This window comes from Acanthisitta chloris, unplaced genomic scaffold, assembly GCF_000695815.1.
Source record: "Acanthisitta chloris isolate BGI_N310 unplaced genomic scaffold, ASM69581v1 scaffold39089, whole genome shotgun sequence".
In the NCBI taxonomy this organism is placed as follows: domain Eukaryota; kingdom Metazoa; phylum Chordata; class Aves; order Passeriformes; family Acanthisittidae; genus Acanthisitta; species Acanthisitta chloris.
In genome coordinates this window covers 1-57446 of record NW_008693770.1, presented here as the reverse complement: position 1 = coordinate 57446, position 57446 = coordinate 1, and the positions used below count along the sequence as shown (strand labels likewise).

The 57446-nt window shown below is 41.4% G+C and overlaps 2 protein-coding genes across 3 annotated transcripts; one reads left to right on the top strand and one right to left on the bottom strand.

The window, feature by feature from the left end:
- Positions 1 to 5715: 5715 nt before the first annotated feature.
- Positions 5716 to 30801, top strand: OSBPL9 (oxysterol binding protein-like 9). 2 transcript variants are annotated; one of them, XM_009083171.1, is made up of 21 exons: positions 5716 to 5751; positions 6801 to 6896; positions 8834 to 8881; positions 14006 to 14035; positions 14844 to 14894; positions 19061 to 19099; positions 21981 to 22074; positions 22571 to 22672; positions 23143 to 23302; positions 24024 to 24136; positions 24351 to 24469; positions 25871 to 25956; positions 26179 to 26353; positions 27246 to 27330; positions 27595 to 27705; positions 28083 to 28146; positions 28357 to 28497; positions 29392 to 29470; positions 29813 to 29904; positions 30333 to 30468; positions 30569 to 30801. In XM_009083171.1, exons 1-21 carry the CDS (start codon positions 5716 to 5718, stop codon positions 30641 to 30643), a joined length of 1932 nt encoding a protein of 643 aa, XP_009081419.1. In that variant the 3' UTR covers positions 30644 to 30801. The 2 variants fall into 2 exon arrangements, with proteins under 2 accessions (XP_009081419.1, XP_009081420.1); XM_009083172.1 differs by lacking the exon at positions 19061 to 19099.
- A 1169-nt stretch (positions 30802 to 31970) lies between these two features.
- On the bottom strand, positions 31971 to 53714 carry NRD1 (nardilysin (N-arginine dibasic convertase); the record flags this gene model as incomplete). The annotated part of the gene is made up of 30 exons (XM_009083173.1): positions 31971 to 32187; positions 32404 to 32493; positions 32678 to 32794; positions 33078 to 33168; positions 33838 to 33921; positions 34538 to 34590; positions 34936 to 34983; positions 35425 to 35563; positions 35849 to 35880; positions 36866 to 37028; positions 37373 to 37500; positions 38503 to 38653; positions 39922 to 39973; positions 40687 to 40806; positions 41409 to 41495; positions 42024 to 42147; positions 42406 to 42510; positions 43689 to 43743; positions 44317 to 44375; positions 44454 to 44574; positions 45024 to 45101; positions 45501 to 45570; positions 45756 to 45829; positions 46756 to 46813; positions 48043 to 48165; positions 49203 to 49298; positions 50631 to 50704; positions 52445 to 52598; positions 53137 to 53218; positions 53402 to 53714. Coding segments are annotated over 30 exons (3139 nt in total), but the record flags the coding sequence as incomplete, so codon positions are not given.
- Positions 53715 to 57446: the final 3732 nt, after the last annotated feature.

Genomic DNA, 57446 nt, shown 5'->3' with positions numbered 1-57446 from the left:
GGATGTGTTCGAGTGCCGCAGCAGAGATGATTTTCTGTAGAGGCATTTTCTTCGGTGCTTAGTTTCTGTAGCAAACAGAAAACATGTGGTTGTCAGTCATATAAAGCCTTTATGCATCTGGTTTTGTCCGAAATGTTGTATCTCTTCTGAGTCTTCTCGTTTCCATGCTGCTTTCAGTCTGCTTGTTCTGGTATGGGAGTGTTCAAGTTTGGCAAGTCAGACTCGAAGTTTAGTTCACAGTGTCAAACATACATCTGAGAAACTGCCGAAACCCAGGTGGTTGGTGATGAACCGAATCAGGAAGGATTAGGAATTAGTGCGAGGTGGAGAGGTGAAGTGGTGTCTGCGTGTTCTCTAGTCTGATTAATCTTGCTGCCTGAATGTTCTACTGTGTTGTCCTTCAGTCTTTCTAGTGGAAATGTTTTTGAAACTCTTAATAAACACACTTCTTCTGCCCCCCATCCCCCCAGGCCTAAACTTGTAAGAATGAGCTGCAGTCAAGGAACTGACTCATAAATATACACAATGAGTAAAGGGATCTAAGCTGTCCAGAGGCTGACAATTAGTAATGTTTTATCCAAAGGGAACAGCAAGAAGGAGGAAACATTTCAGATAACGCCTGTAGCCTAATTTATCTGAATTTTGAAACTGAAGTCTGTTGTTCTGCTTGCTGTGTTTCTGTATGCTCTTATATTAAAGCTATTGCTAAAAATACACATAGTTCTAGTGTTAGCTTTGTCTGTTGAAAAGTCCTTGAACAGATGGTGCAGTACTACTGGGTACCCACCAGTGTTCTTCCTCTTATCCCCCCAAGTTGTTACTGTTGTGACATTACCAGGCCAGTGGCTTTGCAGTTGCCTCATACCCACAGGAGATAAGGGGGAGGTTGTGTGTGTGTGGGTTGAAGGTATATTGTGGCTTGAGTTTCTTGTTTATCTGGGCAGAGGTGGGAGGGTGATAAATTATCTCAAATTTTCTTTAGTTCCTCAGCAGCATCTTATGTCAACCAGCAATCCCATGCAGATAGGACATGCTTCTAGTTGTCTTGTTTAGTGTAAATACTCTGCTTTCCTTGTGGTCTTTCAAGTGGCATCCTAGTGCTACAAGTACTTTTTGGCTCTGGAATTGGCCCATGAATTATCATGGATAATTCATGTCTTTTAGGACCACGGTAATACAGTAATTTCCTTATTTGATCTACTCTAAACGGTTCCAGCCTCTAAGTGGGCTGTGTAGAGACAGAGGAGCTGAAATTACTGTCAGGACAAAGGTTGGCCATTCCTTATCACTGTGAAAGTGAAAGGAATGACAAAATATTAACTACTCTGTAGGTTGATACCTTTGCAATTTAAACAAGAAGTTTATTTCATAAGTAGCAAATAGTAGGGTAAGAAAATTGTGTCCTGAGAATGATGGTTGCTGTGAGGAGTGATACAATGGCTTAAACATTGAGTTACGCCATGACTTTACCAGTACTTGGGAGTTGGTGCTGGTGCTGGAAGCAGTCCTGTCTCGCTTCTCCTAGCAAAAGGGAAGAGTCAGTGTGGCAAGAAGAGCTGAACTTGGAACTGGATTCAGAACTGGCACAAATTAAAGCCACTTTTCCTGCTATGCTCCTTTTCTGAGTTTAGTTTCAACCCTGATAAGCTTCTACATGGAGCTGCTTATGTGGCAAGGTAACTGTTTATGCTGACTCCAAAGAAAGAGCAGAGTAAAGGTGAGAGTAAACAACTTGGGCACTGATTTGTTTGTTGTTCATTTAGGCTGGTATAGAGTGTTTAGTAGCAATTCACTTGGTATCACATTAACCAGGATTTCTTACGACCTTTCTAAAGCTGCAAACAAGAATAACAGGTAGAGTAAAACTTTTATCTGTTAAGTATATTATTCTCTTAAGTATATTATATTGTTATTCAGTAGCTTTTCAATGCTGCTTGTAGTGTGAGTTAAGAATTCTTGCATAAAACTAAGAACAGGTTCCTTTAGGTCAAGAGTATATCCAGTATGGATGTGTTTCAGGTGCTGGTGGAAGGGCATGGAGTTGGCAGGTGTGTTGCTGTTTTCAGATGTTTCTAACAAAATAATTGTGATAGTGGGCAAGCATCTTGGCACATGTGTTTTTGGCAGTGTTTAAACCTACAGGGATTATAGATTGTATAGGCAAAGGAATGGGATTCCAGGTTATACTTTAGTGTTTGTGAGGTTTCAGAATTGTAACCTGTGTTTTAAGGACAGAATTTTACATCCATGTGTAAGTACTTCTGGTTTTTGAACTTTCTGTTTTCCTGGAACACCTGATACAGCTACACAGACTTGCTAAACCTGTAGTATTTTGCAAAGCAGAGTATTTTTAAGAAGTCAGTTTTCTGACCCTTTGGAAGGCTCATATGCCTCCCAGACCTCCTATATATGTTTTTAAACTTTCCTGGAGACATTTACATTTTGAGCTTTAAATATTGCTGCAAAATCTAAGAGGAAAAAAATATGGTTGTTTCTGCCAGAAAGATGCCCTTGTTTAGTGTCTTGTAAGTTGATTTGTCATTTTTCTTCAGTTTTCTATTAGAGGTCCTTACAGGCAATGTCCTACTTGACAAAATCAAACATCTTGTAAGCAGGGTATGTGTTTCTGATGAAGTATTGTGGATGGAGGGAAAACATTCACTTCTTTAATTTATACCAGGATTTTTTGTTGGACTTGGAATCTTCAATTAGATGAAGACTGTAGCAGAAGTATCTTCAAAAAGATAAGAAAGCTGGCTCTACACAGCTTTCTCTTTTCCTCCCCCAGTGAAGCTATTATTGTAATGCTTTTATTTGAGAAATATATTTGAATTTTTCTTGTGTGCTTCTTCTAAAGATGATACAATCTTTTCATCTCATCCAAGTTTGAAAGAACTGGTTTAAATTAGGCTGAATTATTTCTCAGCATGGACAAGGTTTGAATACAAATGCATTAGTGATGTGTGTGACTTCTAATTTGAGGCCCAGGAAACAACACATAAACTCCTTTAGTGCTAGCAGTTCTGTAGTGAAAATAAGGCTTATAATAGATATTTTCAATTGGGTTATATTTGTGGTTGGCCTTCTGTTTGTCCCCTCCTAAAAAAGCTGTGTGTATGAAGGGAATAATTTTGCAGGACTATTAGCATGAGGGTTTACTCAACCCCAGCCCAGCATGTAAACCCTTTCCTAGGATAATGATTCTGTTTGCTCACTCCAGGTCACTGGGGATCACACAGATCCCCCTGGGAGACCTCTGACTGGGTAGGTCAGTGTGCTGCTGGGCTCTGCTTCCTCCTGCCAGCCTACAAACACTGGGATTGAGTGTGGCCTGTGGAGTCTAGTCCTTAAGCTTTTGATACATTCTGAAGGGGAGGGATATTCCAGAGGTTGTAGGAGAGAGGAAGGGATGAGGGAAAGAATGCTATGGTACCTTTTTCTCTTTTCCTCTAGAGTTGTTATCATACAGGTTTCTAGGTGTGGAGGAGTCAGACACCAAATATCTTGTTTTGGGAGGTGGTGGATAGACTAGAAGTTATTTAAGTTAGTTGTTTCTGCAAATATTTCATCTGGTAATAACTTAATACCTAAATGAATAATAACTTAAAACCTAAATGAAGTCATTTTTCTGAGGGAAATATAGTTACTGATAGTCTAATTATTCAGTGGAAAGTCAAGTTATACTATGTTGGATAGGTACTGGCAGTAAGATGGAATCACTGTATTTCTGAAGATCTAAAATGTTAGGGTTCTTGTTCATAACTTGAAGATACTTGTTTTAAAATCACAGCATGACTTCAGTTGAAGAACACCTCTGGAAATCACCTGTTCCAAGCCCCTTCTTGTGGGACAAACTTGTACTTTAGATCAGGGTGTCAAGGGTCAAGAACTCTGCCCTCCAAGGATGGAGGTGCAGCAATATCGGCAGGCAACCTGTTTTGTCAGTTCATGAATAGGTGAGCAGCATATAATACAAGTTTCTCATAAAAAATTGATTACTGGTTCAGATGTGCAGATTCCTGATTTACGTGTTTGACAGGTTGTTAAGTGTCCTTTTATTGACTCTGCTCACCTGTTTCTTTTGAGGCCTCATTTCCTGCATTGCTGGGAAGAAGAGAAAGGGTTGTCTTATTACCTCTGTTGTGTCTTTGGGTCAACAGATAGTGAAGAAATAAGGAATTTTTAAGCCAATCTGTACTTTGTGTATCTGCTGTTTCTAAATCACTGCTGGGTTTGAACTATTGATTGATTTTTGTTTGCTACTTCACGCTGGGTTTTTTCTATTCTGTTGCTAATCTTTAACTTTTCAATTAGCTTTTGGTTTTCAGTTTTAGAAAATATGTGATAATGTCACAATTGTTAACCTAATCTCCTCAAACAGACTAGTAGATTTGCTCAGTGGGTTATCACGTTTCATCTAAAGAAAGGGCAAACTAGTGTAGTGCTACAGCTTTAAGTACCTGCCTTGTTTTCGAATTTATTTTCTTGTTTCATCTCTGTGCAGTGTCAGCTTGACACTAGACTTGGGTTTATGGCTTTCACTTTCCATTGATTGAAGTTTTACCTTTCTAATAGAACTTTTTAGGTTGCAATGTACACTCTGATGAGAATGTCTGCTCAGTTGTAACATCAGGTGTTGTAATCAGCTTTTCCCTTAGTGCTAAGAGCCTGACATTTAAGAATGGTAGATAAATACCAGATAGTTCCATATTAGTAGCCACAGAGTGATGGCTGAAGTAAGAATCATCATTTTGATGCAGCATATGGGTGACATGCAGCATAAACTATATTTCTGTGTGTAGTACCTGCAGGAGAAATTCTGTGTAGTTCACGCAGTTTTGGTATGTGAAACCTGACCTCTAGAATTTTTAACTGAGCATGCAGGACCATTTGCTGGAATGATGGGGTTGGCTGCAAGCTGTACAGACAATTCCATTTTCTACAGGGAAATAGAATATTAATTTCATATGGTTTCAGATCTAGTTTCAGTGTAATTTAAACTTGACTAGTTGGAGGGAGTGTCAAAAATTGCTTGGTTGAGAGCACTCTCCCTTCTGCCTATTAAGGGTTTTTTGATCACTTGTTACACTGAGTGGTTTTTGTCTTTCTTAATGTCTTGTCATAATCAAAAGGATTGCTTTATTTTCTTCCCTTCTCCTCCCTCTTCCTGGTTTCAAAACACTATTTCTAAATGTTTCCCCTGTGGACTAATACAGGGTGCAGCATATTTTCTTTATGCTAGTTTACAAACTAATCTGTATGGATAGATTTGCTCATGTCGAGCTGTTGTCAAGATCTGGGTGTTAGTCTGCAGCACAGTTTAAGATTTGGTAAATGAGTAAAGAATTAACGTTTCCTACAGTCAGTAGATGCTTTATGGTTTAGGGTGTGCGTGACACTGTGCACACAGCTGGGCAGGGCTAAGAGCAAGTCATTCCTCTGCTGCACACAAGTGTTCACACCTCCAAGGAGCCATCAATAAAGTTCTTAATAGGATGGCCCCTTATCATACAAAAATAAAAGAAAGTATACATACTGACAAAAGGCAAATGGTGCCATAGAAAATGTTATGCTACTGTGGAATTTAACAACTATGGATTGCCTGTCTTCCCCTATTGGAAATGTTTTTTCTCCACTGGCTGATCTTTACGTGTTCAGACTCTTGAGATTCTCAGCAGGCAAAACAGCACAGCTGATGTTGCATAAGAGTTTGAAATGAAGATGTCATGTTTGAGATCAATACAGGTGCAAGTATTTAGGCTAGTAGGAGAGTCTTGTCACTGCTGTGATGTTCTCAGGGTTGTGTTTCTGTTATAACTGATTTTTACTTCTTTGTCATTTTTGGATTTTTTTTCTTCCTATATATGTTTATCTTGCATTGCACAGTTCTTCAAGCTGAGTGTTCTTCAGTGTTTGTTTTGCAGTTTCATGTGTGTTAGAGGTATTACATAAATAAACCTTAACTGTGTTTACATAGCATATGTGCATGAAGGCAGAAGGAATCAATTGCAAGAATCCTCCCTTTTTTTCCCTGTAATTAAACATGTGGTAACCTAGTGGCAATGTGTTTGGGTCCTTAAATACAAGGTTTATCAGTTTACAGGTGGGGATTATGTTATATGCAGAAGTGTGCTTGGAGTCTTACATTAGTAAGACAAACTAGTAAGCAAGAAAATAGAAAAGTAATTATTCTTGTGGCACTCATATTTGTCCTTGTCAGTGTATGTGCCACAAAATCTAAAAAATCAAATACAGTCACAAGGATGCAAATCATTAAAGCTATGAAGGAACTAGGGCAACCAGGAGTAATAGTTTTGAACTTTTGAGCTCAAAGGTGTGTCTGTGTTTAAGAAGAGATTTTGTAGATCTTAGCTGAGAAGCTGTGAGTTGAGCAATGCTGTCTGCAGTGTGCAAAGTGCAGTCAGTCATCCCAGTGCATATGGTTTGGGCTTCCCTAACTGAAATGGAATCACAAGGCAGTCTTCAGAAAAAACTTGAATTCTCCTTTAGATTTCATAAAGAAACTTTAATTAGTGTAATTTAAGAGGATTTGTTCAATCATAAGTAATGAAATACTCTTGTGTGTGGTGATTACACCCCCACTGAAAATATGGAGCAATTTACTGCTCTTGATTTAGCTGCAAATAGAAGCCAAATGTGCTCAGCTGTTTGCGTGTGTTTGCACGTGGCAGGATGAGAGGCAAAGGCAACATTTGATCAGTCAGATGCCAGGCTTATTTTTTTTTTCCTCCTCAAAAATGCTAATTATATATTTAATTTTCATTTGTTTATGTTTCTAGGGTGTGGATTCAGGATTTGTCCCCAGCGTTCATGATTTTGACAAGAAACTTACCGAGGCTGATGCTTACTTACAGATCTTGATAGACCAGCTGAAGGTATGGGAACTCATTGGTGTGTTTACTGTGTTGGGGGTCTGCTTGGCAGGTGAATTTCAAGGTCAGGCTGAAAGGAAGCTCACCAGAGGCAGGCAGTCATGTTTTGTGCTTGGCATATGTTCTGGTAAATGTGGGATGCAGAGAGCTCATCTGTGTGTGCTGACTGAACTGGACAAAACACACCTTTTTATATAATAAGTCTGATGATGGTAGAATTTTATTTCCTTTTTCTCCCTTCCTTAGTGTGTTGCATCAGTTCTAATTATTTCTGAAAGCAATATATTTTTACTACAAGTGTAAAAATATTAAATATTATAAGCTAAGGGCTGAAATAAGGTGAAAATGGCTTTCTCCTGGAATAGATCTTGGGATTGATAAAACAGTTAAAAAATGAGAATAGATCAAACATTCACATAAAATGGTTTATAATGGCTAAAAGATTCTGTATTATATATACCTTTATGGAAATGGCAGAGATGGCTGAAGTTTCATTTCAAATATATAATTAAATCATTGTATTGCTCATAGCATTTTAGACCCTACCTTGAGAAAACTTCGTCAAGTAATATGGAGCTGCAGTTGCAGATAGTTGCAGACTTTGTTGCAGTAGTGAGAGAGAATCTTAGCCATGTCCTTGAGTGAAAACATTCTGTAGAATTTTGTACAAATACAGTTCCTCTATATTTTGTATGTGTGTTTCAAGGATAGATGGGAATGTGTAGAATGATAAGGTCATATATCTCAGTACTCACCTTATGGAGAAAACCAGTTTTTGCTGCTGCTGAGGATACTTTTTCCCATGACTCAGCAGGTTAAAATTGCTGTTAAGATTGTTTCAGTTCTGCTAGGTTGGATTTTTTCCCTGATAACTGCATGTGGGATATTCAGTTGGAGGGTAGGGCAGAGAGGGGGAAGAGCATAGCACCAAAAATGAAGGTAGGCAGAAGAGATGCAAACAAAATTCAAAGCTGCCCTGCAGAGTCTTGATTGGGAGTTATCTTTGTCTCCCACTTTGGAGCCACGGAGCACACTGCGCTGACAGAAGGTATTTAAATCTTTACACCTTCTAATTGTTATTTCAGGCCAGCTGGGGGGAGGGGTATAGGAATTAATTAATAATGAAAGGAGAGTCAATGTGAGGATGGACAGAGACCAAGATCCGAGTCTTTTTTTAGAAGCAGAAATCAGCCCTCAAGGGAAAGCAAACACATGAGTAGGTTTGAGGCAGGCAGCTGAGGGAAAAACTGCAGCTCGGTTCCTAAAAATTACATCCTCTTCTCTGAGCATGGGTGGATGTGATGAACTTTCAGCACTACCCTTTATCTTTCTCTTCCTTACACAACTTCATGGTTGTTTGTGTGTGCACCTTAGTGTGCCCTCAGAGGCAACTGTTAACTGTTTTGGCTCAGCTCGTGTTAAATGCACATGGCTTAGCTGCATCTCATATTCCACTGCTAAGAAAACACAGAAATTAATGCTCGGAAATCACTATACATCTTCCCCAAAGAAGTGCTTACAAATATTAGATGATTTGAATCATGTACCTGAATAACATGTACCTGGAAGGGTTGATGAGGGTTGAGGCTGTTTTGGTAAGACCCCAAAGGTCTTTGCTGAAGTAGGAGAAAGGCAGTTTATTACTTAATCTCACCTTTTTGTTTCAACTGTGGTAGAATCATGCCAGGCTGGAACTAGCCAGGATCTGGGGTTGGATCTCTTGTAGGATGGGGAAAAGTGAGAAATTAGTTACAGACTTGTTGTATCTCTAATGCTGTAAGGAAATACTAAGCAAAACCTGCTTTGGATCATAATACCAGGCTTGTGTGACTTAAGTACTTATTAAAAGCTTTTGGTTCTGAAATTTGAAATGTGTTTCTGGCTGATTTATGTGGAAAAATTGCACTTCCAGGATTTTCACAAGTATCTTTTTCTTTCAGCTCTTTGATGAGAAACTCCAGAGCTGCAAAGATGATGAACAGAGAAAAGCAAGTACATTTTGGCTTAAGTATTGCTTATTTTGTTTCATCAGATGTTTTTGTGCATCAATTTGCTGTAGTCTATAGAAATTTAAAGTACAGTTCAAATTGTCAAAATCCGTTAAAGTTATTTGAATAACTGAAAACATTGCTTTGTGAATAGGTTGCAAACAGAAATTTGAGTAATACTAGGTATCATAACCTCAAAAAGGCTCTAGCCTGTAGGAAATGATTACTCCTCTGCTCTCCAGCCATTGAGAGCATTTTAAGTTTGCTATTTTTTTAAATCTTTAACAAGGATGAATATTTAATGTTCGTAGGAATTACAAAAGTATTCTGAAGGAAAAATATAAGTACTAAGAATCAGATATTTCATATAATCACTGTGCATCCTGTGCAGGTCTGTGACTAGCATGCCACATGTTGGAAGTCTGAGAATACCACAATTCATTCATGCCAAAAATGTCCTAGTGGGGGGTGCACGCACTACTTTTTTAGTGAGGTTGTCACTCACCCAAGTGTTGTGTATTCTTTTGCATCCCCTCCTGTCCCATTTCAAAGTCAGATTTGTGGGTCCAAGTCCACTGTGAAGAAAGGCTGGTACACACCTCTGGTGGTGTGGGTTTGGTGCTATGTAGCATGCTGGTTTCATGTGCTAATTTGTGTGGTGTGGACAAGAGATCTAAATTCCTTGTGGAGGGTTTATTTCTGAGGAGTTGCTTTATTCCAGCCAATGAAGTAATTTCAGTATCATGAAGCAGTAGTGTATTTCATCCTAGTTCCCTCCCTCAGTGCCTCTTGTGAAAAACAAGCTGATGTTCTCTTGGTGTTTGCTTCCAGTTTTGAAAGCAGTTCATTGCTGTCTGTGATTAGTTTACTTCTTCATAATGGTTGTGACCTTTCACGTGTTATCCATCTTGCCTGATGTGTTATGTGGTGTCTTAGGGAGTTCTTTCACATGCACAGCCTTTTAAAATATCTTTGAAGTACTCCTCTGTGTCACTGTGTTTAATCTGTAGACAGCTAACCTAAAGGGTAAGATCTGAAGATTTTGTATTCCTCCTTCAGTGTGTCTTCCTGGGAAGGAAGAGTTGTCCTTTAGTTTTGACCTCCCTCCAGATGCTACTTTGCAGATCAGGCAGTACTTTCTTTTTCCCTGTGACAGTGTTCCTAATCCCTGGAGATTTCTGTATGTTGTGCTGGTTTCTTTGTCTGTGCAAGGTATCTGTGGAACAGACAGATTGACTCTATAGGGAAAGCAGGAGGCTCATTTAGAAGAGGTCAACTGCCTCTGGTTTTAAATCTTGATGAGGGTTGCTGTTACTATAGATTCCATTTGTTCTCTATTAAAAATGAAAAAGATTTGGCAAAGCACATTTTTTATCATGTCCCTTCCTGTCCTAAAGCAGCTAAGAGGTTTTTTGATGTGGTATTTAGCAGTTTTCCTGTTTGCTTATGGTAGTATGGTTCAGCTATAAGATTGTGAGCTGAGTGTAACCTGCAGGATACTCCCATCCAACCCATAGTTCTTTCCTCTGGGGAAACAAGATTTGGATATTTGAGTGTTCAGTGCTTCCCAAGTAGCTGAGTGCTGTTATGCAACTGTTTATTGCCAGGGATTTCAAACCTGAGCTATTGTTTTTGCAAGTGCAGAGGGTGTTGGGTGAGATAGTTTTTGAGTTACAGAATATTTGGTCATTTGAAGATGATGGTGTAAGTTATAGGTGTTCTGAGATGCCTCAAGATCTCTTGGATATCTTCCTTCTGAGATGTGGTAATCTCTTGAACTTGGAAGAAGACAGTGCAGATGTAGATGATGAATTTTGAAGACTGAAGAATGTTGGGATTATCAGGAATTCCTTGTGCTATATTGATAATCCTGGCAGAAGTAGGAGTAGCAGTGTGTGGTGGGATGACACTGCCTTGCAAACACAACTAGCTGCCAGTTCTGCTGAATCTACTGGTATGTGCATATCCAGTTGTGTGGGAAGTAGAGGAAGGTGTGTGATCTGAGGGTACTGATGTTTCAAGGTGAACACAAGACAACTTTGTTTTCTTTCAGTGTTAGCAATATTATTGGTGGGAACTCTAGGCTTTTCTGTTCATCTTTTTAACATTACCTTGACTACATATATCAGGGAGAATAAAACTAAAGCCTTCAAAAGCATCGGAACAGCAAAGAGGTGTATATCTGCAGGCTGGAACAAAGAGGACATTACTGTGGATTTGGGAGGGAAGTGTAGTTTAAGCTGTTTGGTTCAAAACAAGTGCTTTTTGCGAGGTAAATCCAGGGCTGAGCACACAGATTTAGGTTACACCTTACAGATTTCAACCATGAGTCAGCTACCCCACGTGCCTCTGCTGCCTCTCTGTGCCGCATGAGCTGATCCCTCTGTAGTCACATGATTGTTGAATGAGGCAAAAATCATGTTCAATGGAATACAATTAGCTTTCTCAGTGATTTCATAAAAAATCAGATGTCAAGCAATGAGCAGCAGTGGAGCAAAGTAGATGGAGCAGTGTCAGCAGCAGCCTGTAATTTGATTAGATTAGATACAGCATGTGGCTTCGTTCTGCAAATGTAAATCTGCAGGAAACTGATGCTTCATTTGAAACTATGTGTATTCATTACTTAAAACTAGGGGAACTGTCTTATTAACATTTTATCTTCATCGCTTTTCAAAGACTAGGGCTGTTGAAGAGAGAAAATGTTGATAAATGCTATTTGTTTTTTTTTATTGGTAATGTATTTTATCTTCAACATTCCTCTTTTTACCTGCTTATGATTTTCCTTGCAATCTTGTATTGCCTGAATTATCGATATTACTTAGTTTAATGTGCACTTAAACAAAATATAGTAAGAATAAATTTACAAGGATTGTTGCAGTGTGTATGCATAGCAGTGTAGTTCTGTCCAAATGGTGAGATGAGGTGGGATAGAAGCATTCTCCTAACTTTCCCTTCAAACCAAACACTCCTGTAAGCATGAAGGTTTTGTTGCTAGTGATCTAGTGGCTTGTTTTTCCCTCCTCAGTGTCATGTCTATAGTGTGTTTGTGTAAGATCTCAAAGGGGAAGAATTCACATGCTTTATTTTATGCCTGCTTACATCACCAGTCTAAAATAACACATTGCCATGAAAATCCAAGGACTTCCATATCACTGTTTGCTTAGTCCTAAAGAAGCAAGCCAGTGCTTTATAGAAGGGTCTTTCCTGGGACTGAGTCTGTCTGACTTGCCTGCATTGTTCTCATGAAATTATGCCCGTATGGAAAAGAAAATATTCTGATTCCATGTGCTGTATTCTTGCAAGGTAATTGTAGAGCACAGATGGGAAAAATACTGGATCAGTGTGTATTGTTACTACTTAATTTGGCCAACTCACATAGAATTCATTTCCATAGAGGAAAAAATTATGATTGTGTAAGGTGTGGAAAGGCCTTGGAAAGCTGATGTCCTGAGATTTTTCCCATCTCAGATCTTCTGTGACTTGGGACAAGTTGCCCTCTTGTCGGTACCTGTGTGTAAGAATAACGATGACTTAATGTCTTGCTGGGAAAACTACAAATTGCATCATATAGGCTGAGATCACTTTCATATTTTCAGCAAAGATGATATCACTGAAGGGAAGTTTATTTGGTGTGTAAATACTTTATAACATGTTGGGGGGGAAAAAAACCCAGGTAAAGAACGATGAAAACTGCTGATGGCTGTCTACAGTTGTAAAGCGTTGAGACTGATTTCTTTCAGCTGCATCGTCTTTCAGCTGACAAGATCTATATGTTTGGGTATATTGCCTAGTCTATTTTGGTGCTAACAGGCTCAAAACTTCACTGCTGTCATATTTAAGATGCTTTTTTTGATATGTGTTGATAAGTTTGGACTGAAAGTATAGTAGAGTCGTGGAAAACAAGCAAAAACAAAGCAAAGGAATTTTTAGCTGTTGGATATTTCTCTACTAGAAGCAGGAGTAAATATATATAATGTACAATATAACTTTGTGATATAACATTCCTGGTATGTTAACTCCTAGATCAACATGGTCCAGTCTCTCCAGTGGGAAAGGCTGAGGCTGGGTGCTGTTGGGGCATCTCTTGCCAATTAATCCTGAGGGAAGTGTATGGCATCCTTAGGAGTAGTTTATAGAGCACCTGATAAGGTTCCCCCAGGTATTGGCTGGGAACCCATCACTGTATTTGCTTTCTTTAGGCTACACCTTACAGATTTCAACCATGAGTCATCTACCCCATGTTTTCCTTGTAATCCCCAAACTGGGACTATTAATTCCTGTAGATTTGTAGGTGCATGTTGCTCTCTTATGGTGTAGAATTTGGCTTGTGGGGAAAAAGTTCCTTTACACACTTTGATTAGACAAGAACCAAGAAGGATGTGACTCAAGTCACATGAGACACTTGTATTAATCAAAACAAAAAGCTCCTGTAATTGCATTAGTACAGGTTCAGTGCCGAGTCCAATTTAATAATTTGCCTTCTGCAGCCAGACCCCAGGACATCAACAGGATGCATCTGCTCCTGGGATAGGTCACACTGGTGTGTAAAATGGCATGCAGATGCCTTTTGCATGCCTCAAGTGCAGTTCCACACAGGAAATATTTATGAACCAGTGTTTGTAGATAAAATTAAGTAGGCAGATTTCCAGATGCACTTTTACTGGAGCCTTAGAGCAACAACACGTGTGCACTATTACTTTCTGTGATTTGTTTCAAACTGTGCTTAGCTGCTTATGTTTATTATAATTGAATGATGGCCATTTCATGCAATGGTGTTGGATGTGGCACCATTCAGTACACTTTATAAGGATACAGACTGAGCTTGGAGTGAATCTTCATACTGCATTTCAATTTTTGTTAGTGTTGTGCAAAAATGAAGTGCGGACTTTGATGGGTAAATGTGCATAATGTCACTGCTCAGAAATTCCTAACCTTGTCATCTTTAATAATTATCAGTTTCACTTCTGTCTTGTCCTGAAAATTGTGTCTATATATGGAAATAGTCTTTAACATGTTGGTTAAGGACTTTTATTCCTCCTCCAATGTAAGATGAAAGAATTTAGGTCAAACCAGATGCTGGAAATTCTGTCTTTTAACCACACTATTTTGATTTTTCTTTTGCAGAAAATTGAAAGTCTCAAAGAAACAACTAGTGTAAGTTTTGTGCATTTTTCTCTCTATTATATACAGATTCTGAATTTCACCTTATCAGAAAAGTTTTTAAAGCCTTTTTACAAAAAAGTAGGAATCCATATTAGGTCCAGCAGTGTGAGGGCAGAGGTTCTGGTGCTGTATTCAGATTTGTGCCCAGCACCTTAGAATCACAGAATTACTGAGGTTGGAAGGAGCCTCTGAAGGTCCCTAGTCCAACCCCATTCTTGGAGTATGGTCAGGTAGAGCCCAGGACCAGATCTTGTTGGGTTTTGAGTAACTTCAAGGATGGAGACTGTACCACCTCTCTGGACAATCTCATCGTGAGAGGCGGAAAAAAAAAAGATATTTTCTTCTGTGAATTGTGAATTCTTCTGTATTTCTATTTCTGGCCATTGCCTATTGTCCTGTCACTGGGCACCACTGAGAAGAGTCTAACTCCGTCTCCTCCACACCTGCCCATCCCATCAGGTATTGATGCCCATTGATGAGGTGTCCCTGAGCCCTTTCCTCTCTGGATTAAACAAGCCCAACTCCCTCAGCCTCCTCCCATGACAGCTTACCTGAAAATTTGGAGCTGACCTCCATTTCACCTTGACAGCTTGGGCTGTGTGTGGCTTTTGGAAACTTCAATTTTCCACTGCTGTGCTTTTGTCTCTGGAACAAAAAGGGAAGGGAAAGTAGAGGTTCTAAAAATGAGTGTCCATTTACTTCTCACCCACTATTTCAGCTAATATTCTATACAGCTGATAAATACAAAATATTAAGGGATAGTAATATAAGGTCTATTCTGTTATTTTTGTTTTCCTAGAGCATGGTAGAATCAATAAAACACTGCATTGTGTTGCTACAGATTGCAAAAGTAAGTACAATGTAAACTGTTTTGAATTTTAATTATGGAACATTAATCGGTGTGGAAACAGTTGACATCTAAAAGTGCCTTCTGTATGATCCAGGAGATATGTATATCAAAAAACCCAGTAAAAGTTGATCTATGCTTTTATTTTCATGAAGTTTCTGAAATCCTGAGTTCCATAGCAGACACACTCCTGTTAATGTTTGTGCTAAGTCATGTTGGTGTCAAGTTTCCCTTGAGCCAAACTTTGTTTTGCAGAGTTTGCTATTAGACTAAAGAAGAACTTAGACAAACATGAGGGTGACAGAACAGAAACTTAACAGACCTTTCTGCTTCATTTAAGAATGTGACTAACAAATAAAAAAAAGGGGAGAATGTGATGTAAATAATTAAACTAGTTTGACAAGGTTTTTGATGGGTCTGAAGTTCATGTTGATGTTGGAACTTAGTGAAGTAAGAACTGTGTTATTTGAGACTAGAATATGGGTAATGCACTTGTGCTTTTAACCTAAATGTTCTGTTACTTCTTAAAATTTTGTGAGATTTGGATTCAATTTTTTCCATCAAGTTTTGCCCTTGCAGGTTTAATATACTATATTTAGGATGTGTTAATTGTGAGCTTCTGGTTTATATCTTGTGACTGAAGTGAAGGAAGACAAGTGTTTTGCAAAGAAATTAATTGAAGGCATTTTCAGAATTTAAGGCTGATTTAATCAGAACACATTCTGATCTATCCAGAAATAAGTGTAGGCTCTTCAGGGTTCTTTTTTCTGTAGCCTAAATCAACTATTTTTCTGTAGCTTTCAAATGCAAAACTGCTGTTTGTCTTCCTTCTAGATGCCAGATACACTGTGCAAAATTTTGAGCCTGGTGAAAATTGAAGTGTTGAGAACATTGCAGGATCATAAGTAATTCTCTGCATATATCAGTGTGTGTTTTGTGAAATTCAAGTTTCATATCAATAATCTTAAAATCCTGAAGAAAAAGTTTGTTAGTTAACACGTTTGTGCAAAACTAAAAATATTTTGCCAGTAGTAGGATATGTTGAAATAGAACAGTCTTTATTTAACATGCAGTGATACTACTTAAATCCTTCACTGCAGTGACAGCAAGAAAAGCCTCGTCAGTACTTAATACTTTGTTGTTACTGAGCACTGAGTATATTTAGAAGTATTTTAGTACAGTGAAGCCAGTAGAGTATGTGTCAGTCTTTGAGGATTTGGAGTCAATTGTAGATTAGAAGTTAATTTTCTTAGACAACTGCTCTACTGAGGTAGCTGTTGGGGAAACTGCAACTAAGTGCTTGCTCATTTTTTGTTAATTACTATATTAATAGTAATATATGGTGTTAATAGTGTTTAATAGTCCTTATTTTCACAGGGTTTAATTCCTTTGAAATTATGCTTGTTTATAAAAAGCCCTGCTATATAATTAGCAATGTGAGAGAGCAGAATTATAATTTGCTTTTCAGGTTCTTGACCAGAGGAGGCAATAGGTGGCTGAGTTAGATTTCTTGTTTCTATTGAATATCAGGTTCTGTTTCTGCTGTATGCAAATTAATTGGGGGATAGACAAGTATCACTGCTTATCTTATTCTAATACTAGCTGTATTTTGAAGTTGCCTACATGGTTTGCTGATAAGAGACAAAACTGCTAGTGTCAGATGTAGTAGTTTTAGATCAGGTTCAGTTCTTTACTGTTCCAACTACCATATAAGCATAAAGGTAGGTGGAATTTGGGTCCCCCAAAGGTGCTAAGACTTGCTTTCTGTTACACTAAATCAGGCCTTGAAGTCCTCCTTTCAGAACACTAAGCACTATAAAGAGATTAGCTTATCCATTGAGGAGTGGGGTTTTTTGTTTGGGCTTTGCTAAGCCATATCTAAAGCTCTTGTGGAGGTGGTTTGAATGAGTGACTGAGGCACAGCTAATTGTAAGATATTGATCCACACAGAGTGAAAAATGCCCTCTGTAAATCTTCCCCCTGCTTTAAGAACCTTTATTCTGCTTCATCTCTTCACCTTCTTCCTCTTTCTTTCTCAGGCAACTATGCTTGTTGACTACATGGCAATTCTGTCATCATTCCCCCTACCTTTCCTGTAAACTCTGTTGGCATCCTAATTTCTAACTGCTGTAGGAAATTAAAAATACAGGGGAAGTTGGTTTGGTTTTTTTGCAGTTCTGCAAGCTGCATGTGTACAAAGCATAATACATGTAGAAGTACACTGTGCCTGGCTGACAGCTCTCTGTTCTCCAGCACTGAGCCTTTTAAGATTCTGCAGGTTTTTTCCCAAAGCTGTAAGTCAAGTGTGGCTGCTGGCATACAGTGCTGAAAAGAAATCATATTAACACCACCTTGCACCCCATTTTTACTTCTACAGTACCTTTCTCAGTAGGAGACAGACCTGAAAATTACCTTCTGGTTGTTTGTGTGCCTTGAACATTGTTACCACTTCTCTGTATACTCAGAACATCTCTCTGTTTCAGACATGCAGTCGTTTGGGTTTTGGGTGGTTTTGATACCTTGAGGCAAACCTGGACTTTTGGTGGTTTGAGTTCGGTTTTGTTTCTGTTTTTCATTGTGTGCTAAATTGAGCTATTTCATGGGCTCTTAAAACAAACCTACCTTAGGATTTGGACAGTTCAATTTTCATTAAACCTCCTGGTGAATCCAAGTGTGTGACCATGCCACTTGTACTTGAGGTGAGCCCGAGGCATTTTCAAAATAATGAAGTAAGTACCAGCTAAATAGGAATTTATTATAGTATATACATTGCCTATCAAGCATCAAATCAAAATAAGCTAAGTGGGATGGACAGGTGGAGCGTTCGGCCTGTGTTGTCCTCTTTGTGTGTACAGCAGTGGAAGATGTTCAACCTTGCTGGTGTGTGTGTTGTAAAATATATGTCCTGGTCTGCCAGTGATGTGGTACACCTCAGTCTTGGAAATATGTATGTGTTATGGAGTAGCTTTTATAATTTAGATACTTAGTTTTGCACCTTTACCTTCTCTTTTTCACTCCATTGTTCCTGCCCAGTTTTGTGGCATTTCAGTCTGCATCAGTAGCCATGCAGCATCTTTGTGCTTTATTTCTTAGGTCTTAGAGATGATAGCAAAACATGGGGATTTTGTGTGTTGGGGAAAAAAATTGATGTATTTCAAATCCAGTGTTACTTCTGCCTTGTTTGTAAGTCTCCTTTGTTCGTAAGTGAAACTTGTTGCCCTTGTTGTTGTTTTATTAAGAAAAGCCTTGCTTGAGAAATGTCAACAAACAGACATGAAATTTGAACAGCCTAGTGCCAACTGTGTAAGCTGAGGAGGAATGTATAAAGTGTCAAAACATAAATATGTGCCAGCTTTTTTAATACTATTTACAGGTTTTCTTGTTTGTAGTCCTCTGAAGTTTAACAAATGGAAGTCTGGGGAAATACTCTGCAGACAAATCTTAAGGTCCACACTGGGCAAAATTACAGATTGATCTAATGACTAATATGAACTTTGCAGCAGAAGGGAAAAGATTTGGCTTCGTGTTCGGTAAAATTTATCCTGTTGCTGGTACAGGGTTATAACTAGATTGTAGATTGGCTTGAACTTGTCTGCTGCTAGTGCCGTTCCCTGATGACAGTTTTTTTCCATACATTTCCTGCTCTCCCACATACACTTCTAGGCAAAAGAAATCCCAACAAAATAAGAGATTGTGAATAACCTAAAAACATTTTACAGTCTAATAGATGCCAAAAGTTAAAGCCTTTTAGCTTACAAGGACCTTCCTTCTGCCTTTCTAAAGCAAAAAGTGCTTTTGAAAACAGCCTTTGTGCTAATCACAGAGAGCTTTGTTTTCAGGGACTCAGTGGTGCTGCAGACCATATTTTGGGGAGCTCTTGGGGAAGAACCCGTGTTGTAAAGCATAATTGAACTTCACAAGGCAGACAGGGTGTTTATTAAGACTGTACTCATGTGGGCAGGTCCTCAGACAACACTGATCTTCAGAGGGACAGTGACTATGTGTTAGAATTGTGTCTTCAAAGTTTAGTGACTGGATCAGATGCTGAGGAACATCTTATGGCTGAAAATGTAAACACTCCCCAGCGACACTCGCTGTTCTCGCTTAGCACAGAACTGATAAGTCATGCAAGATTGTTATGTTGATATTTGTAACATTTTTTCCTTAAGGACCAAAATAATGAGGAGAAGCACGCAGATGGACTTATAGTAAGTTTAAATCTAATCTTTATCTCCCTTCAATTCTGCAGAACATGTGAACAGAGACCTGAATTTCCACTCACTTTGCAACATGCTTCTTCCTTTCTCTAATTTACTGCTTCAAGTGTCTTGTTAAAATTCCTGTTGAGTCATTAGCTCCTGAGGTTGCCTAACACCCTTGTCTTTAGAAAATAGAATGGTCAGTGTTACATGGAGTGTCTCAAGTGGCAGTGTTGTGACCGAACACTTAGATAAACATCTGCCATGGGAACAGATGAAAGGGAAATTACCGGGATAGAAATAGTTTTGTGTTCAACTGAAGTCTCTTTGTGTAGGAAATAGATCTGCTCTCCGTGTGCTTCAAGTAGTTTGTCTTTTCCACAGTGCTGCTGCTTTGATGCAGAGTTGTGTTACGTCTGTCTAAGCAATGTTTCTTCTTTAATAGAACTTCTGCATTTTTAATGTAACTTCTCTCATTTTTGGTTTCAGTCACATGTGTCTTCTCTTTCTTTGTTCTGTTTTTGTCACTTGAGTACATTTCAGATACTCCTAATAGGAGATTGGTTTCAGTAAAACATAACTATAAAAATCACAGTGTGCTTTCATTAGACCTGACAGTAATTCCCAGGCTCAATTTGTCTTTCCATTACAAACAGCTTTAGCAGTAGGATCTTCTGGCATGAACTTTGGAGTAAAGATGCACATACAGATTTTGGTTTCATGCTTATGATATAAACTGAATTATTACCTACCCTGTGGATAGTCAGATAATTCAGGTCTTAGTGTAAGGGAATGGGTTCTGTTACATGCCCTGGACAAGAGAAGTTATACAGGGAGACACTTCCACAGGCAGAGATGACCTGCACATTAGGTCTGCAACATACAGATATTAATATAGTCTGAATGTAATTACCCACTATACTCATTCTACGTGGGTTGACTTATACTGGGGAGGGGAAAAAATACACTGTAAAAATATATTAACTGATGCATCGGTGCTGGTAAAGACTAAACTTTTGATGCCACTGTGGTCAGTGTTAGCTTGGGCTAAAGGTCAGGAGTTCACTTTAAACTTAGGCAGAAGTTTGATCAGTGTTTGATACTGTGGGATGACAGTCTTGTTTCTGCTTGGTTGTTTTTAAGCTGTTACTAAACTCAGAATAGGAAACTTTCAGGTCTGCCTTTGTCTGTTTCTAACTGTGAAGGCATACCCCAAAAATATCTAGCAAGAAACTCCATGTTGCAGTGTGGGGAATTGTTCAGGGGTTAAGGCTACAATCCTGCATACAAAGCCAGAGTTACTTTGTTCTTTATTTCCTTTATCACCCCAGTGTTCTCAAGGTGTGGATTATTAGTTTCCCTAACAAGTAAGGGAGGCAGAGATAGCAATAGCATCCTATGTATCATAGGACTGTCTTGATTTTTAAGCCTTAACTCTGAAAATGGAATCATGATTTTAAAGTGTGAGCTCTGTGGGACAGGGACCTACCTGTTGCATGCATAATTCCACAAGCAGGTGAAGCAATGTGTAAGGGACATTGATTTTATGCTGGAATACAGTGGAGTAACAGTGTATGTACTGGATTACTGGTATACTGGGTAGTAACACCAATGAAAATGTAGGAAGCTATTTTTATGCCTTAGTCTAATGGAGGTTTTTTTAGATATATGCAGGGTGATAAATCCTGTGCTATAAAAAAATAAAACTCTACACAGGCTTTTAGAACCATAGAAGTTGGAAGGCACTCACAAAGAGCATCAAGTCCCAACTCCTGACTCAACATAGGACAGCCCCAAAAATCACACCATGTGTCTGAGAGTGTTGTCCAAATAGGATAAAGCTCAGAATTACAGTTAACCAGGAAAGGAGGCAAGAATGAAGTCTGCCTTTTGTAGGAGAAATGGGAGGAGGAAACTTAAAATGAGCTTGTTTCCCTGAGTCTGAATGCAAACAGAGATTAATAGACTAAAAGGAGGGAAGAACAGTTGTAGATGCTCTTCTATTTCAAATACTGACCTAAAAAGGGGATAAGGATAAACATACTCACTAAATTTCCTAGCAAACCGGGGCAAAGATTTCCACAGTTCTGACATAAATTGATGGGTTTAAATTGCAAGATGGTTGGAAAAGGTTTTTATGTGCCTTTTATCCAACTAACAACCCACAAGTTTTGGTTGTTGTGTGTAAACATACATAACAAACAGTGCTTAGCTGATAGCTTGGATTAAAAGACATGATGGTTTAGATTTCCAAGGGCCTCATGGAAGATAAACCAAGAACATACAATGAGGTCAGTGACTTTGGACGGTTGAGTTGACCTGATGCTTCATTTCCCAAGTGCCCACGTCCAGAAGTAGATAGAAACATCCTCTAGTGAGCTGCACTACACACTGTCAGGTTGCTTTGGGAAGAGCAAAGCCTCTTTGTGGCTGTAAGCATGCTGATGATTCCTGTTTTGATTTATGGGTTGATTTACTGTGGTCTGGATAAATTAACTGTTAAAAAAAGTTTTAAAAAATACCGATTACGTATCCTAATTTTTGCCAGATAATTTGCATCTAGCTTTCCACTCTTTGCATGCAGTGTTTACTATGGGGCATTGGAAGGCACACCAGAAGCTAGAACTTGAACTGAGAGTTCTTTATAGGGCTCTTCAAATCTGTAGGAAATTCAGTTCAGTGTCAAATCTGTGTAAAGAATTCAAATATTGTCACTGGGAAAGTATTTCTCATGTCCTCAGCTGTCAGTTTTTGTTTTGCTTTCTTTCTCAGGAATTTGCTATCTTGCATTTGGGCATTTCTTGTGCTCACAATGTTCTTGCTATCTATGTTTTATATTACTTGTTTTAATGGGGGGGAAAAAAATGTGCTTTTCTCTCTGTTGCCCCAGAGCACTATCAACCCTGTGGACGCAGTGTATCAGCCCAGTCCCTTGGAGCCGTCAGTGATCAGCACGATGCCTTCCCAAGCTGTCATACCTCCAGGTAGGGTGGGAGAGAGGGTCCCAAGGGGCTGTGTCAGGGGGACAGGTTCTGGGTACACCCTTACACCCTGCAGGGAGTGCTGCACACTCACCTCGGGGTGGGAAAGGAAGGGGAAGGAGCAGGAGGCATGAAGCTTCCCCAGGCAGCAGGTGAATCAGCCTCTGGGGCTGTGGGTAAGCTGATGTGTTTTGCTTGCTCCAGGTTACTAGCTTGCTTTTCTAATGTACTTTTTAAAAACAAACAGAACTATAATTTTCAGAGAAGATAAAAGCTTTGTAGCTAAATAACTGCATTTTAAATGCTGCCTTTGCCTAATAAAGAAAGGAGCTAGATAAGTGATGATGATAGATAAAGACACTTTATTCTCTCTGAATGGCTTTTGTAGAAAAGGATTTAATTTTTGGAGGTGAGGTGAAATAAAATGGAATCTCCTTCTCTAACAGAAGTATAATTCTCGTATTTAAGTGTGAATTTCTGTTTTACAAAATATCCCCAGAACCTGCTCAGTTGTGCAAGTCAGAGCAGCGACCTTCGTCTTTGCCAGTGGGGCCTGTGGTAGCATCGCTTGGAAATCAGACTCCAACACCAAACAGTACAGGTACAGCTCTCTGTGACCATCTGAAGTACAGGAGACAAACCTGAACATGGGCTGTCTGTAATTAGTTATTTAGACAACACTGTATTGGCTACAATTTGCTTTTAATCAGCACCTATTTCAGTGCTGTGTTAAAATCAGTTATCCCTCCCTCTCCCCCTGGTGTGGATCCACAGTACATGAGTATTACCAACTTCCCTTTGTGTTTCCAGTACTGCAGTCTTGCAGGAACTGGGGAAAACATGTCCTTATACTCATGTTCTGTGTTCTTTGTTTTCCTCATGATCTTTCTTTTGTTGTCTGTTAAATGAAGCTCAGTCTGAACCTAATTATTGCTTCCAGTTTTGTAAGACCTTACACCTTCTGAGCTCCCATCAGATTTTATTGATGTGAACAATCCTACTTGTAAGTTACACTTGTGGATTTTGAAATGATTTGTGTTTAATAAGTCTGTAACTTTCAATACTCCACAGGGAGTGGGCAGTCAGCACCTAGCAGCAGTCTCACCTCTCCAAGCCATGTCAACCTGTCTCCAAATACAGTCCCAGATTTTTCCTACTCAAGCAGTGAGGATGAGTTCTATGATGCTGATGAATTCTACCAGAGCAGTTCTTCCCCAAAGCGATGTATGGAGTAAGTAGCTGCCACTGTGCAGCATGTGCTGAGAACAGATTTGATCCACAAGAACATGGCTTGTCTGCTTGTAGGAGTTCATTCAGTTAAACAAGTGTATAAGCCTCATTGGCTTGGGAAAAAAAAAAAAGAAGGTGGGGGGAGGCCAAAAAGACACTTCGTGTAACAGAGTGAAGTTACTCCCTCCCTCAGCACAGGCACCTGTCAGGGAGGCAGTTTCCTCCTCTGGTCATTCCCACTCCATCATGTATACATGTTGACAAAACTCTCACATAAACCAAACTTGGGAAGGCACCAGCTCAGAGCTGTGGTCTGAGACAGTGGTGCATTTCACATGTGTTTGGTGCAGCCTTTGGTAAGTAGCCAATTCCCCCTCACATTTACCAACAAAAGTTTGTTGAAGTTGTCTCTTTCCCCAACATCTCTATTGACTTTTTTTATGAATTGGAAAATTGGTTTTAAGAGATGATACACATTTCAAAGAAGTACTAGCTGTTTTCTGCCTTCAGGTGTTGTTATCTGAGGCTGCAAGTATCCCATTCCTTCAGCTACAGTCCATTGGAAGCGTTGTGGAAATTAGCATGCAACACATCTATTGATGTCTGTCACTGCACACACATTAATGTCTGTCACTAAACCCCTTGTCTGTGAATATCAAATTGCAATAACTTGATCTGAATTAGTTCATTGCGAGTTGTGAGAATTTATTACTCTTCCTTAGTTCTTCAGGGTCTGCTGCAGTGCTGACTCGGAGCAGCACGGGGAGCAGCCTGAAACGTCCAGACACCACGGAGTCCCTCAATTCTTCCATGTCTAATGGCACCAATGATGCAGGTAAGTGGCTATCTGGATTGTCAGTCTGTGTATGATCAGTTATATACGACAAGGTACTTATGGGAGTTGGGTTTTGTACTGTTTATTTCCTAATGGCAGATTGCTGAATTGTAGGGTGTAAAAAGGAGAGTTTTAGACAGCTATATGTATGCTAATTAAATACAGTTTGTCTTTGAAGGTTTAGAGAAAAACAAAAGCAATTTGGTCTTTCCAGATCTCTTTGATCCTCCTGATGATCGAGAAGATGATGGGGAAGGAGAATCGGTGGAAGAACATAAAAGTGTTATTATGCATCTATTGTCCCAAGTCAGATTAGGCATGGATCTAACCAAGGTAAACTTTGAGTGTTGCTGGGGAAGAGAGGGGGAGTAAACCCTGAGTTCTGTGGAAATCAGCTCAAGGTTGTAGAATAATTTAACTGTATACTTGTTCTAAGAGCTCCTCAAGCTGTAATCCCTTTAGTGTAGAATTTTTTTAATGGGAACTCTCGCTGAAAGGGAGAAATGCAGAATAAATGTATCCAGCTGCTAAAATCTGTTGGGGAAAATAGTTTGCTATGGAAAGTAGTTGTTTGTTCTCTTTGGACCTAATTCTTGGAGTGCCTGTGAAGCTGGGTTAAGAGGAATACTGTGTGCAGTAGTAATGTCACTCCTGGCTTTAGCTTCCCAGAGCAAAGATCTGTGACAACCCAGGGAATGGTGGCATTCCACAGAACATAAGTAAAATAAAAGGGGGAAGTAAGCATACAGTGAAATGCTTGGTTGGGATCTTGATGAGTAAGTAAGTAGCCTGTACATTTTGAAATGGCACGTGTAGGTCTGGCAGGTAAAGGGTTGGATTTTTCATGGGTGAGGTTCATGCTGGGGTGTGAATAAAGGCTGAATGAACAGCATTCTGAAGCTGTTGGTCTTTCTAGGCAGCTTGGTTGAATTTAAACAGGTCATTTCAGGCTGGAAAAGGGTAGGAGAGATCAATCCTGTCCTTAGTTTCCATAAGTGGATGACTTGAACTGTCCAGTCTGAAATTCACAGTAGATAATAAAAAGACAGAACTTTTCTGGAGAAACAAACAGCAGCTCACAGGTGAATTGTGGAAGGTTTCTGGCACTTTTGAGTAAGAATTGATCCAAAATGTGCCTGTTTTGGGAATGCCTGGAACAGCTGAAAATTCCTGATCGCAGGTGAAGCTGCCAAGAATCATCATGAGCATGGGCCTTGTCAGCAGCAGCAATCAACTCTGCTCTCAGCAGTGGTCTGGATCACACTGAGGCAGACAGCAGATCCACAAGGATGGAACTTGCAAATGCCTTTGGGGAGATAGTGGGGAAGAGATTAACCTTCATCTTGCTAGAGACACATAACAGGATGTGACTGTGTGAATGAGATTTTGATTCTGCACTGCCAATTTTCAGCTATATATAGATGAAATTAAATAACCAGTGATACTGTAATTAAGAACAGCTTTTGGTAAGCTCAGCCACGTAGCTGGATGTGCTCTAAGTGGGGACTAGAAAGTACATAAGACGGGAGACAGTTCCTCTTAAGTCTGGGGGTTTATAGAAGATGCCAACTGACCTGCATATGTCAGAACTCATTGGGAAGTGTGAGCTCACAATCAGCTTACAGCACATGGAGCTCTGGGTGCTCCGTGTGCTACTTACAGTGAGTACAGTTGGCTTTTGTGCAGGATGTCCAAGTATCCTCACCCATAAGATTGTTGTTTTTCTTCACTCAGGTTGTTCTTCCAACTTTTATCCTGGAGAGAAGGTCGCTGTTGGAAATGTATGCTGACTTCTTTGCACATCCAGACTTGTTTGTCAGGTATTTGACTTTCAAGTAAAGCGTTAACTGGTTCTCATGTTGTTTGTGGCCCTTTTGGGCTGCCAGGAGTGAAGAATATTGCTTGGGGTTTGACCTAAACTTGGAAAACAGTCAAACTTGTAACTGTAAACTAGCCAAGCATGCAGAGAGCTTTCCTGTACCCGAGGTACCTGCTTGGATTTCATTTTGCTTGTCCTTCTTTTCTCTCTTTGGCCCACACAGCATCAGTGATCAGAAGGATCCGAAGGAGAGGATGGTTCAAGTGGTTAAGTGGTACCTCTCAGCTTTTCATGCAGGAAGAAAAGGGTCAGTTGCTAAAAAGCCTTACAATCCCATTTTGGGCGAGATCTTCCGATGCCACTGGGTGTTGCCAGGCACTGAAGGTGAAGATGATACGGTTAGTTTCTTGTGCTATGTTTTTTGGTGCCTAGAATGCATGTGGGCAATTGCCAAAGCTGTGCTTAAGTAGTGAAATCAACAAACCGTGGCAATTTTCCCCCTTCCTTCCTCCTTTTCTTTTGAACAGAAGTGTAAGATACCTTGCATAACAAAACTTGAGCTGTTTGTGTTTTAAGAAGTACTTGGCATGTTGAAATTCTTCTTTTTCCCCCAACTGTTTCATAGCACTGAGCATGAAGTGCAGTTGTGTAGCCTCCGTGTAGTATATCTAACTAAACTTGTGTTTGGTGGTTTTTTTTTAATAGCTGTTAAGTGTGTACTTTTCCCATTTAATTTGCTTCCCCCCAGTTCGTCTGCTCAAACCTTTCCCCTGTTTCTGAGGTGGATGTTTGCACCCTGCTTTGCTGGCATCAAGGCAGTGTTGAATTTGTGCTTCCATTGCTTCCAGCAGCGAGTTACACTTGGGATTCCTGGCCACAGGAAATGAATGTTGGTTTATGGTTTTGTGGTACAGAGAACTGATCGTTATTAATATGCAGATCAGACTTTCTCAGAAGCAAAAATGAAAACTGTTTCTGCCACCCATTTCTTATTAGTTAATAAGAAAAGCAGTGGATTTAAATATTCTTTTGTAATTGGGTTTAAACATGAGTCTTCCAGTTCAACTGTTTTATTTGGAGACATCTCCCCAGCTACATTTGTACTTAAACAAGAGAGCAAAAACTCTCTTCATGGCTTCAGGAGGGAGGAATTCCCCATCAGCAAACCGGCAAAGACATTAAAATCACTGCAGTGCTTGTTTAGAAGCCTTTGACCATGGAAGTGACTCTGGAAGCATCCAGTGTTTGTAAGCACTGTCAGTGATGGAAACTCTCTCCCCTGTCACACAGGAACCGGTTTCGGAAGGACCAGTCCCATGGGTCAGTAAAAGCAACGTCACCTTTGTGGCAGAGCAGGTCTCCCACCATCCTCCAAGTGAGTTGACAGTGACTTTGCCAACAGAATTGGCACCTGCATAGGAGTAACAGTGAAATCAGCTCTTGGGTTTTTAAATCTTGGATTTACATTTTCTCTCCAGATTTAAAAGCTAAAAGTTTTCTCTTTAATTTTTGTGAGAAACTAATTGCAAACTCTGTTGCCACATGTGTATGAGGCACAGGGAGACGCTTACTGATGAATGAAATTGGGAACAATAGTGGGAATGTCTTACACTGCTATTTTTAACACCTTTCTCTTCAGTTTCAGCGTTTTATGCCGAGTGTTTTAGCAAGAGGATACAGTTCAATGCTCACATATGGACCAAGTCCAAATTCCTAGGAATGTCTATTGGGGTTCATAACATAGGGCAAGGTATGTGTGTGTAAATTCAGTATTAGACATGCTGCCACTAGAATTTTTCAGAGAATCCTTTACAGAAATTATTAAATTCGTCTAACTAAATGTAAGGAATGTTTGCAGTTACATAACTGGAGCTTATATACCTGGGAATCAGAGATTCCTTCTGCACACAGTGCAGAAACCACTTAGGGTCCAGTTCTTCCCACAGAACAGCCATTCCTGCCTGCTCCAGGTGCTGAGCATTCCCAGCATCCATGGAAAATAAAGCTCTTCACCTTTCCTTTCCATGGTCCCTGTTTTTAATGGCGTATTTCATGAGATCATAATGAAAAGTTTTGTAGAGGTTTTGCTTAATGTTTTTTACATCTCACCTTATTTTCCTTTTGCAGGGTGTGTCACATGCCTAGATTATGATGAACATTATATTTTGACCTTTCCTAACGGCTATGGAAGGCAAGTAAATGCTCTGCTTGGGGTTTTCATTTTTAATGCCTTGGAATAGTTCATAGAATCCTCAAGGTTGGAAGAGACCTCTAAGATCATCGAGTCCAACCATTAACCTGCCACTGCTGTAACCCTTAAACTTCAAACCATGGGTTTAATATTGCTTATCATTTATCAGTCATTGTGCTTATAACTGTGTACATACTTTCATCATTGCAGGTCTATTCTCACTGTGCCATGGATAGAGCTTGGAGGAGAATGCAGTATTAGTTGCTCAAAGACAGGTTATAATGCTTCCATCGTCTTCCACACAAAACCATTCTATGGAGGAAAGAAGCACAGAGTTACAGCTGAAATTTTGTAAGCAGGTTTCTTATCTCACTTTTGCTCTCCTTAAATGCCAACAGTGTTTGTCCAGGGCAGTCAGGAGTGTAAAATACTCAAACAGCAACACGCAGTAACTTAGCTCACAATTACCTTTCACAGGATGCCATTTTATAGCCACATGTGTGAGGGGAAGCCTGCACAGGCCTCTGTCCCACCTTGTCCTGCTGGAAAACAGCCTCAGCTGGTTACCAGAGGGAACTTTTCATTCCTGAATTATCCAAAGTGGCTTCATCATTACCTCTTCTAAAGCCCCAAGTCCTGCAGCAAGACTTGGAATACTGCTTCCTGCTGTTCCTGGTGTCAGTTGCAGCTCTGCTGCAGATTTTGACATGCTTATTGATTGCTGTGGTCTGGTGGATTTGGGTTAAACCCTGAGCACACCAGGCACAGAGGATTCAGTGGAGATTCCCTTCAGATCTGGGGATGTGCTATGATGTCAGTAGGTGGGTGCTGACAAAATGAGGTTTATAATTTGGTTTTAAATCACTTCTTGACACATAGATGCTATTTGTGAACTAGTTCTGTGTTCCCAGCAGTCTGGGGAAGAAGCTGTGAGATAGTGAAGTGTTTTTAAGCTTAAACTTACCCCCTGAATCTGTTTGGAAGGCCCAGAACTAGTTTCTTAAACTCCAGATTCAGATCTAGCCCTTGGGCAAGGCCTGTCATACTCTGATCAGTGTTTCCTTTTAAGGTTTATGCCACTAATTCAGGCCAAACCACTCACTTGTAAACAGAATCCTCATCATCCTTTGTGTGCTGGTGGTGGACATCTTAAGAGATGTACAGCAACTAGCGAAAAGTTTTGATCCTTTAGGATCTTTCAGTTATTGTAATACAGCTGAGAAATGACTGTTTGTTTCTCTTCAGTTCTCCAAATGACAAGAAACCCTTCTGCTCCATTGAAGGAGAATGGAACGGGGTCATGTATGCAAAGTACTCGACAGGGGTAACAGCTTTATTTCTTTGTTCTTCCCCTTTCCACCAGAAACAGAAGATTGTGCTTTAGATGGGGATTTTGGGTGGGTTTTTGGTTACATTTTCTTTAAACAAACATTAATAGTTGGGAACTCCTGTGAGGCAGCCCAAAATAATGCTGAACTGGGGATAAAAGTTCTGAAGTTACTTTGTTCATTTCTTCTTAAGGTAGTTTGATTTTTATACAAGAACAGAATCTAAAGAACTACCATTTTTCATGTGTTTCTGGACAAGCAGTGTACTAGAGTGTGAGCTGTACAAATTTAAAGTTTGGCTAAAGAACGGAATGGTTATTTTCCATCTCCCTCCCTAGGAGAATGCTGTCTTTATAGATACCAAGAAAATGCCTACAATTAAGAAGAAGGTAAGGAAATTGGAGGACCAAGACGACTTTGAGTCTCGCTGGTAAGAACTTTAGTTAACTGGGCAAGTTAAGATTTGATTTTACTTAGACTGCAGTTTGCAGTACACAAATCAGGGTACACTGACTGCAGTCACTGCATGGCCCCTGTGCTCTCTCTGAGCTGCAGCACAGGGCCCAGGCACAGCCACACTGGGGGGGAAAGAGGGAAGAGAAGACCTGGAATGCAGTCACATCCTAGTTGGGGCCAAATGTTCAAGGTCTACAGAGCTCCACCACAGCCTCATCACTCCTGCACTAACAGTGCAGTTGCAGTTTAATGTCTTCAGTTGTGGTGTAATATTTACTGGGGGGTTTCCTGCCCTTTCTTTAAAGTGAGACCAGTATTGCTGGCTCTTAGTTACTGATAAGTTTCTACAGGCCTGTAGTTCTCTGCTCTAAAAGCAGTGTCCATTCCAATTTCTTTTTTAAGCTTATGGAAAGATGTCACCTACAACTTAAAAATCAGAGACATTGATGCAGCCACAGCTGCAAAGCACGCGCTCGAGGAACGGCAACGGGCTGAGGCCAGAGCCAGGAAGGAGAATGAGACCTCATGGGAAACAAGGGTGAGCTTTATTCCAGGAGGGTGAATGCCCTCTAACCTGGAGCATTGTTCCCTTCCCATTCTGTCATGGAAAGCTTACACGTGCTTGTTCCTTTGCCCAGTTATTCCATGAAGATGGAGAGTGCTGGGTGTACGACGAGCCCCTGCTGAAACGCCTCGCTGCCAGCAAGCACTGAGCGCGCTCCACAGCCCCAGAACACTCGAGCCTTGGCTTAGCAAAGTTTACATCTGATACCAAGAGAGTCATCAGTTATCACGTAGGTAGCGAAGGGAGAGCCTGAGCCCTCCCCTGCAGTGGTTCCTATCTCAGGGATACAGAACTTACTGATGCAGAGGAGCAGTGAAGGGAAGGAGCAGTGGCTCCGTGGGCAGGGGGGGGCTCTGCTCCTCGCGCTCCTGCAGCAGGGACAGGCTGGGCCACCGAGCACAGGCACTGTCTGACCACTGTGAAGGCCACGGCATTGGTATCAGTTGCATTATATTCCTGGGTCCTACATATTTAAAACCAAGCAACAAAGTGCAAGACGTCATTTAAATCTCGCTGATGTTTGCAGTGTGTAAATATGAGGATTCCTTCGATGGGACAGTTTGTTAGAAAATGCTACATCAATGTTATCTTCCACCTGTATGATAATCAAATCTTTTGGCAGTTCGGTGTCTTGCCCAAAATAACTTTGTTATTTGGAGATTGAAATGTAACCATAGATAATTCTACCCAACGCATCTTAAAGCTTCATAAAATAGATTTTTCAAACTTCTCTTATGGACTTTTTATTTATTTCATAATAAACCTTTGCCGCAAGACTTTCTTCAGCTGAGTCATGATAAATTGATTTATGTGAAAGGGATTAGTATTTTTTCCTCACTGGAATCCTTGCAGCTAAATCTGCTTCTTGAAGTAGTTACTGAACTAGCAGAACGTGCAGCACCCACAGGAGAATTTCTCTGGCCTTCACTCCGGCCTTGCCAGCCCTTTGGGTACCTCTGATTTCTGTGCTGTTGGTGAAGAAGTAAGTAGCTACATGTAGCAATCAAAGTACTTTTCTCTCCACAGTTAAGTCTAGATTTTATTTGATTTCATCTCAATTTTGTCTATGTTGCACATACAGAAAAACTAAAAAAGCAGTGTGAGATGGAAGCCTTTAGGCTTTTCCTCCCTTCCTGCCCACTCTTACTCCTCGGGGAGTGCTGCAGATACTTTCCTGAGGAGCTGTCACTGCTGCAGCTTTGCAGGGATGATGCACAAGACAGTCTGAACACAAAGGCACAGCCCAAGGCTCCAGACAGCTGGAGAGGAGAACGTGGCATCAGTGTGGGAGTCAGGGCTGTGCCTATTCCTAATGAACGTGGGAGACGGATGAGAAAGGTTGGCTGGAACTTGCTTGAGGAAAGTTTCCTCAGTGTCTGAATGGACATCTTCATCCCAGCTACACTACAGCCCTGGTTTGGTAGAGACAGGTTTGCGATGTGTATGTTGCAGGAAGCACCTGTACTACACAGCACTGCAGGACAGGTGTCAGTTTTATTTCAGTATTTTATGGTAGGGCAGGACAGTCAGTGTCGATGTGTAAGCTTTGATGTCTTTGATGGAAGTGACGTCAGCCATCAGAGAAGATGGGGGCAAGAAAATCAGATGAGGTATTTCACCAGATGAAGAATTGTGTCCTCCTGAGACAGCTGTAACCTCTGAGTCTCCTTCATATTTTCCATATCCGACCACCTGGAAAAGTTACCAGAAGAGAAATTTGGATTTCATTCAGTGTTCCTCTGTCCTGACAAATTCAGACACTGGAATGCAATTCAAACACCACCAATAATGAGAAATGTAGAAAATTATGAACAAGAATGTAGATAACCACCCGAGTACAAGTTAGTGTTACAGATCTCCTCTATCACACCCTCACTGAGCTCTCAGAGATTCGTGGACAAAACTCACGTGTACACTGAGAACTTTCTTCTTGTAGTTTCTGTGAGCTTGGAACCAGGTGACCAGGTCTGATTTGGTAACAGACTTGAGAGCTTCAATCTGAAACCCACAGGAATGAGATTTTAGTAGCACAGTGGTGATTCAAGTCATTTTAAACACAGAAATGGTTTCTCTACAACCTCCATCCCCCTGGATCAAAGAACTTTTCACCATGCAGTTTCACAATCAGTGTGGCAGCTGTTGCAGAAGGAATGTGTGTGTTCCCCCGGGGCAGGACACCCACCTCCCGGGCCAGTCTGTCAAACAGGTACTGCTGGGTCACCACTTCATTCCAGTTCCTGTCCACTTCTTCTCCAAGGTGGGAGTCTTCACATTCTTTCAGTTTTATCAAAGCTGTGACCTACATTGGAAAAAGACCAAACAATCAGTTTCTAAGGGTTTAAAGCTACCTTAATTTACTGTCATATTCACTGCAGGTGAGGGAAAAGCCAAACTGCATTAACAAGGTAATTCATTGCTTTTAAACTTAACTGTAAATGAATGTTTAGAGACCAACTGCAGAGCAGAGCCAGAGGCAGGATTTAAATATGAGGCCTTTGTCCAGAAAACCTCACAAAATCACTGAGTAGCTGTAACTGAATCTTGCAGTTCAAAGAGCTTTTCAAGGTGAAGTTAAGTTTTACCTGGGTGTTAAAAGCCTCCTCAGTTAAATGCTTGATTTTCTCTTCAAAGCAAGAAAGAAACTCCTCTATTTTCTTGTCAACCAATTCAGAACTACAAGAGAGTTAAATAATTAGGCAGGAAAAAGCAAAAACCAAACCACAATACTGACACGTAAAGTAGCAAAACAGTCCCCAAATGATGAGGGAAGGTCTGGGACAGGACTAAAACCTTCATCAGTGACACAGACCTCAGTAATGGAGGTGTCATCCAAGTGTAGAAATGAGTCTAATTGAACCTGCACTGACTCAGTATTACTCTTCACAAGTTGCATATTTTTCAACTAACACTTCAGCTCTGGCAGGTCAAATACCTGCAGCTCACCTCAGCTTTGAACAGAACCATAATAGTGCTGTGTCTGCTCAAAGTGAGCCACAAGAACAGCCCAACAGGATTTACAGGACTGGAGCTGCCCTGGCAGAATAGCTTCAAAAGGGCAGTAGGATATTTTACTGAGTCTTTGGATTACTATTCCCTATTCAAGTCAGGACTGCTGCAGTTTTAAGAAGCTTAAGGCTATTGCTTTGTTCAGGTGTTGGTTTTGAGTCAATGTTGAGTCAATGTCAGCAATGTCCCCTGTGCCCTAACTCCCCTCATAGAACAAACCAAACCCCTCTGTGGCCTGAAACAGGTGTGAACTCTGAAGTGAGAGCAGGTGCTCAGAGGTGGCTCCTGTGGCCCACAGCTGGGAGAGGTGATGAACATTCCCCACTGAGCACTTACTTGTATTTAGTTGCCTGGGTTGCTACTGTGACCGAGAAGCCAAGGATCCCAGAAGTGTTCCTGCAGGTAGGGTACACGTGGTAGCTTAAAAGAAGAAAGGAGGAAACAATATAGTCATTCCACAAGTACAATTCACTTTTTCATTTACAGGACAGCTACAAGTTAAATAATATTGGTACTTTAGACAGGAAAATCTCAGATACAAATGCACAACACTCTTATTCCCTTTATTTTCTGCATCACTGCACTTGTGTTTTCTCATCTTTGGGAAATCCTTTAAGTTTGGCAGAGTATTTGTGTTTGTGTTCCTGCAAACTAATGCAACCAGTGTGACAGACCCATAGCTGTGCAAAGCCTGGTCCAGCTTCATGAGGTAGCTGGGTGCCTCTGAGGGAGGCTGCTCTGCACACAGAGCCCTGGGAAATGGGGAGCTGCTGCTGCAAGTGGAAGGAACAGCTTTGTGCTGAGTTAACACACTGGTAGTAGATACAATTCTTAAGAGTAATCAGCAGCAACTTGGCTGCAGCTTGTATCAGTGGGTGCTCTTGGTTTTGATGTGTTGGTGGTGCTGCTGTTTGCATTACAGTAATTCAGGAATTAGCCATTGTGTGGGAAGGATTTCCAGAGTAAAAATACTAGGGAAGAGCAAAAGCAAGGGTGTAGGAGCAGGTGTAGGAGCATTCCTCCTCAGTGAACTCACCCAAGGGTCTGCTTGGTCCTCAGGAAGTCAAAGCAAGGCTCCTCCATGTGCATCTGGAACAGCACAAAGCATTACAGTAGCAGTGACACTGCCCTGCAGCCCCTTCGGGCTCCACCTGGAGCACAACACAGCGTGAAGAGCTTCAGCTCCAGCTCCACCCACTGAGTCAAGAGGCCTCCGAGCTACCGTGGGTCAGGAGCTAACACAACAATCCCCCATACTGTCCCTCCCTGCAGCAGTTTGGGGGTCCCAACCCAAACACTCAGATTTTGGTCAGAGGGAGCAGTAGGTACGCACTGTCTCTCCCCTTGAGACCATTTAGCCCCATGGCCTTGGCTCCAAGCACTGTTTTCAGGGAAGATGCTGGGGTGAGTTAAGAGACACAAACACTAACTTACCACAAGCAGCTCCATGAGAGTATATTCCCTTAGGTTCCTGGCACCTGACTAGAAAGAGAATGAAGAATTTAGGGTGATTTCATGGAGCTAAAGGCCATAGCTCAGATGGCACACACCTCAGCCCGGACTGCAGCACTAAGTCACAGTTCACAGCAGGGACGGATGGGCAGTTCCTGTTTGCTCAGGGGCCTCGCTGTGGCCTGAAGGAGAGAGGGGAGGGGCCCAGCCCATGAGGGCACAGGTGGGGACATCAGCAAGTCACCAGGGCACTAACCCAGCTCATGGCACTGGCACAGGCTGGGTGGGGATGGTGCTGGTTTCAGGGAACCCTAGGCCGTGTGTGAGAGCCCACCTGGGGTTAGCCTGTGCTCACATGAGGTGTCCATGTCCCCTTGGTAGTATATCTGTCCAAAGACCACTTTCAAGGCTGTGCCATAAGCACAGCTGGAGCCTCAGCAGCTGCCAGAGGGACAGGACAGCACACATTACCTGGTAATAGACTGTCACTTCGGAGTTGGCATCGCCTTTGTTCAGGGTTTTCACCTTACAGAGCAGGTGAGTATTTGGCAAATCCACCACCCGGAACTGGACAGGGCAGGACTGGGCCAGGGGAGCAAACTGGAGCTTCCTGGGGGGAGCACAAACAGCAAAGCATCAAACACCCACTCATCTGTTGGCCAAACCAATGGAACACCCAGACACTGACACACTTGGTCTGACATTATTTTCCCCTTCCCCAAACCAGAACTATGTCTGCTTAAACTGCCATGATCAACAGTTGCTTTCCACTAACACCAGAGGGAAGAAGGCAATTTCTGCATCACTCCCACCCTGACTCCCTCCTCCAGAAAAGAATTTTATCTTGATTATAGTTTCCACATACTAAGCAATTCAAGAGTCAAGAGATACTCACTGAACAACGTAATTCAGAAAATCCTTTGCTTCCTAGGGGAGAAAATAAAACCGTAAGTTTTATGTAGAAGAGAATTACCTCAATTCACAACCCAGTGCTGAGCTTGAGGAAGTGACCCCTAAGCAGAGAACAGCTGAGCTCTGTCATGCCACCTACATCCCTGCCCTCATCCCAGGTCCCTGCAGACACCTCTGTGCCACACTGCAAAGAGAAAGAGCCTCCAGGCTGGGTTTTGCACTGTAACTTCTCCGGAAGGAGAAGGCATGAACCAAAGAAATAGCACCAGCTATCCCAAGAGCCAAGGGTGGACACAGAGGGGATAAACCCCCTCTCTTGTGCATGAAGCTGGAGCTCTGAGAAGGAGGCACTACAAGAATCTGAACTCCCAAAGGACAGCAGTATGTTTTCTTCAGGAGGCTTTAAACAGTTTTGGGGTAAACACCATCGGCTGCCACAAACTTCCTGGCACAAATCATAGTTGCAGGTTTCTCTCCCATGCCACACACAGTGACACTGGATACATGGAGCTAAGCCCTATTCCGCCCTGTATAAAAAGTCTGACAGGACTATGCGTGCCAGTGTGTGGGACAGGACCAGTCCCAGGGTGGAAGGCTTCAATGAACGCTGCAGGTGTTTGATAAAACCGAAGGTGACTGGAACTCGGTGAGGTTTGACCAAACCATGCAGGTAATCAAATTTCCAGGATAAATGTACTTTGAGAAAAGCCTCCCGTAGAAGTTTCTCAATATCAAATACATCAATACACCAAACAATGTAAAAACAGTGGCAACAGGACAAACAGATTACAGACATACAGGACAAAGAGATTGCTGGCATATATCTACCACATTTTACCCTCTCTGCAATCTAAATCCAAATTCCTGGAAAATTCTGTTCAGACTGGCAATTACTGACTGCCAGTACAGAAGCAGCAGTCACCTACCAGATGAGCTAAGTGTGATGAAGCACACTGCAAGCCCCAGCCTGAGCACCTGCAGCTGCCAAGAATGTACTTACTCTGCTTGTGAAGTTCCCTTGTACAAGACCCTCCACAAAGAGCTGCGACTTGAAAGCCTTCACAAAGGAGGAGAGAGACTCGATGGAAAGGCCATTCATCAGCGTCTGGTACTTGTCGATCATGGACCACCGGCCGTGCTCCAGGATCAGGAGACGCACGTCCCTGCAGGGCAGCAAGGAGAGCACAACCACCCGACATCAAGAGCTGTTTGATGTCAGGGATCCCTTTTCTGACTCAGGGTTGTACTGGAGACAGGTAGAGGGTCCCCAGGAGCGCATGGACCGACTGTGCCCTCCCTCAGCACTGCTGCTGCACGTCCCCTCAGGACAGCAGCTGCCTGGGTGTCCAGTCCGACCTGCATGTCTGATGTGCTGCTTGCAGAGCTGATGGAGCTCCAAGCAAACCCTGGAACAAGCCCCTGTGAGCACAGAACAGGAATCCCCAAGCTCTTCAGCTCAACCTCAACATTTGCTGTGCAGTCACTGTTTGCCCTCCCCTGAACTCACTTGGCTAAAGTCTCAGGTTTGATGAGGATGTTGAAGTATGTTTTCTTCAGCTGCTCTGTTATCATTTCAAAAACTGCTGGAGTAAAGCTGAAGTCAGACAAGTAATCAATGATGAGCTGAAATAGAAGCTGTAAAGAGAGCAGTTTAAGTTGAGGGGTTTTATTGTTTCTTTTTAAGAACCAATTTGAACTTACTGCTACATAATAATATAAAACCATCGCTGTTTGGCCAACACAGGAGACATGCAGTGCTACTGAAGCACATTCCTCAGTTCTGTCAGATGTTGTTCACTACACAACCCTATCCCAAATGAGAGTTTCAGGAGGACAGAACATGAATAAGCTCAATATCCCAAATCAATAGAATTTTCAGGTCTGTATAAACAAACTTTACCAGCATTTCTGCATCAGACATTCCAGTTTTTCCTTTTACAGCTGAACAACATCACAACAGAGCAACATTCAGGATTAAAACAGAGAACAGTCAGACTATGCTGTTTGCATTTTTGGCTCTTCCTGTTAAACCTCACATTGACAGTCTGGTTAAAGCTCCAGTCAAGCTCTTGCAATCAAAGTTGTTGGTTGTCTCCTCTCTGATCACTGTGTCCCCTCTGTCTGTCCCTGCCATGAGCATTAAGGGGATGGAAACAGGATCCCACAATCCTCCTAAGGTAAGCTCTCAACAAGCCAACAAAGAAAATCTGCACCCAAAATGAGCTCCAAAGCCAAATTGTAAATAAGACCTGTTTTCAGACACTTCTCCAGACAGTGGGCAATAGGCACAGCTCACAGATGGAGAGGCTCTAACACTCTGAATGGACATGGGAGACTCAAAGCTCTTTACAGGAAAAGCTGTTAAAGTCTTAATGGAGATACAGTTATTAAAGGAAGATTTCTCTTAAGTCAAAGGTCAGTAATCTGAGCTTGTGTAAGTGGCTAAAACTCCATCTTCATACAAGTAAGCACATGAAAAAGCAGCACATTTGCTGCACTTTCCTTCTGAACAGAGACACACATTACTATTCAACATACTCCACATCTAAACACTCAAAGCTCCAGCTGCTGGGAGAAAAAGCACACCCACTGCAAAGCTGCAGGCATCAAAGTGCTGAGATGATCAGCAGTACTTACAGGTAGTTTGTGATTGAAGCCTTTCACTCGGATGATTAAGCCATACTCTCCAGCCACCAGCTTGTACTCTAGCTGAGCAACATCTGCTTCATAAGCTGGTTCCCCAAGGTTGTGGGAAAGGATGTTTACAAACGTATCAAACAGAACTATGCTGGAGGGAGAAAAGGGCAGAGGGTTAAAAAGAAAGACGATGGAATAAAGACAAAAGTCAGGCATCAAGAGTCTGAGGGTACACACAGTGAGGTCTCCAGCAGAAATGGATACTTGAGGAAAATGAGATTCAAAAAGAAATTTCAACAACCCCCCAGAAATACAGAATGCAGATTTGCCTCTATCCAGGAAGCACACAACTACTTAAAAATTATGTGGACATTCAACTCTTCTTTGCAACGTGGAAGATTCCAGCTCCACAGCATCAAGAGTCTGAGGGTACACACAGTGAGGTCTCCAGCAGAAATGGATACTTGAGGAAAATGAGATTCAAAAAGAAATTTCAACAACCCCCCAGAAATACAGAATGCAGATTTGCCTCTATCCAGGAAGCACACAACTACTTAAAAATTATGTGGACATTCAACTCTTCTTTGCAACGTGGAAGATTCCAGCTCCACACAGCTTCCTTCAAGGCTTTGGAACGTGCCAATGCTCAAAACATTGAACAGCCACAGAAAATGAAATGATTACACTTTGTGTGAAGGAATGGGGGATGGATGGACTCAGGTGTGCTGCCTTGAGTAATGAGATGACATCAATTTTTTATCTATCAAGATAAAAAAATAGTAAGCTGAAGCAAGTCAGGCTACACAATGTGGAAATTGCTGTGTCTGCTTTCAGGTTTTTGTTACTGCCTAGATTCCAGTTCAAAGTCCAAACTCACAAAGCCCCATGAAAGCAGATTATAAAGGCTTTCCCAAAACAGAAGTGGTGCAGGTCTCAACAGGCTCCTGACAATAGCACTATGACATTGGTTACAAATGGCAATGTGCAGCATGTGCAGAGCTGCAGCCTTGAGGTTTGCCTGACCCACACTTGGTTTCTCAGCACCAACAGCCTCTTCACCTGCTCCTACAGGCTCCAGGTTGCTGGTTCAGGACATGACTGTGGACAGCTCTTAACAGGATCAGCTCCTTCTCTGAGCACTCCCTTCAGGTGTGTGCACTGCTGCTGTCATATTATTTTCTCCCAAACCCGCACTGGGGAATAAGACCCCATGGAACTCCTACACATCTGTTTGCTACAGATAGGGCCTGCTGCAGAACCACCCTCACCAAACTACAGATAAAACCATGAGGGAAGGGTAAGAACATGAGAAAAGGACACATTCTATTCTTGTTTGAAATGAATGCCCCTTCATGGTTTTTCACTAGGTCTGGTAATTTAGTTACTCTGTGAAATAAGCATAAAGAACACAATCCTCACTTCTCTGCAGACTGCTGGATCAGTGGAGAGATCAGGTGGAATCGAACATAACCTGGGGAAGAAAAGGAAACTAAAGTGAGCAATTGTATAACAAGTGACAGCCCTCCAAGGCCAAATGTATGGCCACCAAGTTGTTCTTTGGTCACAATTGCAGTCTAATGAAAATGGTCATTCAGTTGTAAGACTTTCTTATATTAAGTCATCATCAAATGTCTTCTCTTTCTCACTCCAAAAATCTTCCCTTATAAACACTGATTAGACAACAAAGCTGTGTTCTGCAGAATCCTAACTCACACAGCATGACCACTGTAAACATAAAAAGAAAACTCCACAAAACATCTGTTTAACAGACATTAAGAACTGTGACATTCAGCTTGAATGCAGCAATGTATTTTCCACATTTGTCTCAGATCCAGGCTGTATTTTCCTCTTTCTGTATAAGAGACTAGAACCTCCTCTAATGTGCTCCTTCCTTCCCAAGCCCTTGTCTCAGTATATCCTCCTGCCCAATCCTGTCCACAGTCAGCTGTTCACAAGTCAGCATATTTCAGTGATTCCACTGAGCTATCAGCAGGGTTCCTCTGCTGCAGGTACTGTACCTGCTTCTCTTTTATTGTAGCTAAATAAACATATCAAAAGGACATGGAAGAGCTGACAGTAAACACTCAGTGTAAATGGTGAACATTACCACAGGTTATTTGCCTTAAATCAACTCCAGCTGGTAAAAACAGGGACTTGCTATCCAGAAAGCCCTGAGGCATTTACCTTTGGGGATTTTGAATTTATCATCCTTCCTGTACCAGAGACAGCCTTGTCGTGTGCTCAGTGTTTTGACTGGATACTCTGTCTCGGGGCAGTCAGCAACTTTCAAAGCAAAGTCAGTGGCTAACAAAGAGAAAAACCAAACCACAACCACAAGTTAGTGGGTTTAAAGACACAACCAGGCTAAATGCATCAAAGTTCTCAAAGTGATCAAAAAATACACTTCTTCCCTCCAGTTCTTCTAAATTATTTGTGATAATGCTTTCCTTGGCCTAAAGAACATCAATTTTTCACCAAAACAGTGGCTCAGAAGCAGTGCTGAAGTGGTGATACTCCGTTCCACCCAGGACACAAGTTCTAAGTTTCATTTCATTTGTTTCTGGCAACAAAGCCAGATGGTATTCAGATGCTTTCAAAACCAGCAGGATTAAGCAAATAAAATTGCTCTTCTAAGGCATCTGGAGCTCTGTGTTAACTCTCACTGAGTGTGTGAGGCCTGCTTTGTTATGGATATATCATCTGTAAATTCACACCTTAGAAGAACTCAGGATTTAAGCTTATAAATAAAAGAATATTAAATAAAATCCAGGTCAACAGAGCTCTCATGTTCGTTTAATCTGCAGAAACAAGTTGATGTTCAGATGGAAATGAGGGTTATTTCTAAACCACAGCAAATTCTCAAAGAGATTACTGTGGAAAATCTCACTCACGCTCAGGTGCCTTACCTATGTATTTGTTTTCTTCTGGAAGGTGTAAATCCGGATTTAACTCGAAGTCACTGGCCCACAAATCACTCCAGTATTTGTCAACATCTATTACATGAAGTGCTTTTTTTCAGCAGGAAGGCAAGGCTAGCCTACTGCCAGTCATCTCATCTCTTTGCTACCTCTGTGAAGATTTGCAGTACGATAGGAGTTTCTTAATGTCACCTGCTGCATCCTGACTCTCTTTAAATCTCTTCCTACAAATTTGTCTGAGCAGGACTGAAGTAAACCTATTAAAAAGCAAATCAAGCCTGCCTGCATTGGTAACCCAGCTACCAACATGGCCTGTGCTTCATTGTTGGTATTCTTTCCCCTGCTCAGGACTTGAATTGCAGCCAAGTGGAGGTCTGGTTGGGACCTCTGCATCCCAAAACAACTGCAAACTAAGGAGTGGGAATCAACTGATACCAAACAAAGAGCAATCAGTGAGTAGCACAGAGTATCTGACTAATGGTGAACTCAGTAAAGCACTGAGCATTCACTTCCCTGCTTCTGTGTACTTGTATTTTGTGCTCACTCTTTTACTCCCTCCAATGCATCAATCAGATATTCCCTGAGTTTCTGCTGCTGTTGTACCTTCCATGCCGTACTGTGTTCCAAACCACTTCTCCTTTAGGTGACATTGGCCTTCATTGGCAGCAGACAGCAACACAAGGTTGGCTCTCTGAGGGCTGAGCTGGTTCAGGGCATCAGCAATGATCTACAAGTTCAAGACAGTATTTCAGTTCAAATGCAACTCTGGCCCTGCCCGACCCAACAGACTTCTCAGTCTGAACTCAGGAAGAACAAGACATAACAAGCTTACAGAAAAGGAGTTCTGCTTCCTGATTATAAAGTATTTTTCAACTAATACATCCCCTGTGTCTGCATGACACCTAATTACAAATGCCTACATTATGCACTATGCCCCTATTTTTCTTACATCAAAACATATAATCAGAGTTCAAAGAACATTTACCTCAGGTTTGTATTCAAACAAGAGTTGGTCTCCTGTCAGAAAATCCTCCTTTGGATACAACTGCATGTTCTCACAAAGGCTTTCCACATAGTCAACTGGATCTGTCTGCAAGCAAATACATAAAGCCATTTGTCACATGATCAGAAAACCAAAACATCCATCTCATGTTCTGAGAAGAGCTTGACTAGTCAGGTATGATGAGCATGAGTTGCACTGCTGTGCTTGTTATGGCATTTAGTTTCACTTACTAAAACTACATGTGTTTCATAACCATATCTAATGCTCAGTCTCCTCAGACATGGCATCTTTGTAGAAGGAACCTTGATTAGTTTGCAGCCATGGAACCTACTAGGCCAAAGACCCAGCAGAACGCACTCCTCGCCTCCAGGGAACATGGGCAGAGTCCTGCAATTCAAGACCTAAAGTGATCTGGAACCTGGAAAGTCCAAGGCAAGGAACTGCTCCTGCTGCTGCATGAGTATCTCTGATTCTGCTCCTTTCCCAAGTTCTCTGCTGTGATGCACAGTGTGAGGAGGAAGAGGTTCTCCTGAAGTAGATTGCCTTTTCACAGGGTAAGACTGCCTAGAGGACTAGGCTGATCAGCTTCTTGCTCCCAGGTTTTTTTGCACCAGCATCACTCTGTAGATTTTGGGCCCACATACAGACCACAGTTAGCCTGAAAAGAGGTGAGTTTGACACACCTGTGTCTTGTAAACGTAGTGGAAAACATGACCAAGAATTTCTTAAGATGTTGCACATCTGAGGGAACATTAAACCTCTCTTGGGGCACCTAACTGCTTACCCCAAACCCATTCCTCTGCGACCACTCTTCTTTAGGATAGCTCTCACCTTCCTGTCGGACTAACGCATTTCATGTTTTAATAGAGAGTGACAAACACTGGAGTGAGTGAAGTCAATGAAGTGAAGCTTCTCAAATTACCTAAACTGTGCTCTCTTTCAGATTTTTGCCAGTTGCTGTTTCACTGAGCCAAGGAACACTTGACACAAATGACTAATGGGCTCAGAGCTGCACACACAAAAGCCTAGGGATTAAAACTGAGAGTCTACCTAGCAGGTAGGGAATGAAAAAGTAACATTTCAGCCTGTTAGTGAGAAAGTCACAATATTTCTCTGCCTAGAATAGAAATTCTTTCAGGAAAATACAGCTTCATTAAGTGCCCAGTCTCTTTCTGGTTGAACAGAACTTTGAAAATGTGTTTCAAAATGAAAAAGAAATCCTTTTCATGGTCTACCTATATCAACACAAGAAAGTGGATGAATACCTGTTCCTGGTAGTGAAATTCATTAGCTTCAATCTTCTGTATTTCTTTCCATATTCTGCAAAGAACGAAGAGGAGAATCAAAATGGATTTTCTCCATTATCTCACAACACTTATCAAGAATCTGAACAAAGTAGTCTTCTAGGAAAGGCATCGAGGGTGAGTTCAATGATTCATTCAGATAAAATACACAGAAGTCAGTATTAAATGCATTTCCCTTCCATCCAAAATGACACTTCTCAACTGGCAGAAAGTTCTGCTATTTTCCAAAGAGGAAGAGAGTTCACTATAAAGAGACACAATCTGACACTAAATTAATACACAAGCTAACACCAGAACATCACAGTCCTGACTGTCTCAGACCTGGCTCAACAGGTATTTATACTAACACAAAACTGCACTAGTTCAGCTTCTTAACATAAGAAATCAGATCACTATAAATCAAGCTAAAAGCACAGAGAAATAAGCATAAACATTTAGAAAATTCATTTTTCAACTGACATGTTTTCCACACAGAAAGCTTTACTGCTGACTCACTGCTTATGCCCTAGGAACTCCACCAAAGGGCAAATACAACAAACAACAGGCTAGTGGAGAAGGACAAATATGTGATGTGGTGGCAAACACTTGCCTTTTATCTGGCCCCCTTATCTGCAGCATCTTCACATACTGAAATACAACATGGGCCACCTGCAGGCAGAAAGGAACAGATTCATTTCTCCAGCCCTTAAGAGAACAGGAACAAAATCAAGTTTCAGGAAGCCATACCTCATAGAAGTGCTTGTAACCTTCATCTGTCAAGGTCACAGAGATGCTGAAGATGGAGTAAGTGGAGTTCTGTTCAAATCCTGTCTCTCCATTTCCTCCATATAATGCAAGAGCCCAAAATCTAAGGAAGAGTGAAAAGTGCTTATTAATTAATTGCTTCAGGTTTGTTTGAGCTTAGTTGTGATTAGCACATCAGAGCTTTACTTCAATTGCTTTCAGTCTGTTTACACAAAGCTTTCCCAACACAAAGATGTGAACTTCAGGACATAGGATGTAAGAAAAACAGTGAAAAAGCTAAGCTACCTTTTGGAGATCTCAAAGATCTCCAGATCCAGATACTACCCACCCAAGGATCACAGACATTGCTGCTCCACGGATCACAGACCATAACCCACCTATTTCTTACTTGGGTCTATCACCAACTTACAGAATATCACCACAAAAAACTGATACAAAAAGGCAGACTTAGCCTGCTGTTGTATCTATAGAAAATATATATATACACACCAGAGTTTATCTCTATTTCAATGACAGCAAAGCATTTAATAACTATGCTTTAAAAATACATACTTTTTCCTAAGGTAAGAAAGAACACTGCCTTTGCCTTCATGTCCCACCAGCCAGGAAATGTAATGGAGAGGCTTCACCCTAAAGGAAAGTGTGATAGAGATTAGGTGCCAGGAGGTAACATATTTCACAGAAAGAATTCAAATCACCAGGCTAACGACTAAAATATACACTGTCTGCTCCTCCGCAGCAAGTTTTGCATTTTTAGGCAGCATTAGGATAATAAGCCAAAAATGTGGGAGCTGAGAACATAATGACTGATCTGAGTCAGTGAGGAATGATAAATCAGCTCTGTACCAATTCCACACAATTTATAAAAGGAACCATATCTGCATCAGTTTAATTCAGTTAAAAAACATTCCTCTAGCCGAGCCAAAGTAATCTGTTACACAAGTAAATGAGATTACTTGGTCTGTTGTGAAAGGCAATCAATTATTCACACTATAAACATGGTAGATGGAAAATACAGCACCAGCATACCTGTAATACTGTTCCTGTGGGGGAAGTGCCCAAGTGATGCTCAATGAATGAACTTTCCTGATTGGAACAACTGAAGACAAATAAATTTATTGAATATAAACATACAGGATTAGGCAGAGAGAAGAAATTCTGCAAAATGCAGAAAGAATGGTTAAAAGTTACGGAAAACCACACAGAATTATTCTACAAAGTATCCAGATCACCCAGAGAAAATGTGATTCAGGTATTCAAAGTGTTTAAATCTGTTTCACTTACCTCTGTAAAGCTTGTGAAATTCTGGTGTGTCGAAAGGCTGAGTCAGGTGGCCAAAGCTGGGTTTGGGCAAACCACTTAAAAGCAAAATTAAAGTGTGATGTTACTGGCAAGGATTCAAAGCTACACCGACATATTCAAAGACATAAGCACCCACAGCTCTGACAGGACACCAGAGAACCCAAAAGTGGCCCTTAACCCAAGGGTGCACCCAGGATCCTCCCAGCCTGAGTGAAGCCAGCCTGGACTTTGCCTGTACTGCCCACACCACTGAGTAATTCACCAGGATTTAGAGACCACATCAACACTTCCCACTCCTTCAGTCCAAGGCAGTAACAGCAAAAAACCTGCTTTGGTAAGTGGAGCACAGTAAAGCAACTTCCTGAGTTGGCCCGAGATTCAAAGAATCCTGATGGATTGTCTTGCAAACATGTCTCTGTATGGCATTAGAGCTTTCACAAGCAAATTTCCAGGTACCACAGAGACAAACACCTTGCAAAAGCAGAAAATGGAAGGGCAAACAAAATGCTTTTCAATTCAGTGAAGCAGAAACTCCTTTCAAACAGCACATTGGAGTGAACGATTAAAAAAATCAATTTCTAGCCCATTGCCACCCTAAGGATGACACTGAAAGTCAAGATAAGGTGTTAATTAATTTTGCTGCTAATTATTTTTGATACAAAGCAAAGATAAGCAATGTAAAATGATAATCTAGGTTTCAATGACTTATCAAAAAATCAAGGTATCAGCACAAATTAAGCAAACACTGCTGCAAGTTAGCACCACACAGCTCACAGCCTAAATGATTAAGCAGAAACAAAGTCTTCCTGAAACAATTAATGCTGGTCTTTAATTCAGAAAGTTGCCTTTTTTTTCTAGATAAGAATGTTAATTAACAAATGGTAATTTCCTTAGTTTCTTCACGGAAGGATTTTTTAAATGTCATTTTAAGAACAGATATTTTTATCGTCTATAATGTCTTTATGCATCAAAAGAATCTTACTTATTTGGGATCTCAGAGAAGATTTCTGTCACCCACTCTTCCAATGTATCCAGTGTTTCTAATGAGGAGAGAAAAAAAAGAAAGACAGAAATGCAATTTCCTGAAGATCTAAGACAAATCATCTTATCTTACCAATGCAGTTACTTTAAAGAGGCTGCAAGTCAGGATATTTGAAAACTGCAAAGTCCTAAATCAAAAACTTCAAAGCTGTTGGTTTCACTGAGCTGTATCTGTGGTCACAGCTCTGGGCTGCACATAGTGCTCACATCCCAGGCTGATACAACTGGGATTTAAAGTTCAGTAGTGTCTGGTGTGACTGTGAAAAGGAATTACTGTCTTAGGGATCTAACAAATCACCAGTACTTGCCACTCATTCCATCACCAGATTACACCCAGCAGTTTTCCCATTCCAATGCAGTTTTGCAGTGCTAACGATTCCTTCTCCCCATCCTCTTTTCTAAGGGAAATGAGTTGAGAACCAGATGTTTAACCAGGATTCATGACTTGTTTTGTTTTAACAGAGACAGATGTACAAAAGCTGGCCTGGCTGTCTATTGGGTACCAGGATTTTCTTCCCAATCACCAGAAAAAACACTACAATCCATCACTAGGCTAATGACTAGTCAAGAGGCATTCAGTGCCCTAAATAGTTTAGTGTCTAGACAGAAAACAAAAGCAAAGAAGAAGAAATACTGCCTCGATTATTACCATCACCATTTTACAGATGGGAATTGCAATCAGTTTTAGCATTCAACAAAACCCCTCCCTAAGCACAAATCTAACTTGAGTAACTTCGAAAGAAATTTTTTTCTTCTACTCTCAGCAGAGAAAAAACAAAGCTCTGAAGTTCTTTGCTGAAATGAAACTCCAATCTATTTGTATAGAATTTTTCAGTCCATAGGGAAAAAATCTGGGAGTCTCAGTCCCCCTCCATCATTCTCTGTGGAAGGTCACTGCTAATAGCAGAGAAACCAGTGACATTAAGACATTTAAGAGATCTACAAGGTTCTTTTTTAAGTGTATCTTTGGGATTTTACCTTCTGTGTTAATGTGGAACCTATTCAACAGCTTCAGTGAAACATTTCTCAAGCAGTGACAGGATGACAATAACACAGCACAATTACTCAAGTCTTGTTTCATTTGGAAACCAGGCTAAAATCTACATATAAATACCCTCTGCAGGACTGGACAGTCCACTAGAATGGCTTGGGCTACAGCTGAACTAGTTCCAAAAGCACGACACCAACATCAGCAATGAGGCTGTTTTTCAGGAGCAACTGATGTTACCTTTAGACTGGACAACTAAACTCATGTAGTGCGCAGAGTAATGGTGCTGCCAGAATTCCCTCAGTCTGGTGTAGGTATCAATGTTATTCTTTTTGGGCTCATGTTTGAGTGTATCTGCGTTACCTGTCAACAGCAAAAGGCAGTTAGTTAGTTATGCACATAGTATGTCAGGACAAGATATACCAAGGATTTATTTTCCTCCCAGAGTCTAGTCATAGTATCATAGAATTTTAGGGGTTGGAATGGACCTTACAGATCAACTAGTCCCAACCCCCTGCCCTGGGCAGGGACACCTCTCACCACAGCAGGTTGCTCAAGGCTTTATCCAACCTGGCTAGTCATGGTAAAGCACATTAAAAATACCCAATGGAAATCTGGAGTTAAAGGAATGTTAACTGAAGTTTAGAACCTTCCAATTTCTTATTGTAAGGACAGTTGATATTTCTATGACAAGGAAGGGCAGAGTCCTCTTGCATTGTCAGATCACCCATACAGTGCAGAGTTCACTGTGTGTTGCCAGCTATTCCCTCCCCAGTGGAACTTGCACAACAGCAGAGGGAAAATGGGAAAAATATGGTGTTCAGTATATGTCACTATAGAACTTCATGAAAATTATCTACATTTCAAAGCTAGTCAACTCTAATACCCATCACACTGCATCTTACATGCTCACCAGCACCACAAGGGTGAGGGTGTATTGTCCCAGAGAGGATGACACATCTCCCTTCTGCTCCCCTCACATGGCTGTGAAGGTCTTTCAACAGTGAGTTATTTACTTTGAAAAGCCTCCTTAAGACATAAATCCAGAAATAATTTACTTTTCCAGGAAATTTTAATAGGAAAAAAACTAAGCTTAAGTAAGACAGAGCTGACTCAGAGAGCACCACCTTTACCAGCAGTTACATGATTATATACCTTGGGCAACTGAGCTTTAACAACAGCAGAAAGCAGTGCCATAATGAAAAGGGGGTCAAAAAGGAGACAGCTGCTTTTATTCACAATCATTTTACTGGAAAATGAGTAATTGCTCTCATTCTTCTGAGCAAGGCCAGTGTTTGCTGTGATATGATAGCTCCTGTCAGTGCATCTAACAATTTAAACTTTAAAGTGGCTAAAAGTTTAAATATTTTCACCACTTTGTAATGTAATTCAGGACTTACCCCAAAAAAATTTCTTCATAGGATGCCCAGGCCTGGCAAGACTCCCAAACAACATCTCCTTTCTGTTTGCATCAGAGGGCCTTGCTAGCTGATACTCTGTTAATTAAAAGAATTTGCAGTGGCTTACATCAAAATTTGAGGACAAAGCAAAGCAAAAATCCAAGCCAAACTAAAAAGCAGACGCTCAGATGCAGCCTGGAATTTGTTCTAATGTATGATGAAGTAGTGAAATAGGATAAGAAACAGGACTTGCTAGCAGAATGAATATAAGAGAAGAGGGAAAATGTAGCTCCTTGCTGAGAAGAAAAGGAGGATGAGAAGAAGCATGTAAAGCCCCAGCCTGTCCTGTTTGAATACTCTCAAATCTCTAAATTCAATGGGCACAGAAAGCCATCAATATTACACAGGAACTGATGCAGCAGAAAGGGCCAGAGAACAATTACAAACCTATTTCTCCCATTTATCACCCAAAACAACCTCTGGCCTAATAATGAAATAAGACATTGAAAGCTGAGCAAGACAGTCCCCCAAAATAGCCTTACAATCAGTTTACACTAATCTAAATACAGGGTTCTGCCAAAGTCAAGAATTCACCCTCCTGAACTGCATTTTCCTGTTCCTGTTTTTGCTGCTAATAAGAGCCATGCACAGCAGAGCTGTACACTAATGCTTCTGGCTGGGTTATCCTGCAGCCAGTTCAGCAAGTTGACACCATCCACTGGGCTGCACATGGCCACAGTGTCAGCACAAGGGAAGGACTGGTTCTGCACCATGAGACTGGCTGAGGCTGCTGAGGAACCACACCTTAACTCAAAGGCAGGTCCTTGTTTACACCGACACTTACCTAAATTCAAACACCAAATTGCCCATTTTTCCTTGCCAGAAGACAGATGAGGGACATGACTTGGAACACATATTTGAACCAGTTGGAATATCTGCTAGTAACAGTTGTTTTCTAAAACAGCGTAGTTTTATAGGCACATATGAGAAAACCAACACTCCATTCACCTCTATGCCTGGTTTACTTTCCTTCTGGGAAGAGACTTTGTAGTTATTCAGGTGTTAAAATAAGGAGACAGTAAAATCATCTCAACTTATTATATTAACTCCACACAGGACTGGAGAGAGCACTGGGGCTATGCTCATGTAACTGCCCTGTCAGTTCCTGCCAAACCACTTCACATTATTAATGTCTGACTCAAGAAAGGAGACGGTAAACTCTCACAGTGATGGCACCACACACAGTCTTTCTCCTCTAACAGCCACTGATCTCCACAAAACTTCAACTGAGGAGTTAAGCTCTCTGACAAGTTAGATGGACTTGCCTAAGTGCCCAGAAGGGTAGCCCAGCATGGAAACCAATAGTGTTACAAAGTAGGTTCTGTTTTAAGATGGGCTAAACACACAGGAAAAGAATCTTTTACTTACCACTGTCTACAGCCTCAACTTCTCGGTCTATTGCATCCCTGATCATTAGTGGGTGAATGAAGAACTGTGCCCACCTATGGAACAGAAAGTCATATACTTCTCTTCAGTGTCTATTAAGTTAGGGCAAAAAAGCAGCAATTAAACGCAGCATCTACTATTTTGGTTTATAAAGTTGCTTGTCTTACTACAAATTATGTAATTCTTGACTATGTCTGTACAAAGATCCACACAAAGATAAAAGCCACTTTTGTGACACCATCAAAACCCAAAGGGCAGGGCTTCCAGGCCCCACAGAGTGGGAATAAATTGGCTGGACATGGCAGGACATGACACTAATGGGCACAGGATTATCTGCCTTTACATCCTAAGAATGATCATACCAGATCCACCTAGTCTGGTTACTGGCTCTAACAGGGATCAGTGTCAGATGCTTCAGAGGAAATCCTCAGTTTTGCATCAGGAACAACATGACCACAGGGAAAGTTTCTTCCTAACTCCAGGAAACAAATTGTCCTGAAACATGAGTTTTTATATCCATTACAATTTTATGACCTACTATCAAAGTCAATGCTGTCATCCAGACAAATGTCTTCCCCTGTACCACAGAGAGCAGAGCAATGGAAAGAGACAGATATGCAGTGCATGGACTCTGCAGAAGCTGCCAGGGAATCTAATATTTCTGTTGTATTTGCTGAGATTTTTTAATGATGCACTGAACTGGCTGAAGCAAAAACAGTAGCACATCACTGATGGCTGCAAGATCCATTATGCTAAAGGCTAGTGAAAGGTGATGTCTTTCAATTTCTTTAGGCCCACGAGTGCTTGAATGAGCAGAAATCATCCTCAGCACTCATTTACCTCCTCTGCATGAGATGCTGTGTTACAGAACTCCTAATTTCTGTGTTTCCCCTTCATTAAGTGAGCTGTGGTGACAGACTACAATTATGTATTCCCAGTCTTTCACTCTTTCAAACATCTAAAGAAACTGGACTAATCTGTAAATGGAAGTCGAATTTGTCCTAGCAAAGTAAAACTCAGGAAACACTTCTAAAACGTGCCAACACTTGCTCTTGGTGTCATCACAGGAATGTTTCTTGCTCAAAGTGAATTTGCAGTGGAGTCTACTCTCCTGAGATATTTTATGGCATCAAGAATGCTCAGCTATGCCCCCATGAATGAGTAATTCCTCTCACTGGAAGAAACCATGCCAACCAGTGGAGCTCTGTTGTTCCAACATAACTCGCAGCACAAAAGAACAAGCTAAACACTTTCTGGTAAAAGATATATACTTCAGAGAATAACCTGGATGGGGCTAAACATCTCCTTCTGAGCCACACCCTGCACCAGGACTGCCAAGGCTGCCCTCCCACCTACCAGGATTAGGCTTGGAAACAAAATAACAAAGATTTAGAAAAAACAGCAACTCTTATCAGGACAGATATTTCAGAGCATGAGTCACTGGAATTCTGGGAGCACTTTCCCCCTGATCGGTTGTCACATTGCATAACACTTCTGCTGTCATCAATGATATTAGTTTTAAGGGTGCCAAAACAATCAAAAAGCTGCGTGCATTAAGATTTATACATGGATCCTACATAATCCCACAGTGGCTACACCAGCACTATCTCAAAAAACAGCAGCACAGCCAATGGGAAATAATTTTTCCTTATATTTGATATCACTGTTGTAGTGCAGATACCAACGGAAGTTCAGCAACAGCCGGAATCACCCCAAAATGACGACCTGCTACACCCAAGTTCCTGAGGCACCTACAAGCATTAATTAACATCTAATCAGCACATACATAAAGTTACCTATCAAGGGCTTCTTTGAAGTACTTCCTCTGCACATCAAACTGGAAGACTGTCCTCTCGCAGTCCGTGGAAGCATTGTCACTGCCCCCGTGTTTCTTCAGGAATGCATCAAACCCATTCTCATCTGGGTACTTCAAACTGCCCATAAAAACCACTGCAACAAAATATCAGCAGAATTACCACGATGGCATTAATGAGTTATTCCTAACTGTAGCCATAGCAACACCTCCTCAGCACAGTGTTACTGCAGCTGAACCACAACACCAACAGCCTGTGTGAGCTGCCCAGTAACTAAGCTAGTTTGGCTCAATCAGCCAAGAGCAGTATTTTAAGATACATCTGGTCAGAAACTTCATGTGGTTTCTGTGCCCTTATTACTAATTCATCAGCCTTTACTAGAGATAAATGTCTGTAGCTCCACCCTGGTTTACAGAGCCACAGGTGACTTGCCTCTCCTCAACTTAATGGATAACAATTTTGCTATAGGCTAACATAAGGCTTGCCAAAGGGTATGAGACACCTTCTCCCATATTAAGAGTTCCTTGCTAAGTCAGTATGGTTATAAAATCACAAACTCCTGAAAAGAAATTCTCAAATAGCCAAAACAGGAAGTGATACTAAAATACTACAGAAATTCAGAGCCATAGAGCACTCATTTAGCTGGAGAGGATGAAATAGGAGCAGATACATACTATGTTCCAGGAAGTGTGCTAATCCAGGCAGGTCTTCAGGATCAGAGAAGCTGCCAACAGCAACGCAGAGAGCTGCTGCAGACTAGAGAAAATACAACACTCTCAGTAAAAGCTGCTTCAAGAAACACTTCAGGGAAATGACAGAAGCGTAAGATGAATCAATCAGGACAGGCTGACAGACCTGATAAAAAGGTCTAGTCTGAATGCCTAATCACAAGGTTTCAGACCACAAGAAATCCCACTATATATTTTTTCGCATACATACCTGCTTTTCTGAAGAGCCTCTCTTCCTTGTCTCTTCCTTTTCAGCCAGCTCTTCTAATTCACTGTCATCAGGATCATTGAAATCCTCATTATCTTCATCACTGTCCTCGCTCTCATCCTCCTCATCACAGTCCTCATCATCAAAACCTTCTCTACCATCTTCAATCTCAGCTCCAGAGTCATCATCTTCATCACTTCTCTCTTCAGATTCATCACTATCATCCTCCTCTGAAGATAAAGCAGCTGAGGTACCATCCAGGTAATGCAAATCCGAAATCAAAAGTGCACATAAGCCATTCTGCAGTTTGATATACCTGAAAGAATAATTATTTGCAATGAGTATGTTCAGTTCCTGAATCTGAATTTTCAGAATTGTGTGAAATTCTTTATTTCCTATAATAATTCTGTGCTCTTCAACTCAGAGAGATGGTAGCTAAGACTCTGAGCAGTTTTATAGCAGGAAAGTAAGACACTCTTCTGCTATTCAACACTTGTAAAACTCAGCAGCAGTTCAGAGCAGTAGCTGAAGTCCCTCTTCCCATAAGGTCAAGAATACTGATTTTGGTTTTTCTTTCTGTCTTTGTGCAACATTTAAGCTACCGGCACTCACTTCATGAACCCAGAACAGACAAACCCAAACTTCAATAGTCTGTTACGCTTGTCAGGCTCTTGCAAACAGGTATTATGTGATTGAATGAAAATCTTAGTCTTTGCCTCTAATCAGGCCCCAGAGACTCCATTTGATTTGACCTGATCAATGCTTTCTATTAATGGGGTCCACAGATGTAGCAGGTATGTGTTGGGAGGGAGACAGCTTCTCTGCACGTTCAACAAAGACACAAGGGTTTGGCTGAGTTACCATCAAGAAGCAACAGAGTTCTGTGTGTGTGTGTGTTCACACGAACACAGAGTTTCTTACACATGTGTGTGCACATATACAGATAAAGCCCCACAAGCTCTCGTGCAGCACCATTCAACAGCTTGTCAGGGTGAGGACTGCAAGCACCAATGCCCTGCACTGTGAGAGCTCTCAGCAGTATCTGTTTCCCACGAGACCTGGAACAGAGCTACAATGTGTCACATTAGCCAGAGCACCTCTCCCAGGAGCTGGCACTGGGCTAGTCCATCAGCTGCAGAGACCAGGGAATGCTGCATTCAGAAAATGCTTCATCCATCCTATGAACTAGTGTGATATAGTCAGGTGGTATCTGACACAGGGGGGGAAAAAAAGCTTGAATAAAACAAACCCATGGTCACATCCGGAAAACTCTGAGTTACAGAGCACAGAACCACAGAACAGTTTGGGTTGAAAGAGGCCTTTAGAGGTCAACTAGTCCAACCCCCAAGTTTGTACCAGAGCAGAACTTTGCAATGTGGCCACAGCTCTTGGACTATCGAGTCTATGAAAAAAAAAGAAAAAGCTAATGAACAAACGTTTAATAGTTGTGTTAAGTTTATGAATCATGCTCAGTCACCCGAGGGGAAGCGATAGCTTACTCTGGGCCAGGGTTTCATGATCACGAACACACCCAGTTGCTTGCTGCAGGACTGCTGAGCAGTACGAGTTTGCTCCAAATCAAAAGCACAAGAACATTTTGGCTCCTTCAAACCACAGCACAGGAATATGTAACTTCAGAGATGCTCTGACGAACTGCAGAAGGCACAGACAGTGCTAGATCCATGGGTACAAAGTGAATCCTCATACATTCTGAAAGCTGTTTGCTGACAGTTTCCATATGTCCACATGTCACATGAGGCAGCTGTGGCACTTCTGAATGTACAATGGGTCCTAAAATATGCACTGTACACTCTGTGCTTCAGCCTCTGGGGAGCTCAGAGCCAGAGCTTGAAGCACAGTGACAAGCCAATGGTGCTGGAGGATCTTCCAGCACAACCAGCACCTCCTTCAGCTCCACATACAACTCTCCTCTCTCACAGCTGAGGGAGAACATTGGCTTCCCAGGGACCAGCAGGCAGTCAGGGAAAGCAGGAACAGAATGGGGCTATTCTTCTAGAGGAACAATGTGCCATAAAGCTGTGTATCCAGGTGTAGCACCTGTTGATCCACATACCCCCATTAAGCTAATGGAGCAGACGACACTAATTTTACATTCCTCATCTGCAGGTTTGAGGATATTGCTCACAGGACAAAGCAGCAGCAGCAAGGCAAGGGCTGAACTATGCCACTATTGGAGGCTATTGGATTTCACTCCAGGACAATGTAGGGCAGTTTAAGTCCTGCTGAGCACAGGCACCACTGACATAGGTGTTCTTTACTTTTTCCATGTTTCAGTCCAACGGAAAAGGACAAATGTAACCAATACATAAGTGTCCACTGGTATGCAAAATACAGCACAAAAAAGGCAACCACAGTGTAGAAACAGAAGCAAGCACAGTCCAAATATTGAAGGACTATACAGACATTGATACAAATAAAGCTTAAATATGAAATAAAATTCCAATTCTTAAAAATTTGATCCTGGGTAAGTTTAAACAGGATTGTTCTCATACAATGGGGTTTTTTTTCATATTGATGAGAATTGTTCCAAAGCTAAGTAAGTATTACAATACATATCAGTGCATGATAAACACAGAGATGCTGCCATTTCCCAAATTACAAGCAATACAAGCCCATAAAATTTCATACATGGATGAATTTAAATACAACATTTTTGGTAAATATAACTCCCCAATTAAGCTATGATGAGCAAAACCAACTTAATTATTTTGTCCCATCAAACTCCCTTCTGAAAATACATCCTACAGTCTCTGTCAGAGGGTTTGTGGTCATTGTGTTTGAGGTGGTAAAAATATGACATTTTCCACTAAGTTGAGACTGATGTCACCAGACAGACACACTAATCCCACTGTGACTGGGCTGCAACATCCATCACCACTGGAGGAGTGAGGAGAGGTCAGTGTGTTTCTTTCAAAACGCTCACTCAGGAGGTCTGTGACATCATCACCCGACACACTTTGCTTCCAGCCACATTGGAGTTCTCATTTCTAAGGGCAATGTCTGTGTCTGTGCTGTGCAAGGCTCAGATCCCACACATGGAAATCAGTCTGGAAAAGTGTCATTCTCTGCTTCCAACTGAAAAATGCTGTTAAGAATGGACAGCGGGAATTCTCAAAGATTTCTGTATTAGTTTACCTTATAAGCAAACACACTCTCCCAGTTCTCTGTGTCCAGAGGAGGTTCCTGAGCCTCGAAATAGCTAGTGACAGCTTCCAATGGATTTCTCAAACTTCATCAGTCCCTGTGTTGCTTCAGGGAGTGCAGGCAGAGGTTCCCTAAGCTAAGAGCATCTGTAAGTGTGAGCTCTGCAGGAACAGCCTGCCACTAAGTGGGATGAGTAAGAATGCCATCAGAAGAGGCAGGCAGAGATCCAGGGGAAGCAGCGAGGAAGTAGGGCGAGAAGGGAGGGAGCAAGTTCCTCCCTAAGCCAATGGGTAAAGTCCTCTCCAGAGAATTTCACTGTCAGCCAATGTCACTGCAAACCCAAAATTCAGACCCAGGCTTAGGTAGATTCTCCAGGAGCTGCACAGATTAGACATGGTGAAAAGTAGAGATAAAAGAAAGCAGCTCTAACAAGGTCTGGGTAATCCACCTAACAGGAGGAAGTTATCAGTGTCCCTTCCGTAATATCTTGGAGCATCCAAAGAGCTCAATCTCACTGGAGTTCTCACCTGAGTCTCACTGTGCTAAGAGCACAGACACTGTAGCTGTGCTCAGGAAGACGATTTTTACCACTTTCAGGGGGTTTACCCAGAAATATTCAAACGAAACCACAAGAAAAAACCGGCAGTGCAGAAGCAATTCGTGTCAACTCGGAGATATATTTGTGCTAAAGCTTGGAGCCTCACCTGGAAGAACAGAGTTTCTTACAAGGGAAGAGTAACAGATGTTTTGAAGTTGGGATCTGCTCTGAAGTACTTCGGCCACACTCTGCACTTCAGGTTAACGCGGAGCATTACCAGCACCTGAGCACTGCTGTGCCCCGAGACTGCAGCGGTACCGACTCCCCCGGCCCGGCCCGGCTCGC

Excerpts from the sequence above, each read along its gene's own strand:
- OSBPL9 (XM_009083171.1), top strand. The coding sequence starts at position 5,716 with ATGAAGATGTCATGTTTGAGATCAATACAGGTGCAA. Across the intron at positions 24,137-24,350 it reads TAATGGCACCAATGATGCAG|ATCTCTTTGATCCTCCTGAT; the intron begins GTAAGTGGCTAT and ends TGGTCTTTCCAG. Across the intron at positions 29,905-30,332 it reads GACGACTTTGAGTCTCGCTG|CTTATGGAAAGATGTCACCT; the intron begins GTAAGAACTTTA and ends TTCTTTTTTAAG.